The 72,089-nt window shown below is 31.2% G+C and overlaps 3 protein-coding genes across 3 annotated transcripts; 1 reads left to right on the plus strand and 2 right to left on the minus strand.

Annotated features, from left to right (window-relative positions):
* Positions 1-3,318: 3,318 nt before the first annotated feature.
* Positions 3,319-4,623, minus strand: LOC139095047 (uncharacterized). Its single transcript, XM_070646295.1, has one exon. The coding sequence runs from the start codon at positions 4,621-4,623 to the stop codon at positions 3,319-3,321; it is 1,305 nt and encodes a 434-aa protein (XP_070502396.1).
* Positions 4,624-20,559: 15,936 nt separating this feature from the next.
* Positions 20,560-21,271, plus strand: LOC139095048 (dnaJ homolog subfamily B member 6-like). Its single transcript, XM_070646296.1, has 2 exons — positions 20,560-21,009; positions 21,092-21,271. The coding sequence occupies exons 1-2, from the start codon at positions 20,560-20,562 to the stop codon at positions 21,269-21,271; spliced, it is 630 nt and encodes a 209-aa protein (XP_070502397.1).
* A 10,429-nt stretch (positions 21,272-31,700) lies between these two features.
* Positions 31,701-48,467, minus strand: LOC139094921 (chaoptin). The gene is made up of 5 exons (XM_070646157.1): positions 48,043-48,467; positions 42,220-42,500; positions 34,358-37,235; positions 32,790-33,097; positions 31,701-32,503 (listed from the first exon to the last, which is right to left on the minus strand). The coding sequence occupies exons 1-5, from the start codon at positions 48,245-48,247 to the stop codon at positions 31,817-31,819; spliced, it is 4,359 nt and encodes a 1,452-aa protein (XP_070502258.1). The 5' UTR covers positions 48,248-48,467; the 3' UTR covers positions 31,701-31,816.
* Between the last annotated feature and the right edge of the window lie 23,622 nt (positions 48,468-72,089).

A 72,089-nucleotide genomic window follows, 5' to 3' on the forward strand; every position in this document is an offset into this window, starting at 1 on the left:
ATTACTAATCATACTCATTAAAAAGTTGTGATTTCTATCATAATTGAATTTCAATTAATAATTCAAATATATACTTAACAAATAAATTATTCAATCCCTAAATAAATGTTCAATTGTTATAGTTACAAATATCATTCGACCAATAAGCTTCATAAAATTCTAATAAAACCCACACCCCAACTCACACAATGCACACAATGTGCTCATTAATTCCTGTAATTATTTTTGCATAGCGATTTTAATGAAAGTTTTATTGTTTGAATGAAAATCAGTTTGGTATATCCAACATTATAATGAAATACAAACACATTTATAGAATTTTTTTTGTTCTATTTTAATTTCATCCAAACAATAAAAATTCCCACTTCTTTCCATTGCTAGAAAATTAATTTTCAGCTTTTTCTATCCTTGATGAGATGGAGAGCATGAAGATGGAGAAATGAAATGAGATAGCACATAAAAATACACACAATATAAAGTTTCTCTTATTATCCAAAAAATATGAAAATTGAAAAACTGAAAAACTAACCCAAGATGCTTCAATTTCCATATTTAATTTTGTTTCTCATGATGTTTTGGTCAGGGGTGATTTTAAGGATGATTTTTGGAAGCAAATTTTGACTTCGGATATTTGGAATAGATTGAATTTATTCAGAATTTCATTATAGTTAAGTGTCTCTGGTACAGGACTTTTGTATCGAATTTCGTGAAACGATTCAAAATCCTTCGGTTGAACTTTTTCAATATCAAGATTTGTGCTTTTTCAGCAGCATGGTTTGGAGTTGACATAGTTTGGCGTAGTTTGGAGTTGAAAAAGCCCGACTTCGAGCTCTATTCTAACTCTAGATCTAAACTTAACCCCAAAAACCTAGCATAATCCACTAACAAACTCTTAGGACCAATCCTCGCCCATTCCCAACCCTGACATCCTCCTTTTTATTCTGTACTAGATAGATAACAAGAATTGAAATGATGAAAATTCATTTGTAAATATGATGATTTATATACAAGCTATTCTGAAAGCTATTAAGCTCAGATTCATACTATTTTCCCAAAAATCTTTTGTTTATAGCTGAAAAAACAATTTGTTATCCTATCAACAGCGTCTTATTATCAAATAATTATCCAGCTTCTTGGTTTTTAAATTATTATTTGTTAATTTATTTTTTGAATAACATTTTTGAAACTAATCCCGAGTGACACAAACTCTTTTGTTAACACTAAATTGAAGTCGCTTATATACAGCGAAATAGCAGCAGTGATGCAGTGTTTAGAGTATCGGACTGCAGACTATAATGACCCGGGTCCAATCCCAGGGAAGATCTAGTTGGATTCAGGTGACTTTTTGCTGTTTCCAGTCAAACTAATTCGGTTTGTGTATTCGCAACACACAAATTGAGACTAGGCACATTGCATTGGTATACCTTGGGTCATGCAACTATGCAGAGTTTAAAAAAAGGATTTAACAAAGCTTTAAATGCTCCTCACGACCCCTTCGTCATTTGTATCGCTCGGGAATGTTTGCAAAAATTTCAATTAATAAATTTTAAAAAGTACAAAAATGAATTAAATCATAATTAAAAACCTCATCAAAAATATATAAATCCTTTCCAACATTTTCCCAATTAATTTTCACAAAAAAAAGAAAAACTTCATTGTAATCCATTTGACACGTCAAAGGCTTTTATTCTGAATCAAACAAATTAATTATAAATAAAATTTCAAAGCCTTTTTTGTTCACAGAAAAATCTCTTTTTAAAAACAAAACAGACAATCGAAAATATTCCTAATTATTATAATTGCCAAGCTATGGATTAAAATATGTACAATAATAAAATAATCATTTTATTTTTCGTCACTCATTCCTCTATGCTGAATTTTTATTTTCTGACAAATTCGAATCAAATAAATTTTATTTCATTTTCATGCAGAATTTTATTGCATCAGATTGATGTTGTTGCCAAAGCTAGCATTTTAAATATGAAATGTTGATGACTTTGATTTGTCTTGGATGGAGTTCCTGTCTTGTGATTTCATGACTTTATTAAGAATTTTAACCTCAAAAAGTAAGAATTGCTTCCTTTAATCATCAAAATTCATCTCACAATTCACCAATTCTTAAAGATTCTCAACCAGCAACAAGCGCTTATATCATCAACATCCATAAATCACAATCAAACTTCCTATCTCCTCTCGGTAGCTTTTTTTATGCCTTTGATGGGAAAATAGGATTATCGAGTCATTTTCATTTCGATTTTTTTTTTATTTATCTATCGGTGAACTTTTTTCAGGATATAAAGGTTTTTTAGCTTTTATTGTATTATAAAATAAATTTTTGGTGCACACAGATTTTATTTATTGCAATATGTTGAAATAGAATTAGGAATTTTATATTTTTGTCTAATTTTTTTACGCCTGATTGACGTGTCAATAGAAACTGGGTCATGATTTAATGGAGTTATGGTCATTTAAACTAGGAGAATCGACTTTATAAGCTTTGATACTCTAGGTTACACTCAAGTTCGATATTTCTAATTTAGATTTCACTCTAGTCTTCATATGGCTCTATATTCAAATTTTCAATATGATTCAAAACCAGCTTCTTGTCTAGTGGAACCATGCTCACACTTAGAGCCTAGGTTATTACAAAAGGCCTTCAATCTGACTCTGTTACTGACCACATCACAAAGCTTGTACAAATTCTCTGTGTGTCCAGCTTATATATGTAGATATTTCCTAGAAACATAGAATCTAATTCCAATCCATTCCATCACATTCAATAAGTAGAAGCAAACTGATTTCCTTTTCTAAAACCTCTTCGCAACAGCCAACAGAAGCTTAAATGTCATTAAATAAAAATAGAAAAATATAAATTTTTAATGATCTACAGTTCATTAAAACTTTATTGGAAACAAACATTAGTTTATAAACATTAATACATCAATAAATCACATTTCTTAAGGAAAATCATTAGTTTTTTTTCGTGTTGAAGCTTGTTAATGAGCTTGACAACGGAGGACGAGTCACACAAAGCTCAGCTAGACAGTCACAGGATGTTCAGACTCTTGCAGGCAATGAGGTTGATTTCATCATACAAAAATACCACTACGGTACCTAAAAGCGGTCTCTTAGACCTGATAGGGAGAATTCATATGAATTCCTTGAACACAAGAAGCAAAGCCATTGATTATTGCCAGCACTTATTACCGTACAAAATACTATTTGATGTCTTTATGCGTCTTAATCGCTTGACTTTAACTAAATCCACCTTTTTGGCTACAGGGGCACTTTTACTATGTCTAAAAATCCACAATTTTGTCACGGTATTGACTCTGTGCTTGAATTCCTTGGCAAATTACGATCAGCCGGACTTTTAGAAACAAAATATGTAACACCATGTAAATCAGGATTTGCTTGTATCCTTGTCCAGCTTGACTGCATAGCTGACCAAAATTTTTCTAATAAAAATATTATAAATCCTAGAACACAAGCGTATATCCAAATTTGAAATGTTGCTGAAAAATTCTCAACTGACATTGATTTAGGTCCTTTTGATTCATCTGAATATGATAAGTATTTGGAATCCTCTTCAAAGGATGCCCAATATTGCAATAAACCAGAACATTGATACCAAATTAGCTTCTCATCAATTGGTTCCACCAGATAACTGTTTTTTGGAAACCACATTGTTATTGGGATTGTTGTGAATGGCTCTTTACATACTGTGTATAATGGTTCTCGATTGTGTGCCTTTATTTTATTTTTATAAAGGACATCTGATATTGAATCAATTACACTGCCAGCAAATTGTGAATTTAACGTTTTATTCATGATTGCCTTTTGTTCAAGTGGATCTATAATGACTCTTTTACCCTTCATTGCCACATTATTCTTTGTCATGTCATCATATGATGGAATCATGTAAAATTTAAAGTCCTTTTCAGCCATTTCATCAATTGAGGCTACTTCTGGCTGATCGTCATTAGCTTGAAGGAATTTGAATAATGATCCTTGATAAAGTGAACGCAGAACAAGACAGAACAGCAGGAACATCATCAGCAATGATCTTGCAAAGTTGTATTTAGGTAAAATATTCTGAGCACCACCGTACATAGCAATAATGACATTCAGGAACGGAGTTTTGACATTTTCACCATACACAAATGTTCTGAACTTCCTCGGCAGGAATGCGAGTATTAAAATGACAACCATGCATGCTATAATCACCAGTAATGTACATATCCATACAGTATTGTGGAATGGTCTCAAAAGTTTATGAAACGGAGTGTACGGCCTCCCTCGAGGAATGACAAACACCAAAATTTCTAAGTAATATCCAAAACAAAAGTCCATAATTTCCACACGATCATGCTTCATATTTATATTTCCAAAAACAAAATCAGTAGCTCGTCTTTGTGCCATTCCAATTCCACCAGACATAGTCTTGTTAGGATACATAACACCCCAACTGCCAAATGGATGTAAATATGTATTATTTGCATAGAAATTAAGCTCCTTAGCTAACGTTTTTAACATTTCAATGTCACGACCGTAAAGCTCAAAGGTTCCATTCTCAAATTCACGTTTTAATACTGACGGTGACAAGGCTGTAAATGATGTCATGCTGATTGTGCAGTTGTGGAATTTATGAAACCGTTTTGGAAAGTATATATCAGGTTTGAAATTGAATTTGTCATTTTCATAGTCTGCGACCTTTACTGGATATGTCTTGTTGCAGTAATTTTGAGTAAATGGGATGAAAGTCTCGACTGTTATGGACTCATTAATCCATCGAACTAGATTTACATTGTGAATGTAAAGATCCCATAAGATTTGAAATATTTGATGGACTTCTGGTTCCTTTGCATTCCCAAATAATATGACGTAATATCCAGCATAGTTGAAGGAACTGTGACAAAATTTTGATGCTAATTTAATAAATTCGTCCAGTGAATGTGTAAATATCACAGTCAATAAAATCCTTTTCTTGAGCAGTCTATCCATAAATTTCTCATTAATCAGCATAACAGTCTTTGATTTTGATATATGACGAGTCAAATTAGCCATAAAGTCAATAGTTTCTTCATCTTTTAAATAATTTTCAGTTGTTAATAAATTCACATAAGATATATGGCTAGTGCTGTTATCATTTACTATATCCTCAATCACTTTAATGACATCTGAATTTTTGGTTGTTGAAATTGAAATAAAATTAATTAAAATTATCAGCAGAATCACTTTTACTATTCTCATTGTGCCTTATAATGTCATTTGACTGAAACTAACGTTGGACTGAGTCTTTTATTGGTTCTAAGAATAAATGTAATTGTTGTAAATATCCGTAAGTAATAAGTGATTAATGAATGGTTGAACAAATAGGCAAATATTTTTATTGGGCAATTCCATGTAGTGACATCCAGTGAAATTGAAATTACACTAAATAGGCATCAAGACGGTTGATAAATTAGCTGTAGAATGCCCCATTGAGACTCTTTTTCCTGCTAATATCATATTATTAATACATCAAAGTTCTGATTGATTTTACAAATATCAAAGTTTCATCAAAGTAAAACACGTGAACTTGGTGTTACTTACGCTAGTCGTACAGATCAATTGCGATGCATGACCTTTCTTAGATGTCTCTTAAAGCTGGTTATATTGCTGGTTTGCAATAATCATCCAGTCAGGGAACAAGGTAAGTCCTTAACATCCGATCATCATCCCCACGAGAGGAACCCTGATTGCACAAATTGAAAATCTTGCGATTTTTACTTAAACTCTTTATTTTGACGCTGCATATTAAATATCAAGGTCACCAAAAATGAATGTCAAGTTCAAATCCATTTAGTCAAACTAATTCCTAACTTTTTCAAACTAGTAAAATCAATTTTACTGAAAACATGCCAAACTATCTATAAATTGTTAATAATGTAGAATTTATTCTAATTAAACATTGATGTTGATCAATGCATGTATTATACACGAGATTAATTAATATTTAAATATAATTGGTGTTGTGATGGCATTTTTTATAGATTGTAGTGAGGATTGGTTCAGGTGTGATTGCTACAGCAGTTGATAATTAGTAACAGTTATGCTCAAAGATTTTTAGAGTTCGGCTAAACTGTTGCTCCTAGTGCATCAAGTATGTAGGCCTGCACATTTAGACGTACACAAGTTATTTTATAAGGCAGCTGCAAGATAAATTGATTATCAAGGTCACCAAAATATGAATGTCAAGTTCAAACCCATTTAGACAAACTAATCCTAACTTTCAAACTAGTAAAATCAATTGCACTGAAAACATGCCAAACTATGTATAAATTGTTAATAATGTAGAATTTATTCTGATTAAACATTGATGTTGATCAATGCATGTATTATTACACGACATAATCATATTGTGATTGCTGTGTTTTTCGATATTTAATTTGATATGAATTGGTGTTGTGAGAGGAAATGGCTTTTGGAGAGTTATTTGCATAGCAATTCGTAAAAATTGTCAATGTAGTAAAATGGATAAAATTTTTTAGCTCAAGGGAGCAATTCATTTAACATGATATGATCTTAAATACCTTGATACTTTCTCTACAATTCTAAAAGATGATAGTTGATTATGGTCTGTGACAAGAATTCAATCCCCTGAGCTAATAAAAAGATATTGACAAAATTTCATGCTACAAGATAATGGATTGACCTGAATCTTAACAAGTCAAAATATATGATATTTTAATCAATCATACGCATCATTAGATGTTGCTCCAAAACAGACTGTGGAAATCTGAGTGTCGAAATCCTTCGACACTGAATGTCGAAGATTCAAAAATCGAAATTTCAAACTAATTTTGACCGTTATAAAAATCTGCTAAAATCACGACTTAGACTGTCACATGAAGCTTGATTTGTACTAAATTATTTTAAGTAATGAATTTCGTAATAAATTTTGAGTTTTATTAATAATAAAAATTTTGGAAGTTTCATAACGGTCTTTCTAAATTCAAAAATAAACGGTCATTTATTTTTTTGAAAATAAAAATAACGGCTAAATTCTACACAATATATATATATGTGGTCAATGAAAAAGTCCGTTAAATGAAACTAACACCATCATTAGTATTTTACACGGAGAACAATGGAAAAATGTGATGGTGTTAGTTTTGTTTGGGGCGATTTTGGGGCGAAGTTTGTCTGCATGACCACATATATATATATTGATTCTACATTTCCACAGTCTGCTCCAAAATAACATACAAAAGGTAGAAAGCATCAAGACTTAGGAGTTCACATAGACAACCAGCTGAATTTAGTGAACAGACGGATTCCGTAAGAAACTTTCGTGTTCTATTAAGCCATGTATTGCTGAAAAATTACTTACCAACAAATTCACTCCTTCAATATTATCATGCATGTATTAACTTATTTTATTGTGGATTTAGCCTCGTTCTGCAAAGATTCCAAAACACTCCGCAAATGTAGCAACTATGTGACTTGGATTGACGGTCACCACCGCGAGAAGGTATAGTTGGTATCCAGGATGGTAGATAAAATATATCAGATATCACAAGACTAGGTGTCTGGTCCTAATGTATAAACCACCTTAAGTCCAACAAAATTTTCTTTTAGAAAATAAACAAATTTTTTTTGGGGGCACGCAACTAAATGTCCAATATTTTTAAAAATATGCTAAAGAAACACACAACGAATTACCGTTAAATATAATTTTCTAACCGTTTATCACAATATGAATTAACAGAAATGAAAATTCGAATATATCAAGCACAAATATTTGTTTTAAATAATTGGCTACCCGTGAGGGTGAATAAAGTTATTAACTTATCTCAAAATACAAAGACGAAACATGCAGCATAAAAACAAAATATATATTTCATTTCCAATTTATTTGTTTCATCTTCATACTTCATGACGAAGTATTTTAATTAAAAAATTTTCAACTTTCATTCTACATTGAAAACATAAGAGCAGATATATTTATAGTGGAATGAGATTCAATATATAAAAATTTGTCTGAAAATGAAAATTCAGTTCACTGACCAAGCAGGAGATTCATTATTAGACGTGACCAAAATCCTCAATTTATTCTACTCTCTACAACTTTTTTTTATTCTCATGCTTGTTAGATAGAAGACAGAAGATTGACGTTTGAGTTCTACAGAAAAAAAATTTTACGTTCGTACACATGTCGATGTGCTGGGGGGATGCTAGGTGTGCTGCTGATGAATTTTAAACATATTTTTATATTTTTGGGAAGACGAAGTTTTTGAGTTGAAAGTTTGGAAGTCAATGTTTGAAGGATTATGAGTGATTTTACCAACTTTTTGATTATGTTTTATGGAATCTATGATAAAGTTCAAATATAAGCAACTCCAACGTTGATTTAACGGTTATTAAAATTTCAAACTTTGAAATATAAAAATTTCGAATTTTTAACGGTTTTTAAAGATTCGAAGTTTAACGGTTTTCAAAATTTCAAACTTTGACAATTCAGAAATTCGAATTTTAACGGTTATCATAAATTCAAATTCTAATGAAGTCGAAGAATTCAAAATTCAACGGTTTTCAAAAATTTAAATTTAAATAACTTCAAGGTTCAAAGTTCAAATTTTTAAATTTTTGAATTTAAATTTTGAAAAACAATACTTGGAATACATGCATTGCCATCACCTGATATCTTTACAAACTCCCATCAATCCTAAAACTTCCAACTCTAGCAAAACAAAACTTTTTTACTTTATTTTTCATTTAAATCAATCAATTAAACGAAGTATCTAACATTGACTAGCTTCTTTTCTCTCAATGTTGAAGAACAAAATGAATTTATATCCGTAATCCTATTGAACACAATACATGTCTTCATATACTCATGACAAAGTATTAAAAATTTTTTGAACCACATTGCAGAACATATCGCTTCTTTTTTTTGTATCTGACAAGTCGTTAAATTAAATTCCATTTCAAATATTTTTTGAGAGAAATATCTTGAAAAATGAAGGTTAAGTGGGAATGATATTTAATGTTCTTATGTCTTATTAAGGATATAATTTTAGATTGTTCAGTTGCTGTTCAAAGCAGAGATTGAAGTGGACTTGAATTTTGGATGGAAAAGGTCATTTAAAGCTCTAAAATCTGATATAATATTTTAACAGTTTTAAATATTTTGAAATTTTAACGGTTTTCTAAAATTCAAATTTCAATATTTTGTTTTAAAGCTTGCAAAGCGTTCATAAATTCTCATCATCGATTACATTCCATGCTCGCCCTTATTTTGTCGTCTACAAGACATGATATAATGTATCAAGAACGAAAAAATTGTCTTTATTGCTTTTTATTTCCTCTTCTAACATTTCTAATTTCTTAAGATAAAAATTTTTATTACCTGCCGGTGAGTCTGATGATGGTTAAAACATGCTTTGATGTACAAAAAAAGCTCATTTATCGTTTCCAGATAATTGTTATTTGTTATAAAACGATAAAATTCTTCTGAAATGAGAAACATTTTTTGTGTCATGAATTTTTTTCGTTCCATTTGAAAAATTGAAAGGTTAATCTTGAAAATGTTTTTCATTTTTGAAACCTGAAAGCCTTCAGCACTTGTCAGACACAAATTAAATGTTTGCTGAAAACCAATGTTAACTGTTTGACAATCGTGGATGTGCAAAATTTCATATTTTTTCGGTATTTAATTGGGAAAACAATTATTCAGTCATTGTGTTTTGTAGAGTTGTGCTGAATTATGGTTCAATTTATGCTAATTGTTCCTTAAAGGGATTTAAATTGTTTGTGATTTTGGAATTTTTCCATGGAAAATTTAATTTATGGGAAATTTAACAATGATTTTAATTTATTATGTGAAATTTAACAATAATTTTTAATGTTGAATTAAGGATGCGAAAAGGGCGAATGATTCTACTTCAAAGATACAAAGAGTTTTGACACGCAGAGAAATCGCTTGAAAGACGCAAACGAATTGTCTAAAAGATGCTGAAAAAAAAATGACATTAATGATGCAAAAAATACAATTTAAAAGATGCAAAAATTACAATGTTGAAGATGCAACAAGTATTTAATTTAAAAGATGCAAAAGGTATTCGAACTCAAAGATGCAAAAACTATTCAATACAAAGAAGCAAAAAACTTCAATTTTAAAGACGCAGAACAAAATTCACCACAAAGACGCAGAAAACCTCAATCTCAGTGCCACGAAAAGGCTCAATTCTGGCATTAACGTGTCTTAAATCTAATGAAAAAAATGAAATCAAAATTCCTTCCACTTCCTCCCTAGAATTTTCAACTTCATTTTTAATGCCATAATACCACTCAATTCAAGAGAATTAAAGACTTATAGTCAAAAACTTCCTCTTTTCATTCACTTAACAATTTCCATAGCCACCCTCAATTCACTTTTATTTTTCAAAAAACACAATCAAGCTTTAATCTACAATAATATAAACATCATGAAATTCCATTTAAAATTCATTTTTCTCATTTTTTTTCTTCTTCTTCTTCTCGTTCTCTCAAATTGAAACTCAAATCCATTAAGAGGAAGAAAAAAGGGATGAAAATAAGTGAGTCGTACAAATTGTAAGAAAATTGTGCAATTGCAACAAATTGAATTTCTTCTATAGTTTTTCCATGTTGTTGTTGTTGCTGTTGTTGTTTGAAATGAAAATGGAATAAAAATCCATTCACACTGCTTTTTAGCGGAAGTTTTGAAGTGGATGAGTTGAGGATTGTCACATCGGGTTTGTAGTATTTGAGATGTTGCAATATTACGTGAGAATCATAAGCAATTGTGAATTTTCATGGAAAATTGAAGGATTTTGAAATTAACGATTTTTTCGAATTTGAATTTCAGAACCATACAAATGTTCGGTTTTTTGAATTTTCAATGACCGTTGGATTTTAATTAAACTTTAATTCTCAAGAAAAGCATCCTTCAATGCACCCAAAACCCAACTTTTCATCAACTTTCCTACTTTCTACTTCCCACTCAAAACAGAATGAGATGGGACGGAACAAAAATTCCTGAAATATTTCGGCCCGAGATTGAGAAGAAAGGAAAAAAAAATTAAAAGAGTTTCATCTTCTTTACAGCAGAGCTGAAAAAAAAATTCTAGATGAAAATTTGTTTCAAACATTAAATCGAGAAGGCAGAAAAAAAGGAAAAGAAATTAATAGAAAAAAAGCAATTTGGCTTTGCCATGGTTGGTGAGAATGGGGGATATTTGGAAGTGACGTATGGCTTACAGTCAGATAAGGAACTTATGAAACTTTTTCCTCCTCATTCATCAATAATTGAATGAAACAATTGCCAAAAATGCATAAATTGCAATTTTTAGACATCACTGACGAATAAACCCCACGAAAAAAAAATTGTGTGTTGTAAATGAAGGGTGATTTGAGGAGACTCTAAGTAGGAAGAGCCATTAAATTTTACGACTTCATTTTTATGCCCATAAATTGCCTGTGCTTGAGTTTGAAAACTCAGCGTCATTAAAAACTGTCATCGGACAAACGTCGATGGACTTATTAAGACTCATTTTGATAGAATTAAAGTATATTTTCTAGTTGAATAGCTTTGTAGTTCCTTAGGAAGTTAGTAACTTTACTTGACTTGAGTACTCATGGGGTCATTACTGAGTCTTGAGTATTTGAGGACTTGAGTATTTATTGTCTCATTACTGCGCCTGATGTTGGATTTGTGCTTTTGGTCAATACAACTTTAAAAGCTGTGAAATGAGCATTGGATAGAGAAAGAATGTTTAAGTTTGCTTTGTGCCAAGCTTTTCAACAACCCACGATAGCTTAGTGTTAGGAGCTTGTTACCGGAAATCAAATGCCGTGGGTTCAAGTCCCACTCGGATGACGTGGGTTCGGATCTCACTCGGATGACATTTGTTTGAATCCCACTCTGGTGACTGATAACTTTGCTTTCGAGTTTCACTCAGGTTAGGTGCGTTCAAGTCCTACACTCGGATGACGTGGATTTGAGTCCTAATCGGGTGTTTAAGGGTCGAGTATCACTCGAATGACGTGGATTTGAGTCTCATTTGGGTAACATCGGTTCAAGTCCCACTGTTGGAAGCTTAGAAAGACGATTTTAAGTTCTGAACATCCTGAAGTCGGCTCTATCCTCAAGAAAATCACCCAAAACTTTAAAGATTCTCTCAATGTTTCCCCTTGCATCTCTTCCATCTTTTAAGTTGAAGCATTAAAGCGTGAAAAAAGTGTCAAAAGGAAGAAAAATTGACGACAAAAAAAGTCTTTTTTTTTTCGTCGATAGCAAAAGAAAAATGACAAAAATATTTACAATAAACGTTCAATTTGTGTTCGTCTGCATCATCATCATCAATATTGATGGTAAAAATATAAAAAGAAAATCCTTTATAGCACAGTTATTGTCACATTACATCTTTTAAACTCAAACATGATATTGTGAGCTGATTGCTCATTGAATTGTGAAGCAAATGAAACATATTGAAAAACTGGGTAAACTGTTGAGTGCATTGAACATTAATGTTTGTGTATATATGATTTTTTTAGGTGCACATATGTGTGTGCTGTGTGCAAAATTTGTGAATATTCGGTGAATATTTTATGGAAGGAAACTTAAAATGGAATTTGTTGGAAAATGTGTTGATGCACAATTTTATTGCTTGTTGAAAATGAGAAGCTGTTAAAGGTTTTTGTTGGATTTTACATGATTTCTTTTTGAAGATGTTGATGCATCAGTTGTCTGTTCTTTTTGATTGCGACAAGATAATATCCATGAATCTTTACATCATAGGTACTACATCATAGTCCAAATGCTTTTCTTAAGGCTTCATCTAGATTAGCGTGATCCAGACTTTATTGTGTCACGAAACACTTTGGTAATAAGTCCCGAAACCGAAAACAGCATGCGATTCATGGGATTTCCAAAAACTTTCGGCAGTACACAGTTTCAACAACGATGATCTAGACACCTATGTAATAGGGTAGGTGCGCCGAAGTCTTTCGTAAACGAGCTATATAGCCAATACAATAACTAAGCCCATGAAAAATTTAAGCATTAGATACACTTGTAGTGCTTAAATGCTCTACAAACATATTGACACAGTTGACTAAATAAAGGATGAATATCCTTTAAGTTTATATATTTTGTAGGTAATTTATGAGACGTTCTCGAGGAAATTGAATTCCTTGTGAGGGACGTCATAGAAAAAATTCTAATATTTGTTTATTAAAAACAAATTACTGATCGCTACTAAAAAAGGTAGCTTAATAATACACTTAAAGTTGCTATCTTCGAAAATCTTATTTCACAATGCGAATTCTGCAAGCTCTTGTGAAGTATATCGTTGAATTGAAATTTTGATGTGAATGACAATAAAAATACTTTTTTTGGTAAATTTTATGGAATTATTTTATAGTTTTGGATTAAAAAGTAGGAATATATAAAAGGACCTCAATTTATTAGAAAAGAGGGGTAGTCAAGAAGGTAGTCAAGAAGTGATTAAGCATCACACGGTAACCAAAGAACTCTGGAATGGAAGCTGTTCATAGAAAGAGTATTGTCTTTGGTACTGGACATTGTCAGACTGAAACCAACTCTAGGTGCAATCAAGAGCAGCCATAGATCACAGCTTATCTGCATGTCCAGCGAAGTACCTAAATAACTAATTGTTAAATCTTCTTTATGAGACGTTTTCGAGGAAATTACACTCCTTATGCAAAACGTCATAGAAAAATTTAATAAAATACAAAACAATTTATTAGGTAAACTTTGTACATAATTAAATTAAGTCTAAATGAATATCTTCAGACAGACATCAAATAGAACAGACGTGTTTTTGATACACTTGCTAGTTAATAAATTTAAAATATTGCTGGTCATACTGTTTGAGCTTGTGAAGTATATGAAGTGAAATGGAATTGAAAATGAAATGAGGTTTAAGTCCTTAAAGTCCTGAACTTGGAGAAGGCTTCGAAGGGTAGAGCTGGTTTTAGGAGTCATGTATTGGTGGCAATTGATTAACGTGTGCATTTGCCAGAGAAGTAACAAATCCAATGGTGGGCAACCTTCTATTTTTCGTGACACACCTTGATGATAAGCCTTGATTAAAACCATATACGACATACGAATCATAACATTTCGAATAGCACACAGGTTGCTCACTACATCTCTAATTCAAAATTCCTCTTCCAAATTATCTCTTTATTATCAATTTATTTCCTACTTAATTGGGTTGTGGATGGCCTTCTTTATTTATTTATTAATATTCCATCACTTCCTAATTTGACGTTCCCGAGGAAATTAAATTCCTTTTGAGAGACGTCATAGAAAAAATTCTTTGGATTTTATAATTCCAAATTACTGATCGGTTACGTATTAAAAAAAATACGCTTATATATTCACTTAAAGGCTTAATTCCTTGAATCTTTATTATGATATTTCGAATTCTGTGAATATTTGTGAAGTTTGTAATGTGGAACAGGGTTGAAAATGGAATGGTTTGAGGAATTTTTTCGGAATTGATTTGTTAGGTATGTAGATAGTTGATCAACAGTTTATTTTGAGTTTTTGAGGATGTTGAAGCTTTAGACACCAGAAACTTCGCTTCTACTTAGCTTCTACCTTATATATTGATCCAATGGTGGGCTACCTTGGTGATAAGTTTAGACTGAGACAGCATACGGTTCATGGCATTTCCGAATTTTTTAACAACAATCAGGTTACCCATCACTGCTCTATACTTTGAAATTTGGAAGCAAACTGTTGATAGAAACAGTATTTCTTTTTGTATCGGGAATTGTCAAGTGCCAACGATTGGAATAGCCAACGATAGATCCAGTTTCAGGTGACATCTGGGAGATGCCATGGATCACAATTAATCTGTACGTCCAGCGATGTAAATATATGATAATAATAATATAATCCTTTATTTACTTCAGTACATAGGCCGGAACAAAAAGAGTCTAACTTGATATCAACCTCGTCGGTTTTAAATCAAATACATTAATGGAAAGTGATTCGTAATATGACATGATGTTTGCTTTGAGCAATTGAAATGTGGTCAAAAAAAGTTTACAAAAAGACCAATTAGAAAAAAAAAGAATAAAAAGAAAAAAAAAGAATAAAAAAAAAAGAATAAAATGTAAATATATGAGTATCCAAACAACTCTTCAATATTTTTTGAGATTTGAAAAATTCATCAAAAAATAAATTCTCGCTGTGCTTATTTCTCATTCATAGCTTTGATTAACTTTACCATAATTTGATGTCCTTTTCAATTAAATGTGCAGTACACTACTCAATGAAATGACCAGTAAATTTATTCACTACGAAATCATTCAAGCATACAGCACATACACACAAATGCTCATTTATTTTTCATGAAAATTAATTAGCTGTCAGTACATCAGTCCGTCCAGTAGTGTATGTACAAACATAAATGAACATAATAATATGTAGTAAAAAAAAAGGAAAAACATGAGAGAAATATGTTGAATAATTCAACATAATTTGTAGTAAGCCGCCTTCTTACTCAATTTACTATGAACCGAGACCGAGGAGCATAATTAATTCCTGAAAGTGAAATTAACACTAAATTAAAAATAAACTTAGTGCCATTTGTCTATTAATGTCTGATGGTTTGAAAGGAAAGTTTGAAGCTTTTTCTATACCCGAAAAAAAGCCACATAATTAAGGGTCAGAGTTTGATGATGTGTAATGTAATTTTGAGGATAATGGCCAATTAGAGATTGATTTTTGGATGGAATATCTTTCATCTTAATTGAAATTTATTCATCATTGTTGTGGATTAAATTTTCATGTATTTTATTATTGACTAATGACTACATGCTTCGATATTCGGATGCCAAAATAGTCTGGAAATTTTAATGTAATGACCGAAAATTAATTAGGATGATTACTCCTTTGGAGCCAATTAGCAACAAATAAATTATTCGAAAATTGATGAGCTGTTCTGTGTTGTTCAATGATCCTGTTTATGTCTATAATAATAGTTTACTTAAAACTTTATATAAATCAATAATGTGAATGTAGGGAGTGTCTTGTATCGGAATTGGAATTTGGACATTCAAAAAATTGAAAAAAAAACCGTTAAAATTTGAATTTGCAAATACCGTTAAAATTTGAGTTTCAAAAAACCGTTGAATTTGAATTAACAAAAAACGTTAGAATTTGAATTTACAAAAACCGGTAAAATTTGAATTTACAAAAAAGTTGAATTTGAATTTTGAATAACCGTTAGAATTTGAATTTACAAAAACCGTTAGAATTTGAATTAACAACAAATTACAAAAATACAGCTTTATCTATTCCCGATCAATCTTAGACCACATATCCCCTAATTCATCATAAGCTCTCCACATCAAATAATGTTCAATTGGAAGATTTCACCAACATAAACATGTCAAATATTTTAAGCATCTCTAACTTCATAATATTTGGCAGCAAAATCCATAAATTGAGAAATTTATGAAGCAAATATTGCCATTATTATTATATATATAATCGAAAATACACACAACATTCACCTTCCAAGCACATATACACAAACAATCATTATACTGAAATTTAATTTAAATATCTTTTTATGTGTTTCAATATGCCAGATTTTAATAATGTTGACATAATATAATTTATCTCTAAATATTCATTTATATGTTAACATATTATAATGATCCTATTGATTTCTATTGAAGTATTTGGTGAGGAAAGAATCTGAGTCCTGGACAAACATTTGGCTTCATTTTGGCGACAGTAAGCAGCACCTGGGGCTATTCATTAAATATATTAAATTCCAGAAGTAGAAGATACTTCGCTGCACAAAGAATCTAACTCAAACAGCACAAGGGAACCGCAACGTCGTTGTTTTGACGATAAGACACGAAGTTGACCTGAAATCACAGTGACGGCTAATTTTGATCCATTTTTACGACGAAAAATGCAGTTTGCTGCTTTGTGTCACTCGAGCAATCGTCTTCAAATCGTTAAATTGTCCATTTCTTGTTCATTCGAGTCTATTCCATTTTTTACTGAAGTTCACTAAACTAAAATCGACTTCAAATTGACTTAGAACTCTAATAAATCCAAAAACATTCATGGAAGATGGACGTAATTACTAAATAGACCATTAGGTAGCCTACATAAATATCTAATATCTTCATTATTCCTAATATAATTTTGAGAAGGCACAAAAGCATTAAAATGTAAATAAAAGCAATAAATATGCACACAAACTAGCACACAGCCTTACATACCAACATAAATTGTGATTATTTTATGTAAATCGTTCACATAATTTGAGATGCTTTATTATGCGGTTAGTGTCATTCCTATTATTCTGTACAATTTCCATTGCATTGTAACATTCAATTCATTTAATGGCGTGATCCTCAATATGAATTGAGCTTTCCTACTTTTCATCCATAATAGTGATTATGCTTTGTTTGTGATTGAACTGAGCTTTTGATGCTATAAATTGTGAATTCTAACTCAGCAGTCATTACAGAAGAGGATAACAAAGCAAAATGGAATTTATTATCATATTTTGAGTCTAAATCGATGATTGGATATTATCGAGTGTGAAATTTTAGATGACATAATTTACTGCTACATTGTAAAGCAGGCAATAAATTCTGTATCTAGTTAATTAAGTCACAATCGGTTTTTAATTGCAACTTTTTGTATTGGAATTGCCGAAAAATTAATTGATAACCAAAAATTTACAAAATATTTTCAGTAAACTTTAAATAAACAGGCATAAAAAAAGTTAATTATCCATGTTGTGGTTTTAATTAACCATTTATTTGCAGATACACATAGTAATAAATTCGAATTCACATATAAATAATTATTTTAATACTTTATTCAATATGCACAATAATTTTTGGACAATTTATTGAGTATGATTTACTTTGAGGGGTGTTGGAGGGCTCTTGATGCTAATTGAAAGTAGATTCAAATTGATCGAAAACTGAAAATGATTTGATAGCTTTATGCCCGAGCTACAGTAATGAAGAAATCTTTGCTAAACCTCCTTTATTAGCAACAAATGAAATGACTCTATGGCAAAGCCTATCAGAGTTGCAAAACAGGCACCTTAGCTCTTCTTGCAAAACCATCCAAATTATCAAGAGTTTGTACGGTTTTCTCCTGTCACAGGTATCTGATTAGCAACTCTAAAACCTATATCATTTTTGTTTCTCGGGATAATGCACAATTGACAGTAAAAACCATTAAAAAATATTAAAAATAGTTTGAAATTTGATACAAAAACTGGACCAAAAACATAAAATTGCAAATTACCAACCTAATTAGATTTAATTCATAATTTATGAGACTGAAAAATAATTGAAATAAATGTTTGAATTTTAACTAAAATTGTTAAATATTTATGTGAAAATTATATGAACAGTGTGGACAGCTCTCCAAAAAATATGAATTGCCTCTCGAATTCGATGGAAATTTAAAAGTATTGTTTTAGTTTCAGTTCAATTTAAACTGAATGAATTGAAAAATTGTACCATAAACCACGATTGCTATTTATATACTCAAACTATTAAACACTATATTCGCTGAAACTCAATTCATTCAAAAGCACGTAAATCGGATCTAATTCAAGCTAAAGTTTTAGCTTGAATTTCAATTTGTGAAAAAAATTTTAAAGTCTATTTTGTAAAGTTTGCTAAAAAAAGATTAAGCTAGTGAATTAGTAAGCAATTCTAAACGTTTTTAAAATCGTTCATCCAAAAGTAAACTCTACAAATTGGCTGAACAATCATAAAAGCTAGTTTTGGTAAATTTATCAAGAATATAAACATTGGGGTTATTTTCAGGGAAGGCATCGAGTAGACCTCGAGAATTCTTTTATTTATTTCATATTTAAAGTTTTCAAATCAACTTGGAAATAATAGTGAGAAGTGAGAACTGCTTTCGCTGAACAAGCTGCGATTAGTGCATCATAAACTCAGTTCTAACTTTGTATCTCATGACAAGGTTCACAACGGTCAATATTATAAGTTCGACTAAGGCTTGTTTGACCTAGATATTCGGTTATCATTGCTATTCTAAATATAATGCATACATTAATCCAGTGCTGTCCGAACATTTCTGTATTATAGCACATCTAGTTGGTAATCCACGAACGAAACCGGAATGTAGTTCATGATATTTCTGAAAATTTTGGATACACTTTTGTGAGTCACGCAGTTTGATCAACACTGCCTTAATCAAAAGAACTTCTCCCAAAACAGTTATTGAGCAATTTAACATCAAAAGTGCTCGATCCGAAACTCTCAAAAGATTCATCATCAATACATAAAGGCTTTTTCCTTATTTTTCCTTAAAAAGAAGCTTCCATAAATTATCTATTCAATTGCTATCCCCAGTATGACTTCAATTTGCCTATGATTGGTTATGAATGAATCAGTCATAAAAGAATTGAAAGTGGAACTCAGCATCATCTCAAATGATGGAAACGAGATCCATAAAGAAAAACTTCAACACATTATAAGGGATTTTTATGATTACAAAGGGAAATAAATGAAGGCAAATTAGATCTATAGTTATTTAAATGATTCCCTTGACATAAATTCTCCTCAAAGTTTTTTTTACGGCTATTCTGACCCGGTTTTTTGTGTATACATAAGATACCCAATTGCTTTTGTCGTGATAGGTTGGAAAAAAGTGTTTTTTGCTCTTTTTAACAAGCCATCGCTAAATGGATGGAATTTTTTTACGATCTAAAGTTGAATATTTTTTACTGGTGGAGCTGGATGTCCTTTGAATGATTTTGGAAGAGTTTTAAAGGCACAAATGACAATATTGAAAACAGACAGAAGCTCCAGTGCATCAGTGCTTCAGTTTAGGAAGTATCTCGCTTTAAAGTTGTCTCAACGCTTACCTTCATCCTTTAACTCCAATAAATTCATGAATTCTTAAAGTCGATCCGTGCAATCCTCCTGTAAATAAAATCAATAAATTCCCCAAAAGATTCCAATCTATTTTTAAATTTCTCTCCTGTTTCACTACAAAGGAGTTCTGTACAACGTAGTAAAAGAGTTAAATTTATGCACAGTTCTTTTTTTTCGCCTTCTTTTCTTTGTCTGCTGTAAAAAATGTTAAGTTTATGGGATAACTTCAGCTGTATTTAATTCAATGGTAGAGTTTGAATTCTATTTTATGTTAAAATAAGCTTTAGTGACAAGAACGGAAGTCGATTTAATTGTATTGATTGTGTTAAGTGTTTATTTGGAGATTTTGGAGTCTTTTTAGCTTTAAGTCTTTGTCTCGAACCAAACGCTGCCATATGGACGTCAAACAGAGTCGGCATCCACTTGGTGTTCATAAAAGAGGTTTAACGGAGCCTTAAGAGCTCCTTTCCGGCGCCTTCTCCATTTATATCACTCGGGGCATACAACTACTATCATCCAATGCCAAAATTCTACTAAATTCAATCAAAGCAACATTTGCATTCATTTTAAAAATCAAAATTTCAAAAATTCACAGCAAAAATCTCAAAATCAACAAAAATGCCAAACTTTTATGAAATTCTCGGCGTCTCCTATAACGCAACATCCGAAGAAATAAAGAAGGCATACAAAAAATTAGCACTTCAATATCATCCAGACAAGAATCAAGGACCACAACAAGAAGAATCTACAAGAAAATTTCGTGAAATTTCAAAAGCCTACGAAGTTCTATCAAATCCCAGAAAGCGTCAGCAATATGATTTAGAATTTATTAATTCAGGTCATCATGACTACATGATTGATGATTTCATATTTCGAGATCCATTTGAAATATTTCAAGAGTTCTTTGGCATTCGTTCACCGTTCGCAAGGGCAACAGCACACTATGAAACGTTGATGAGACCAAACTTTTTTGATGTGGATATGAATGTTGGGATGATAAATGCTACTAGAAACTCTTTGCCTGATATAACATTCCCAAATTTAGGTTCACAAAATACACAATTTTATGTGAGTATTTTTTTTAGAATATTGATTCAAGGCATCAAGTGATCCTTGAATTATTATTATTTTTTTGTTCTGTTCCTCTCAGCGCTCGACAATCACAAAAACATTCAATAATGGAAAATTGACAGAAACACGAATTAGTAACACAGATGGTCATGAAGTCATTGAACAGTATGAGGATGGAGTTTTGAAAACTCGGGTTGTGAATGGCGTTCAAGAATCTTTGCCATCAGCATCTTCAAATCGTCAGCAATTGAAAAATTGAAGTTTCTATTTTTTTGGGGATGTTTGCATTTTGGTCTAGTGAATAAAAGAGCAGTAAAAAGTAAATTTATTACTATTTATGTAGCACTTTAACATCCATAAATTATTTTTCTTCTACTTGATATTCTTCTATTGCTTTTCTAGCAGTACATAAGATACCCAATTGCTAGGAATACACAATTTTATGAAGATACAGTCTAATTACTCAAATTAATAATTTAGAAGTTATTTAGGTACATTCGGGTGAACTTTTGGTACTATTTTTTGTGACGTTTATGAAGGTTTTAAAGTGCTGGACATTTACGAAAATTACAAAATTTGAGAAATCGAATTGCTTTTAAAGCTATACCAAGTGCACCAAAATTTATTTTAAGAAGTTAATGACCGAACGACATAAATGAAGCAGAGTTGATGTCATCTGAAAGGCATTTGATTGGAAATCGATACAACTTTGCAACGTGACTATAGAATGAGTCCTGATTTTGCCAAATTTGAATCGAAGCCAGAGTAAGAATCATCCTAGTCTGGGAACACTCTGGGAACACACAAGTACCGACTTCAAGGCAATCCAATGTTTTATGACATTCTGTTAGTTATTCAATAACGGAGCAATATCCTGAAAATCATGTAGCATATTTTGGGTAACGTTTATAGTACGTATTAAACGTAATTAGTATACATCATTGCTACTCAAAACCAGAGCTCGAATTCGACCCAGATTTTGTATGGAAAAGTCGATATGAGTGGACTCAACTTCCTATTAAATTCGAGTTGACTTAAAGCTCTGCTCAAAACATGCTCAATATATGTTGATGGGCACGATTAGCCTCAACAAACCTTATTCACAGACAATAAATAAATAAGTTGTTCATAGTGTCCCATATATGAAGAAGATTCAACAACACTGATCCACTCATAGGTCTTCCTGTTTGCAAACACTTCCACTTGTCTGTCTATTCATACCTCAATGTGATGATAATTAAATAACTGAAAATGTAAATATATCTTCAAAATCCTACCTAAAATCAACATAATCAAAAAAGAATAATTTAATTTTCATAAAAATAAGAACTTCCGAAAAACTTTTGCATAACATCCATAAGTATGAGAAACTTCTCATGTATTAACAGCCGTATGCGATATATCCTATAGAATCCATTAAAATAAATTAACATATTTAATGAATCTTGATATTTTTTGATGATCTTATTGCCGCTACTCTGTTGCTTATTCTTCTGGCAATTCGGGGGTTAAACGGCTTGCGGCAACAAATACAAACAGAATTATTAATTAACATGATGAATGTTTATGAATAATAAAGGATGTGTACATTTTTATAATCATCTACATCATCAACATGAAACCAAATCAACCGAAAATATTTATTATTTTATTATGTTTGTACTTTCGTCGCATGACACATCCGTATCCAACATCCATATATATATTTCCAACTCATCTTGCTTAATTTGGTTAATTAATGTGATATGTTGAGCTAAATGATTCGCAAAATTTTTTGAGTGCTTTTTTCTTCTTTATTTCTTGGAACTTTTGTGATGCTTGTTGTTCTGTGAATGAACTGGATTCGAATTTGTAATAAAAAAAGTTATGCTTGCCAATTTATGAATTCAGAACAGTTCAACAAACTGAGTTGAGTTAAAAAACAATTCAGACTTTTTTATTCTGAATAGAATTGTTACCTGGAAGTGCTGAGGTTCTTGAGTTATTTGTTGTTTTTTTCTTGGGAAGTTTGTGACTGTTTGTTTGTAAAAGCTGGAACAGTTATGTCAGTGGTGGGCAACTTTTTATTTTTCGCGAGACATCTTGGTGATAAGTATGGTATCTCGACTTCGGAACCGGAAAATTCCGCGAAAGTACCGTTCTGAGTACAGAAAATCTTCTGGTACTGGGATTTAGTGAATGCTTAGTGATAAGCCTCGACTAAAACCGCTCAAAACATACTGTTCATGCCATATCCGAACATTTTTGGAGGCACAACCAGTGTTTCGAGGCACATAGGTTGAGGCATCATTGAGTTATGTGTGCAACATCGCAAAAGTGCTGGTCATTTGGGTCAACCAGAAATCGAACTCTGGTCGCGGCAATAAGAGTGCTTACTTATTATGTTTAAGGGTTTAGGTTGGAAGGGGCTAATCTAATTAAAACAATAGAAATTCCGAGAATCCCATTGTTCACTTTTGAACGATCCCAATTGTAAAAGTAAGTAAGCAAAGCAAGTAAGCAGTTGACTTGGTTAAGAAAACTAGTCTCGATTGACACAAATGAGAGGCTCTACTAAATTTCTCATTGAATACTAAATGTTTGGCGTCCATATGACTACCAAAAATACTGTTCCTTGGTGTGCATATGGCTTCTTGTCGGAGCCTTCTTCATTTGTGTCGCTCAGGAATCTAAGTCAGTCCGCATTAAAACCAATTGTATATACAAGAGTCTTATACCTGTTTGTGACAGCAGCGGCACAGTGTTCAGAGTGTCTGTCTACCGACTCAAACCACTCCGGTTCGATCCGAGGAAAAATCTAGTCGAATTCAGGTGCATGACAAAGTCCTGAAATTTTTACTTTTTTTTATGAAGTGCGAGTCCAAAATTTTGATTCATTTCCCTTTAATTTCATGTCACATGCACACCACCTGTATCATACTGTCATACCTGTGTCAAGTATTCACCAAGAAAAGACATTAATGCAATATACATAATGATGAAGACTTTATATCATTACATTTTCTTCTCATTCCATTCAACCTTTTATTTTACGAGAAAAAAGGGAGATAAAGTACCAGTCAAGTCAATGTCAACATTCTGATTTTTAATAATTTATATTTATGTCATACATAAAGACATCCTAATGATACACATGAGACATAAATGCACAAAAATTTTTCTTTTTTTTGTTTATTCTCTTTTTACATGCTCAAAAAGAAGAAAAATATGGAGTGAATTTTATGACTTGACTGATATATGACTCATTAATCTCACTTTTCTCAGCCAACACCTGGATACGTAGGAAGAGTAAAAAAATTAGGTTGATTCTTTTAATGAATATGATCATTAAGAAGTCTTAATCTGAAAAAAAAAGTTTTATGGTAAGAATTAAGAGCAATATGCACATATGAGTGAGGATTGAAGGGTGTGGGATGGAAAATAATTAGGACTTTTTGTGATAAAAACGCATTTATTTCAGTTTGGTTACAGATTTTTTTTAAAAGGTTTTACATTGTAAGGTATGAATAAATACTCGAATAGCACAAATCGGTTAGTAGATCCAAAATCTGGCAAAATCATCAGGTCGATATGACTCTGACAATAGATCGGGTTAATTCTGGCACGAGGTTGGCGAATTTCTGGCACTAGGTAAGCATGATTCTGGCTGGAGTGTTTCTGGCACCAAGTCATCTAGTCTCTAGTACCAGATCGTCTAGTTTCTGGCATCAAATAATCGTGATTTTAGCTCTAGGTCAGCGTGTTTCTGGCACCAGGTCGACGTGAATCTGCCATCAATTCATCGTGTTTATGGCACCAGGTTGATTTGCATTAGGGTTGACGTGTTTCTGGCACCAGATCGACGTTTTTCTGGCATGGTGCCAGATTTGACATGAATAGAATAATCGGCATTTCTGGCATGCCAGATTTGAATTGAACCCGTCACTATGTCTAATATTACAATTTAGATTTTTGATCGATTAACCGATTTGTGCTATTCGAAATAGATGAATAATGATGTGAGGTAATTTTCATGGCTTTTGGGACTTTAGTTGAAATTTTTATGGACCATAATTGACAGATTCCATTTCTTAGACTAAATATGAACACTAATTGAATTTCATAAGACCAATTTTCTATATCCAAAGTCTAAAAAGCATAAACCAATCTCTAGATGATCCTGAAATAATTGAAAAATATAATTACATAAAAGATGAATTTCATCAGTGGTCCACATACTCCCTGTCCTTCATCCATTGACAAAATGCACTGAAATAAGAAAGAAATAAATTTTTTTGTTACTTACATCTACATATAGTCAAAAATAATGATGGGGGTAATTTATCATGCATAAGCATTTTTTGATGAGATCATTTTAATTTTCATAATTATATATGATGATGATGATGAAAGGCATGATGAGGTTTTTGTGGTTGCTTCAAGCCATAAAACTTTTTTTTATATGTAACATTTTAGTTGAGGGGAACTTAAAAGAATGAGGGGGACAGAAAAAGACTTTTTATTATGACACTTGAGGTAATGAATATTATTTTCATTGTGTAGGAACAGAGATTGAGCTTGTGACAATAAATTGGGGGAGGATTTTGTGGTGGGGCATTTAAAAAAATTTCATTAAAATTTTTGTTGATGAAATATATTGAAGGGGCTGATGGGTGATGTGATGGGGGTGAATGATTGAAGTGGAAAACAAAATTGTTAATTATGAAAAATGTGTCAGTGTGCTTGGTGAAAAATAAGTGGAAGTTTTTATGGTGATTGTGAAAAAGAATTTTGATTATCTCGATGGGTGTCATTAATTATTCAAGTATTTACTTTAGTTGCTGTAAATAAGCGTGATTTGACCCTGTTAACCCTGGTAAATTGAAATTTACTGTAGTTGTTGTGAAAAATCAAGCATTAATTGACCCTGTTTATCCTTATTTCCCAGCAGACAATGAGCAAACTCACATAAGTGAGCGTATTCATGAGAAGCCAAATTGACCAAAATGATTGAGGATTCTCAATTTTGTGACCACAATCTTGAGCAGCTCCTGTCTGTTCGGGATAGATTGAAAATAAGCTTTTAGTATGCTCATTTGTCCTGAAAAGGATACCGAATCGACACAAATGGAGAAGGCTTCGTCAGAGAACTTAAAGGCTTCGCTTAACCTCTTTATTAACATCAAATGGAAGCAACCTTCGTTTGGAGTACATATGGCTGCCAAAATAAGCTGTTTTCATTCGGTGTCAATTAAATAGGATTAGCGGAGCCTTAAAGCAACTTCAGTGACTGAGCCTTTCAGAGTTATGTCGCTCGGGCTATTGAGAAATACTCTTGATGACAACATGATCTAATTATTAAATTAGACATCGACCTAAGAAAACCTTCTTTTGATCAAATTTAATATTTTTCAGGCATAAAAGTGACAATTTATCCCTCCTTCCAGAAATGTATTTACGGGAGGAGGAGGGGACGTATTCAGGGTCAATACCTCTTCTCTCTTTTCAATTCTCAATTTTTAAGGATTTTTCATAAAAACGTGGTCTCAATCATCCCTTCTGATGCTGAAAGAATTTTTGGTAACGCATCTGATTCCCCCTACCCTCTCTACGTTCATGTCCCCCCTTTTGTACCCCATGACATCAAGTGTCTTCTACATTATCCCCTGAAACTTCGAATAATTTCTCTACAAATTAAACAAATTTTCAATTTAATTTTTTGTGTATTTTTTATTGAAACGTTTTTTTCTTTCATTTTTGAGTTACTTTTTTCTTTAATTTAGTTTCATTTTTAATAAATTTTACAAATTTTCTCCATATTTTAAACTTAAATATCTCATGTTACTCTCATCGCTTCGTGATTATCATTTACTTAGTTATTTTCACTCATTTTTTTGGTTTTGCTTATTGAAAATCGTGTGATAGAAAAAGAATAAATTTTAATTATTTTAACTATTTACAAATTTCATTTTTATATAAAATTTTTACACCCACATACACAGTTTATTCATTATGTATTTAGCTTCTGATTTTATTTGTCATAAAAATTTTACAGATTAATCCACAGGCAGAATTAAAAAAAAAAGTTAATTTTTTTTGTGAATTACATTATTTTGTGGATTTTTTAGTGTGGCTTATTCACTTTTATGCATGATTATGTTCGATGAGTAAACTTTCTCTCTCACTCACTGTGCAAAAATGCGGTTTGTTCAATGTGGATTTTATTGAAATTTACACATAGAATGGTGAATATGTGCGGTTTTTGTGGGAAATTTTTAATCAGATTTTTTTTTTTTATTTTTGGGGTTAATTAAATTAGTGAACAATTTTTTGTGTAGTTGGATTTATTTTTGGGATTTTCACTTGTTCTATGTGTGAAATTATACAGAAATTTTGACTTAATCGGATTTGTTAAATGTTGAGGAAAGTTTGGAGCTTTTGAGGCTTGCATTATTTAGCTTTGAACTTTTGTGATTTTTTATTTTCCGTAATTTTTGGTTTTATTTCGTAATTTCTGATCGTGAGAAAATTATTTTGAGCTTTAGCCATGTCCGTGGGATTTATACAATAATTACAGATTATCCCGAGTGACACAAATGAAAAAAGCTTCGCCATAGAGCTTTAGAGTTCCGATTAAAGCTCTTTTATTAGCACCAATTATAAATCACTTTCATTTGACAGTCATTTGAATCCCAAGGTTCATAATGAATACAGTAAAGACAGTACTGTAGGGATCTTGAAGTCGACTAGGATTTTGTGTGAAATCGAGTCGACTTAAGTCGATTATTCCATAAAAATTCGAGCCGACTTATAACTTCTGGTACTTTGATTACATTGAAGTGTCTGACGCTGGATGAATGCCAGGCTTCTATTTGGTGTTAATAAAAGAGCTTTAGCAGAGCTTATAAAGCTCACTTGCTCCCTTCTAGAGACACCTTAGTTCATTACCAATCCGTCCTTAACTTCCCCTAAAAACCGCAACAAATTCAGTAATTTTTCTAGAAAATATTCTTCAATTTACATAACATTTTATCTACTTTTTTTGAGTAAAATTTTCATTAGATAATTCCTTTTTTTGCATTTAAAACTCAACATATCTAAATACTTAACAATTCAAGTCAATTTAACGTTATCAATTTAAACTACAGTAATAAAAAATTAATTTTTTTAGAAAAACAATTTTAAATTTTTAATTATTATCGTTTCATTTTTTGCTCAGTTTTACTACGAGTGTTTATTTATTTACAGGTGAGGATGAATTTTATGAAGGAATTTTGCAGAAAAATCAACATAAGTCAGAGGAACTTCTGATTTAAGTCCTTTAAAAATTCATAAAATTTTCTCAAAATTTCCCTTAAAAAATTCACAAAAATGATTTTTCATAATTCCCTAAACATGATTCTTTAATCCAACAGAAACGAACGAATGTGCTTAATATTACATACCTAATAATTCACTAATTTCAAAAAAGTCTCTTATTGCATATCTTTCCGTAGTCACATCCGGGAGAATATCAAATATACACACATCTTCAAAATTTTATATAAAATGTGCTCGAAGATAAACATGAAAAAAAGTATAATATTTATAAGGCTATATTTTTTTTACACAGGATGTGAGTTGAGGGATTTTCATTTGCTGTGGGGGTTTCGGAGCGACTTCTTATAAGGCTTGGATTGCCCGATCGGTACAATTTTGATTCATTTTTCGAGATATTAAGCTATACTGAGTTATTTGACGTAGGAAGCTGATGAAAGAATGTCAGCTCAACATGCAGACAGACACTAGGTGATAGAGGCAGCAACAGAGTCAGATGAAAAGCCTTTTGTTGCAATCTAAGCTCTACATCGGAACAGTAAGTAAGTAAACTGTACTGAAATGTTCTCAGATTATAAATGTTCTCAAAATAGACCAGTAACTTAGAAGATAAGCAATAGATCGTCAGAAATCAACCTAATTTGTGCCTATTGAAGACCAATGCCATCCTCGGGTGCTTGTTTCTTGAATATGCTTTAAGGAGGGTTTGGTCATGAGCTACAAACTTGCATTTCTATATTTTAGATGAGCAAGCCTACAGTTTTCAACTGGATCATATAAATAGCTCGTTTAAGGCAAAAGTTCTGCATTTTTGGACGAATTCTAGCTTTATTCTCTAGTGCAAAGCTCAAAGTCGAGCTAGAATTCGGGTCGAGTCAGGCATTAAATGAAAAAGTCAATTTTATTAGAGATTCTGCCCTTGATTATGATTAGAATATCTCTGACTAAATCCTTTAAACTCTATTTAGAGTAAGATAAGGGTAAATACCCCAGTCTTCAATCTAAAATCCACCCTAAATATCAATAGTATTCAACATTCTCAAAACAACATTCAAAATTGTGCTGATCGGAAACATTTTTTTGCTGATTTTTTCATGATTTAAGCTCTTTTTCAGATGAATTTAATCAAGCAAGAACAAATCATCAGTATCCAAGCTATAATCACCGGTATCTTTAAGAAACATTGCAACATTGAAAACCCCTTCAGCTCTACCAACGCCACAGTGTAGATATAAAACTAACAACGGAAGAACTGCTGTTTTTTTTTGCTTATATTTCTCATCTTTTTCGATCGTATGAATTTATATTATATATGTACAAAGTTCTATTTATCATATTACACAAAAATGAGAGTTTTTCTCTTGTTTGTTATCATCACCATCATCATCATCAACTCGAGAGCATGAAACAAGGCAAAATGAAAGAATTGAATTTCTTCATCTTATTTTGACTGAATGAAAATTGAGATTTAGAAACTGAACTTAAGCTAATATTTTCCTTCTCATTTATAACGGAAGGAGTTTTTTGTTTGATTAACTGAATTTATGCTTTGCTGTTGAAGGCAAACAATAAATTGAATATTGTAGCCACAAAATCTCTTGCCTACACTCTCTAGTCTATGTGCTTATATATTTTCATATTCTATTAGATTAGAAGGAATTTGTAGAGCACAAAATAGCAAAATAAATATGAAAATTATGTTTTCCGATATCTGCGGTTCATTTATCATAATTTCTCTTCCTTTTTTGCTGCCTCTTATTTCAAATCATCAGACAAGTGGCAAACATTCATCTTCAGAAGCTTCAACTCAAGATTGTAGACACATTCAGAGATGAGAGGCACAAGAAAATAAGGAAAAGGCAAAAGAAATCTCAAAGATAATCTAATAAAATTTTATCAATAACAAATTTTCTTCTCATTCGGTCACATCCTACAGTGAGATTGAAATGTACATATGCCGATGAAAAAAATATTAAAACAAATCGATTGAATTTTCGTTATCTGATTATTGGTGCACAAAGGAATAAAATTGAGTAAGTGAGGAATGTGTTGTTTGCTTTGTGCTTAGTGCGAATTTGCAGGTTTGCTGTGATTCGTAAAGATTTGAGGAATTTGAGAATCAACAGTAATTTTTCATTTTTTAACGGTAAAATCATATTTGAATTTTAACGGTAAACTAATATTTGAAATTTAACGGTTTTCTAAATTTCAAAAAATGGCATTTTAATTTTAAAGTCAACTTCCCATCATCCTCTAGATGCCTAATTAAGTCATTATTTATCTATGTATTTATCTATATTATTTATCTTTATATACCTATATCTAACTCCACATACTTCTTCTTGCCATTCTCATCCCGTCCAAATCGAAAACATAATTCAACATATTATTTTACCCCTTAAATTTTGTGCTCAATGCCATCAAATTCTTCTGTTTTTCTTTCAGATCTGTACATCTACATTTTATCATACTTCATCTTTTGTTTTTCTAGGTCAAATAAATAATTGTTCGATGATGGAACAAACATTCATCCCACAGAAGTAGACAGAAATAAAAAATATTTTATCCTTTGCTGATGCATCATCGAGTTCTGCTGTTTTATGACTCACAAATTCACAACCATTCATGTTATTGTATTTTTTTTATTATTTATTTTGAGGATATCGATCGATCTTAATGGAAATGGGAAAATAGACATGTGGATGTTTTCATTCCAAGTTGCTTCAAAACAAATGTCCAAAAAGTCTTTTTCAACAGTCAAAACAATTTCAAAATTAAGGAATTCAGTCAAACTTTTTCGTAGAAATCTTCAAAAGATACAACAAGGAAATAATCAACAAACTTGTTCCTATGTTTTGCATGAGAATCATCCCATAGTTAATTCATATTAGTCTCACTATAGCAACGATTCATTTCCACATGATTCTTACTTAGATATATTTACAGTTTTTTTGTCTTACAAGCTTCGTGCTTGGAAAAGTTATTTAAATTTTTGCTATAAACTCTCGTCGTCATTCTACAAAATTTTACTATTGGGAGACATACAGAATGTAAGTTAGCATTAAATTGCAGTTGGCAGTGTTTGTAGATTTTCTGGATGTTGAAAAATTACTCTGTAAAACATTCTTTGTCAATTTTTAAGTTTTGGATGTCCAATTTTTGATTTATTTGATTAAATCTCAATCTTTAATGTATAAAGTCTCTATTTTCAGCTATGCTGAGTGTCTAATAATTAAATTAATGTACTTTTGCAATAATTTTTGACTTTAAACCAAAAATTTCACAATAAATCAAAACAACAACAAAAGGGGCTTGCTACTATGATTATTTTTGTAAAATCCAAAATAATTTTAACCGTTATTCAAATAAAACAATATAAACTGCATTTTAATGCCAACTTCCATTAAGTTATAAAGAACACTTCACGTCATCGTCACTATTTACTTATTTACTCTTACAAAAAAATGTTAGCATATATAAAACAGATTGTATGAGAGAAAGAAGTATTTTACATTGGAATAGTTGTCGTTCCCATAACAGTACCCGAAATATAATTTGGATGCCCATGAGAATTATGCATATGATGATGCTGACAATTTGCCAAATTATTCAATAGTGAATCTTTCGAGGTATCTTTTACGATGTGATTTTGATGATGTGAATTTTGTGTACTACTATTATTATTGCAATGTGCTTGCTCATCTTGGGATATTGTATATGAATGATAAGATACAAACTCTTGTGGCATTTGTTGTCGTTTTGCTTGCTCGATTCTTCGCTTTTTAATTTTAAGCCATCCGAGAACAGAGATGAGAACAATAAAGACGAATATACCAAGTGCACAGCCAACGATGAGTCCCAAGCGACGTGTTAATAGTGCATGAAAGAATCCTGCTGTTGTCGATGGATCCATTGCCATAACACTACTTAATGTATATAATGTACGAACTTGTGTACATCTTGATGTCATTGATTCCGTAAGTAGTCCTCTCACGGGCAATGTTGAATAGACTTCATTATGTGAATTTGTTATACTTGATATAAAATTATTTGCAGCACTTTCGCTGTTATTGTAATCATTCTGATATGTTAACCAATTACCAACACCAAGGACACATATTAGGTATAGTGTGTTTGATGCTAGTCCTATTAGTCGTGCTGAATTCGATGAACGATTAAGGAACATTGGTTTAACCTGCGAAATAAATCAAATTAGAAGATTAGTTGAAGTTAAGAATGGAATTGACTTGACAAAAGCAAGTCTTCGACTAGAAATGATCAAGACTGTACACAAAATGTCATTAAGCAATCCCCAAAGCATTTAAATAATAAGTCTAGTCTATAAACTTTCCATACCACTTAATCTTACAGACATAGAAAAACTTTATCATTTTCCCATTCCAAACAGCTATCATCTCAAGTTAAATGACCAACCTAACCAGTCAAATGAACATAAAAAAATTATTTTTCTCATTCCTTACCTCATCATGAACCTCAAGAGATTGATAAATCACTTGATATCCACTTAATCCCGAATGATCTCGACTCTGCCATGATACGAGCACCGAGTATGGTTGAATATCTTGAATGGCTAATTTCATTATCAATGGTGCGTCACAAAAGTCCTGTGGTTCCATTTTTAGAAAATCTTTTCCTTTTAAATTGTCCGGTTGATTGCAATTCAATCGACTTCCACTTGACAATGGCTCTTGTAAGAGATTCCACTTTAAGTGGTCATGCAACCACTCCCATAGCTCTTGTGATTCACATGAACAATGAATTGGATTTTCTGTATATTTTTTTTACATCGTACATAAATCATAAGTAAACATTCCATCATGGTTATTGTTGATGATGATTACGGATGGGTTTTCATGTTCAGAAATGGGGAAGAAAAATTTAATAAAAAAAAATAAATTGTTATTAAATCCATAATTTCATCCAGTCTCACCGCAAAAATATTGATTCAATTAAAAAGCAATCATCGAACATAAAAAAAGTATGAAGGTATTGATTTACGAGTGGGATGAAGTGGTGGAAATGATTATTTCATTTTGGGAAATTACTGTGGTGGCTTGGGTGTGTTGTGAATAGTTTTGCTGAATTCTTTCCGTCTCAATGAAGCAAAATACTTGTGGCTAGTCTCGCAATTAACAAGACATGATATTTAGGTCAATTGGGGAATTTGTTAATGTGCTTATTGGGAATTTACTGTCGAGACTTTTTCTACTCAAAAGATCAAATAAAGTAGATTGCTTTTGTGAGTGAAAGGAGCTTAGCATGAACTGCCCATACAGTTTGGATTAATTTCTGTGAATATTCCATTCAAACTAGATATTATTGGATCTGTCAATTAAGATTAATATAGCATGAATACCTTCATATTAGGAACAAAAACTAGTCGCCCAAATAACCAATAAATTGACGACATTTATCTAAATTAATCCAGAAAACACCCATATCCCGTCATTTCAATGGGATATCCCTAACATTTTATTTCATTTCCACTTCCACATTTCTCATGTTATAAAAAAATTGAGAACTTCATACGTTGCATATAAAATACATTTCTATGAGGGTAGTGAGGGTGTGCCAATAGATAATTTTTGGAATGTAGAACTCTAGTGACTTAAGGATGTCAAAGTTGGGTCGAGGTTCATATGATCTGGATCATTACTTCAATATCTAACTGAATAGCACCCCAATTAAAGGACCAAGCTGAGAATCTAGGCGGTATCAGCGGTATTTGCTTCAAAAGCTTGGTATTTTCTAGTATTAGCCCATGGTTGCTCAGCCTGGTATAAGAAGGTGTTAAGTACATCTGGCTAGCGGTAGCCAATGATATGCATAACTAACTTCAGTCATCTTGGACTACAATTAATCAATGCGACAATAAAACTAAATAACAGAACAATTCGTCATACAACCACGGCTAGTGATGACCATATAAGAACCATATGACGCTGATTTCCTAAATATCTGTTGGCACACCATACCCACAATCCACAAAAAAGCTAAGAAGACAAAAAAAAGAAGAATAATATCTTACCTGCAATCCACAAATGTTTTATGTGTGTCTCTAATGGTTTTAATGCTTTCAATGGTATCGTCTCGAATAAATTTCGTTTAATATCAAGCATTTCCAGTTTTCTCAATGCTTTAAACGATTCCATTGGTATAGTTGTAAGACGATTAGCGGTGAGTAGTAGTTGCTTTAAGCTCACCAAAAAATCAAATGTCTGTTGATCAATTTTAGTCAATTGATTATACGATAAATCGAGTGTAGCAAGCATACTCAAATCCTGTGAGAAATCCTCTAAATCTCTTAGATTATTATGCGACACATTAAGCTTGGTCAATTGATAGAGTCCTTGTAATCGCTCCCTTGGCAATATCTCAATAACATTACGACTCATATCCAATATTTGTAGACTTGATAATGTTACAAATGCACCAGGCGATATACGATTAATTTGATTATCAGTCAAATATAAAATTTGTAATGCTGGAAACATTTCAAAGTCTTTACTTGTTAAAATCGATAAGTTTGTCAGACGTATATGCAATTCGATCAAGTATGGATATTTTTCATCATTATTTGTGCCTGTATAAATCTTTTCAAGTGGATTACCGGTGAGATTAAGCCACGCTAAACGTGCCAATGAATTTTTTGATAATGCCATACTTGGTATTTGCATAAAGCGATTATATGACAAATCTATACGTTGTAGACTAATTGAATGTTGAAAAAAATTACTCGGCAATGAGAATAGTGAATTTCCACTTAAATCAATCATGTCAAGATGTGGTAAATGTGCTGTATTAAAGCCACTGATTGATGTTATAATATTTGAACTTAAATCCAATTGACGTAAATTTGGTAATCCGTTAAGCTTAAAAAAGTCAATATAGTTGATTGTATTATGTGAAAGTGACAATATCTCCAATGTTGATATATTTGACAAGGCCATATGAGGAAATTCATTAATTATATTCTCATTTAATTTAAGCTCCTTAAAAACATTTAAACGTGAAAATAGATTACGATTAATGATACGTAATTCATTACGACTTAAATCAATACGTACAAGATTTGTTGTACGTGTAAAGAGTGTATCTGGTAATTGTGATATTCCACAATTGACCATAATTAATGTCTGTAATGATGGTAATTTATCAAACATATTCTCCTTTATTGCTGAACCACTAAAATTATTTGATGATATTTTCAATACACGCAAACTTGGTATATCAATTTGTTTTATATCCCACGAATGTAGACTATTACCATCGAGATTGAGCTCATTGAGACCTGATAAACCACGAAATGCATTTGTTTCGATTTTACTTAAATTCGTTTGACGTAAATTAAGTAGATATAGTGATGGCAGTGGATCTTGAAACAGGTCACGTTGCAATACATGCAATAAATTTTCTGAGATGTCTAATGTCCTTAAATTTTTCATTTTTCCAAATGAATTCGCTTCAATATTGTGAAATAAATTGTCACCGAGATAAAGCTCTTCTAGCTTGACGAGTTTGGCAAACATATTCACATTTATAGCCATAAGTTCATTCTTACTTAAATCTAAATACTTTAATGTTATCATTTTATCAAATGTATTGTCAGCTATTTGATAAATGCTGTTATTCTTCAAATGCATACGCTCAATATGAAGTAAATTTGTAAATAATGTTTTATCCAGCTTCTTTAACATGTTATTTTCCAACCACAATACTTGAACATTAAATTGATTATTAAATAATTTATGGTTGATGAATTTAATTAAATTACTATTCATCTGTATTGAGACAAGTGATGAGTTTGTATTGAATATATTTTCAATATCCACAAGATCATTATTTTGTATATTGATGTACTTTAGACGATGACATTGTCGAAATGCTTCCGGCTCAATTGATTTAATTTGATTATTTTGCAATGAGAGTTCCATGAGATTTTTCAATGCTGAGAATAGTCGTGTGTCAATACGTTCTATACGATTATCATTTAAACGAATGTCGCGTACATTTATAAGACTACTAAAGAGTTTATCGTCCAATTCCTTTATTAAATTATGATCTAATGTCAACGATGTTAGTTTTTGATTATACTCAAATATGGTCGGTGGGAGGGTCTTGATATAATTATTGCTGAGATATAACTGATCTAAATTGACGAGTGTATGAAATACATAAAAATCAAGTCGCTGTATGGAATTGTTTTCCAAATAAATTACACGAATTGATGTTGAGTTTGTGAAGCAATTATTTGATAATTCGAGTATATTATTTTCACTCAATAGGACATCCTCAAGTGCTGGTAGATTCATAAAGACACCATTTATATAATGTATGTGATTATGGCTTAAATCAACAATTCTCAAGTGCTTATTTGTATCAAATATTTGAGCATCAATCTCAATTATATCATTATGACTCATGTCGAGTTGTTGAAGCTCACGCAGCGAATAGAAGCAAGTCTTTGATACATTCTCGATGTAATTATTGTACAAATTTAATGTTCGTAGAAATGGAAAGTAACGAAAGTAATCACTGCTCAATGTTTCAAGGTAATTTGAGCTTATGTCGAGAAATATCAGCGAATTGAAATGCTGAAATGCTAGATCCTGCTGAATTGACGATATTTTATTTACGGACAATCGTAATGATCTCAAATAGTCCATTTTAATTAATGAAATGATGGGAAATGATTCTAATTTATTCTCGGATAAATCAATTTCAGCTAACGACTCTTCTAGTCCAGCAAACGCATGCTCCGGTAATGTCTCTAATAAATTTCCCTTTAAATTTAATTTGACTAGATGGAGATTGTAGAAGCTGTAATCTGCTAGCTCCGATATCTCGTTCATTTCAAAGTCGAGTACAATTAGCTTCTGCATTGATGACAGAGTTTTTGTTGGTATCTAAAAATTGAATATGTGAATGAGAATGGGAAAAAGATGAAAAATTAGCTACTTCCGTTCCATAGTTAATTAAAAGTTTATTTGAATGAAAGTCTTGATTTATAGTAATGACAATATTAAGAATCAACTATATTTGATTAAACTAGGCTTGCTGTCTTGGATGAACTATAAGATACAGTCGAGAACTGTAGACCTGTGCATTTAAACTTCAGGAATAGCAGACCTGCTGCTGTTGGCCGAACCATATGGGTTTAATCATTAAACCTTCATCCTAAGCATCCACGATTTTCCTTATAACAATCTGGACCAAGTCCTAATTTTCCTCCCCACTTGCCAATAAGCTCTAAGCACACTACCCAGTCAGTACCATATTATTCTCAATCACAATGCTTACAGTAAATCTCAAATAATACGCGATGAATAAAAAGCACTCTAATACCATATATATTTTGCTATCCATTCTGTACAAATATTTGCTAGTTAAGAAACCTCAAAAAAAAAAGATGCAACGAGACTGAACTGAAATTGCTCGACGTGATTCGCTTTCAATTGTGGATTTGTACGTCTCTTTTTATTGTGCTTTTTTTTATCTTCAACAGATTTACATTCTATTTTGTGAGTTTTAGGAAATAACTAAATCACAATAGTCGACATGAAGTAACCATGATTTCGACAGCGACGGAAGATTGAATATGGAGAACAAGGATGAGATTTTTAAAAGGACGGTGATTTGCGGGGATTTTAGGATTTACATGCATAAATGGAGAGAAAAAAAAATTAACGATTTTTTCTTCCATTTTCGTAAAATTGCGTTAAATTCTTCAGTAAAATTTACTTTAGTTGAAAAAATTCAGTGGAATGGAAGAAATGGAAGGAATTTAGGATGTTTGGTATGGGTGACAATGGTCGCTTATTAAATTATTTTTAAATTCTCGTTCATTACTTCATTTTTGCTGTTCTATCTTTCAAATTATTTACCATAACAACAGATATCTTTTGTGCAGATACATTTAGGTCATTTTGGAAAGTGAAAAATGGTAAAATCTACATATTATGAGTATAAATGAGACCTGAGCTCGAATTTGATTCAATTTGACTTCAAATGAAGTTGCATTCAGGCAGAGGTGTAGTCAGAATGTGATGAAACAGCAAAATTTAGAATGAAGTGAGTGAGAAACTCTGGTAAATTAAAGGAGTTTGGCTAAAAAGAGGAATAAGGCCAGCTTAGTTATTGTCTATTCGATTCGAATTATAGTCAATTTTAAGTCGAGTTGTTCAAGTCGAGTCAACTTAGAGTCGAAAAGAAGTCGGTTGAATAAACTTCGAGATCTGGTAATAGCCTATACATTTTTGAGGAAGAGTTGATCTTGAAATTAAGGGTTCTCGAATCCGAGACCGAGCCCATGAACAAGATAGAAAATTTGCCCTTTGGCTGGACAAGCCTACATGAAGTCAAATTTGTTTAATGTTCTATATGCAATGACTGTGATAGAAAGTCGATAGGTGACAAGTTGTCCCTTACAACTCTGCAAGACTCTGCAATAAATCCATAAGTTTGCCCCCCACAAAACACAATAAAAAAATAAGAAGCACCAAAATATTTAATCAAAAAGATTTCCAACAAGGATCCTCATTTGCTGCAAAACCCATGGGATTCATTTAAGATGATGCCGTGTTTAAAATTTAATTCCAACAAAAAATTAAAAGTCTCATGCAAGAAAGGTCATAAATTATTTCATTGTTGTATAAAATCATGAAGATCTACAGCCAGCGCACTTTGTTGTACAATATAAAATGTGTCACTCATAAAAATAAATAAATTTTCATCTTGAGCTCTCGCATCTGAATAGCAGAGGATGTGAAAAAGGGTCTCTTTAAAGCGAGCAACTAAATGATGAAAAATTCATGTCGGAATCGCATTGTTATTTTAGAGAGGAACGAAAAAGAAAAATAAATTTTTTCCCCTCTTTTTCCTTCAATTTTAAATAATGAGCAAAAAACCGGAAAATTAATGCATCATTGCTGGTGTGAAAAATTGGTGGGATTTAAAAGGAATTTCCGTTTAACTTTAATTGAAATTGAAAATTTGTATTGGCATGAGTAATTTTTGGAATTCTAGTTGCAGTGAGCTAGGGTTCATGTGATTTTAGAGCTATTTTTATGAGAAAATCTCAGAAAATTTTCAAGTTTTTCTAAGAAAACTTAAGGAAATACACGATTTTCACGCTTCTCAATAAATCGTAAAATCAAATTTACGCTACAAAATTTAATATAATTTGAGTTACAATAAGAATTGTAAACATTTAATTCTGCAAATAAAATATACACAATTTGATTTATTTCATTTAGTTGTTGATGTATTTATCAGAGGAATAATTGGAAAATAAATTAGATTTCTGTATAGGATCTGATACGGTTGTACCCGAGCAACACTAATGAATTTTGGCAGCCATATGGACGCCAAACAGAGGCGGCTTTGATTTAATGTTAATAAAAGAGGTTTACCGAAGAACTCCTGGAAGAAAGCTGTCGATAGAGACAGCATTGCATTTGGCACTGGAAATTGACAGGCGGAATCCGGCGATAGAACTAGTTATAGGCGACATCTGAGGAAGGCCATGGATCACAGTTGATCTATACGGCCAGCAAAGTAAGTAAGTACTAGAGCTTTAGCTGAGCCTTTAAAGCTTTTTGATTTAAAGACAGCAAATTAATGTTAAATTAGGTCTAATTGAAAAATTAGAATTCCAATTAATTGTTGATTATGTCTAAATTTAGAATTCTTGGACGTTTAAATCAAGTTTCAATGACTGTTTCCTTGAAATTTAGCTTAATGGACTAATTGAACCATTTGGAGTTGAATCAGTTTATTCGAAAAAGGTCTTTGTTTCCTAGAAGATAAGTGTGATGACCAACAATCAGTAATACACTCTTTTGTGGGAATCTAAGTTCAATAACCTAGCTCCGAGTAGCAAAAATTGATCGATTAAAAAACCGATCCAGGCCGCAATTCCTCTGACTAACATTGATGGTTAGAGTGATTGCATTGATAGTGTCGATACAATGATGACTTCCACTTTAACTTATTTACTTCCATGGAAATTGCGACATCCAAAAGAAACACAAGTCTGCAAATTAATTAGAAATATCCAATCTACTTTCCATTCCCATCAAGTCACAAAGCACTCATCATTGAAAGGATTAAAAGACCTTTTCTACCTACGAACCACTTCCTTCCACCCATAACTCTTCTTGTTCACTCCATAAATTGTAAGATACGTCAATAAAATTGTAGGAAGTAAGGACTTTCCTTAACTAAATGAGACATCAAAAAGTCATCAACAAAGACACCCAAATAATTAATTTTGATAGTCAAATGAAAATATTTTCTAGTAAATTAAAAGACAGTAAAAATATTTCAAAATATACAAAAAATCACTTAAACACGATATCGTCATCATCACTTTAATGTCCTTTCCATTTCATCTCCTATAATAGCGTAATAAAGTAAATTTTATTTCCTTATTTCTCACGATTTTTTATTCTTGTTTCTTGCCTTATATTTTTGTTGCCATATATCTTAAACAATTTATTCACTTTTGTCTCGTTTTTATCGTATTTCCTTTCATTCACTGTATTACGGAACTTCGAGATCTACGATGTAAATTAAATTATTTATGCTGACAAGTAAATGGGAATAGGAGCAAGCATGCAGAAACCGAAAGAGAGAACTGAATTGCTTTAGACATATATACATATACACAAGATGTTTTTGCTGTAACTGCAAACGTTTTAACTCTGGCATATCCATAAAATTCTATTTAATGCTTATATTCATGAATGGCTAGTAGCTTTCATTTTTTATTATTATTGCAATTTGAATGAGTAGTTATCGTAATAAGAGAGAAATAAGTAACTTTTTGTGCTTGCTGTAGCTGTGGATCTGATGGAATAGTCATCAAATATTAATAAAACGTCGATTTGAGTTAAGTTTGATGGGTCAATTGAAGGTTTATATTGAATATCTTTATGGAATATTAGAAGAATTGTATTGAAATGTTAGATATCGGAATCTAGGGCTATTTTGGTGATTTGAGTATACTTTTAAGCCAACTATTCAAGCTTTTTGACTAGATTGACACAACTTGTGTGTCGCGAATCACACAAACTGAGTTAGAGTGACTAGAACAGCGAAAAAGCACCAAAATTCTACTAGACATCCCTGGGAACAAACCCTGGACCTTTGAGTTGACTTCCCGGCTACCTAACTAACTAGACCATTGCCGCTTTTTCGCTGTATGAGCAGAGATCTAGTTTTTAATTACAGCGAAATTAAGAAGCTGATTTAAAGCAGATTTAAGTACTTCAATTAAAAAAGCTATTCTTAGTCGCTTTCCCAACAGCGCTAACTGCAATCAAAAAGTTTATTGCACTTTCAGAATCATACTTTCATGTCTTTTGTCTCCAAAATAGATCAATCTAACATAATCCTACCAAAAAATCATTAAAATTTAATCAACGTCATAGCTACTTCTCAATTCTCAATGCACTTCCTATTCACTCTGACATTTTCAACTTTAATTTCACATTAAAGCCATTTAATTGTCCATAAAATGATAAAGATATTAGTCGACTCATTCATTATAATATCCAAGATCTAACTTAATAAGGCTCTTAGAAAATTTATTTTGCAATTACAATTCTCTCTTTTTTTTGCTTTCTCACAATCACCCCCTAAAATGGACAGTATAAGAGATTCTCTTAATGGCATCATTTATTGTATCACTTGGAAGATAACTGGATTTTCATAAATTCTTAATAGTCTTATATGAGGTCGTATAAGTGTCTCTAATATGTGTCTAATAAATTTGAATTGCTAATTAAAATAGATACAAAATTAATATTTAGATTTTCTTATGCTGAATATTCAAGACTCATTCATTTTGAGGTTTGATCACAATAGGTCGGTCAAGTGTATACTCACATGTGTTAATTTTCCATTCACAACACTAAGACTTTCCAATGAATCTTTTAAACTATTTAAACTACTATCCTTTAATGATTGAATATTTGAATTTGAAAATTGCAAATGTTTTATATCCATTGATGACGATGATGATGATGATGATGAAAATAAATCATTTCCCAATGTGATTACCGTACGATCGAAGTCATATATGGATAGAGATTGAATAGGTGAATGAATATTTTGCAGATTGTTACGTAACAGTGAACTCGTTATGCCAGGACATTCGAGAAACAGGCCTGTAAATAATGAGAATAAGGATGATTATCGATTATTGGGAAAATTACAATGTTTAAAATTCTATTGTTATATATATTTTATTGTTTCGGACTCTGTTATGTTCTAAATTACATGGAGTTGATGGAATATTGATGGATTTAGCTATTCCTTGAATTATGAGTAACATAATACATTTTTGTATCATATTAATGCATCAATGAAGCGAAATTTCGCAATATTCGCAATATTTAGGTTAAAATTATCATTAATTAAATTGATTTTGGCATCATTGAAGCTAAAATTTGCATTTTGAAGCAGAACTTTGCATTTTTGAAAAAGAATTTTGTATCCTTAAAGCAGAACTTTGTATTTTGAAGCAGATGTTTGCATCTTTGAAGCAAAATGTTGAATCTGCAAATTATAATTTTGCATCTTTGAAGCATTTATAATTTACAGTTTTGCATCACCAAAGAATGTTCCATCAATAAACCAGATAACTGCATCAATAAATCAAGTCATTTCTTTAATGACTCAGAATTTCAAATCAATTAAGCAATCCTTTTCGTTTGTTGTACAAACTTTATCATCAATGAAGTCAACTCCTACATTATTTAACCAAAACTTTTGCATCTTCGACAAACTTATCCAACAAATCATCAAAAAACAGTTTTTCAAACTAAATTTACTCAATTTTCCAACAAATTCAGCACATGTTCTAGTTCCCTCATTTTTTATACAATATGTCTGATTAAATGATAATATTTAGAAAACCAAATCGATTGCATGCCATTTACCACAAAAATTTTTTTTATCATATATATGTTCCTTCATCTAACTAACTGACATATTACAATCTTTATGTGAAAACACATTAGCAAACATTTGATGTGACATTTTTTCGCATCGATAGAGAAAGGGGATCATTAGCAATGAAGTCGACGTACATATAGCACCCTTATATTATCATGTTACATCATGTATTTAAATTTATTGAGGTGTGACAAAAAAAACCGCAAGTTTAGGCATTCATAAAATAACGATACAAGGGGTAACTTTTATGATGGAAAATGATAGGCTGGGGGGTAACCTTTGCATTTTTTATGGCACAAGCAAGTGACAGAAATAACACATATGGGTGAAAAAGAGAAAAAAACACATTTTGTAGACAAATTTTTCCTCAAAATTTTCAACAAAAGTTTTACCTTTAAGGGGTTATTTTGATTCAATGCATGTCATAGGCTATGGGTTATCTAAGCATACTTAATTGAATGGAGAAAGTTTCAATTCATCTGAGGATATTTGAGAATGACAATAAATAAAGGAAATTAGATTGATGGGATTTTGGGTACTTAAAGAAGCTTTGAGGTTAGTTTCTTGAGAAAATTCATAAATTCTGATATAAATTGCATCATTTAGAGTCATATCTACCTCTAGTGGTTCCTCAACGGACTCCAAACTCCATGTAGCTTTCAAATAAAGCCACGTGCCCCACGTGTACTTCAAAAAATTCTCAGAATTCCCCACAAAAATACAAAATTCCCAATAAATTCACAAAAGCTCACAACAGCCTCAACACTCGCCATGACACACCTACGATTATATTGTAACACATCAATATAATTCTCACAACAAATTTACGCATCAACATTCTTTATAAACTATTGTTAAACTTATTCCTTTCACTTTATTACTTTAAAAAGCTGCTTGTCGATGACGATGTTGATGAATAAAGTTATCAAAGATTCACACTTAAATGAATAATTCATTCGGGAAAGTTTTCTTGTCGAGCGAGAAAAAAGAAATGTTTTCCATATGAAATGCGAAAAGAAGAAAGAAATGAAATTCTTAACACTTTGTCGCTGCTTTTAGCAATTGGTTGGGAGAATGGGGAGTTATTGATGCAGTTTGTCAGTCTTTTAGTGGTCAATTAGGAACTAGTGTCTGATTTAATTTAACCAAAATGATGTTTATTCTTTGGAATTCAAGAAAATATTGAACTTTTGTATGAAAAAGGGGTTTTCAACTATGAACAATAAATATTATTCAAATCTCAAATGACCGTTATAATAGATGTTTATTATTATTAGCTGTAATTGAATACATAGCTTGATGGTCAAGTAGATGAACTCTATTCATGGTTTCATTGACTCAAAATTGCGTTAATATCCCAGAAAACCCAAATAACCATCCAACTTGTTCCTTGTGACACAAAAGAAACAAATAACTTTTTTCTTTCTTTTATCCTCGAACTAACTTGTTTTCAATTCTCCTTATTTTCCCATAACTTGAAACTTTAATAATGTAAGACGAAATGTGAAATGAAATAAAAGTTGAGTGCAAGAAGTTGAAAGTCCTCATAACGTTGAAGACAATTTAATCGAAAAGATGAGTTCCGATTGGAAGGATTACGAAAAATATCTCGACATATTTGAGAAAATTTTCACAAAAATGGGAATTTGGCCAAGTCGAAAAGTTCAGCCGATGAGATATTTAATCTTATCAGTGCTGTCATCTTTCTGTGTTTTGTTTCTAATCAAAGTCTTGTTTCATCCAGAACGCGAGTCAATAGAAAATGGAATTGTGAACACTACGGGATGTATCATGGCTATTTTATTCCTTATCCGATTGACATCATGTGAGGAACACTTTGTTGAAGCATTTGAATTTATTCGTAAAGATTTGAAAGGAACTCCATCACTAATAAAAATGGATATTCTAATTGAGATCGTTGATATTATTCATTTTATGATAAAATTGGTCACTTTCATATTTCCAGTGGCAATTGTGCCTAAACTCTTTTCACCTTTTCTTGAATATGGATTCAATATGCTGGCGAATAACGATAATAATGTATCATTAATTTTACCACCGCCAATGGCGTTACCACAAATGTCATTTCTATATTATGATGGTTTCATAATATATGTCCTGGAATGTTCTGTACGTATGATTATGCTGTGCTGGCTCATGGGTGTCGCATTCATTTATGCTATCTCATCTTTATATCTCGGTGGACAATTTCGTGCATTGGGAAAGGATCTTGAATCTCTTTCACTTGAAAATGAGGAAATTTTTAATGGATATATTAGAAGACATGAGGATATCCTGAGGTAACATATAATTATGTGACAAAATGACGTGAATAAATATTTTTTTTTGTGCCATAACTTTCAGCGTCACAAAGAAATTAAACAATATCTACCGATATCATATGTTAGTCGAGTACATTGTGTCGTATATAAATTGGGCACTTCTGTTGCTGTCAATGTTTGCAGGCAATCGAGGCCCCATGAGTTTCTTTAACGATATGCTACTGACAACTGCTGGAGGCTCGCAATTTGTATTCATTCAATATTTTGGTGGAAGAATTGCGGAAATGGTATGGAGTTAATTGTTTTAAGGCTTTATATAAACAAAACACTGATTTAATCGCACAGTTACAATGAAAACTTAGGGATATTGTTTGGATTACTAATCCTTAGTGCAGTGCTCATTATTCAAAATTTGACAACTAACTGAATATGCAAATTTATGAGTTTTACCTGAAAGTGGCCAGAGTTACTAAGATAAGGCTTTCAATAAGCGGCACATTGCGGTGAATTGAATGCTTTGGTGTAAAAATGGTTTTAAATCAGTTATTGTCTGGAAAATTTTCATGTTTTACCATGAATAAGGTGACATAGTGATGCCCTAGTGAACTCGTTGTGCTGTTTGGTTCAATTGTTCTGAGAATTATTGCTAAAGCTACAGTGTATCGCTTGCTGAACAATATGAAAGCTACAAAAATTCACTGAATGACTTTTGACATAAAAATGCTAAATTATAAATTTTCTGATTTTATTTCTAGAGTCTAGAAGTTTTCTATGGAGCATATGGCTCAGACTGGATCGGAAAACCCATCAAACAGCAGAAAAAGCTATTCCTCATGATCATGAGAGCTCGAAAGGCTAGTAAATTGTGTTTGTTTGAAAACTTCATCACAGCTTCATTAGAGAATATGATGAATGTAAGGATTTAATTTAAAACTTTATATTTGACCTAATATTGAATTATTTGTTTGATATTCAAGCTCTTTAAGGACTCGTATGCATCATTCAACATTTTAAAATCTACCATGGAGAAGTAAATGAAAAGTAATTGAAGATTTATGACTAAAAGAAGTCATCAAGCAATATTAACAATATAATAAATGTCACATGAAATCATTTCTTTTGAAAATGTCACAAATAATAATATAAAATATCCACGTGCTGTCTCTAAATAATAAGAAAAGTTAAGATAGATTACATGATAACAAAATTATAAAATGTCAAAAAAGAACTTGGCGTGGATGTTAATCAAATATCAATTGTTTATTGAATATCTACAGAAAGTAGTTCTTCTTCACTTATCTCAAAATAAAGACTTGAAAATAAATCCAATAAAATATCATTTATCTATTTTATGTGGAGGTGTTGGCTAATTGAATTAAATTTCTCATTGATTATTGATTGTAATTTGATTTGAGCAGAGCTAGAAGTCAGAAATGGATTTTGTTTGGATTTTAGACTCAACTCCATACAAAATCAAGTCGAATTAGTTTTAGTTACAATTTTAAAACAAATTTTATCCAAAATATCTCACTTTTACTAATGTCAATACAAAAACCACTACCTATACTGTCTATACTGATGGTACACCCATCAAACTAATTTAAATTCAATTATGTAAAATTTAATAATTTTTATTAAATCCATAAGCTTTTAAATTGATGTTTTATGTATGGTGAAAAAAGCTATTTCACAATTTTCATTTAAAAAAAAGTTTTAAATACTGTTGAGCTAGGAGTTAGGAGTGATATGGATACGTTTTGTCGGTGATGGGCTGATGGATTTAAATTCGGACAATGATGCAAAGCATAGAAGGAGGAGTCGTGAATCTACGCTTATTACGTAACTCTCCTAGGCTCCTATGGTCAGGTTAAGGAGGTTTTACTTCTTGAAAAGTGACTTTTTGACCATGAAAACTTTGAAACGGATAATATTAAGTTACTGAAGGGCAGTGTTGACATGCATATACCGCCCAATGCCGATGAGCGCCGGGAACAGACGGTAGCGATGGACAGCTGAACATAAAATAGATTTTTTTCCACCGGTCTCAAATTAGAACCTTAAAAGTCTGTAAATTCTTAAAATGATTTCTCAAATTTTGCAATCCTTCATCCAATCAGAAATGCGCCCCCATCATAACCTTCATCGTAATGCTCCATCAACTCATATTCATTAAACATAATGAGATAAATTCGTTATTCCTTCCCCATACATTCTGTTATTAATGGTTCATATGACACACAATGCGGATAAAAAAATGTCCAATCTAATTCAATTCAGTCAGGATTTTCACATGACATAGAGAGAGACGCAAAAACCAGCAAAAACAAAAAAATTTAATTAGAAAAATTGAAAATGTATGTCAAAATAAATTTAATCTGAATGTAATCCGAACACTAACAGAGTTAATTAAACTTTTAGTTTATGGATGCGTTGAGAGAATATCCACAAAAAATATTTCAAATCAACTTACCATCCTCGAATTTATAGCATGGACATGCAGAATTTTCACTCGATACAGGACATTCAATATTATGGTGAATGTCCTCGCCGTTCATTGAATCCAAGCCATCCAATCGTGTTGCTCTGCATTTCAGCATGAAAATTAATATCACGAAAAATAATCGGTAACCGAAAATGAACTTAAATAGCCTCAAGTTGTTCCAATATGCTGCCATATTTTATTTGATGCTGTTATTTTCGTCTCTGATTCCTTTTTCTTCTCACAGATTGTGTTTCTGCTGCTCACATCAAAATTTGCATTGTTATTGCCAATTTGCGCTCCAAGTTGATTTGAATTTCAGCATTGGATTAAATTTCAAATCATTTCTAATTCTATGCTTTAAGTCTCGCATGCTGGATTCCTCCTAGAGTGACATTTAAAGTTCAATTCCTTCACTTTGCTTCGCATTCAAAAAAATCTACAAGAAAAAAAGGAGAAAGAAAAATGAATGAAAGATGAAAAACAATTTATTAAGATTAAAGTATGATAAACGAATGAGACTTTTGTTTGTCTCTCATGTTTATCCTCTTCCATTATCTTTTGAGAAATAAAGGAACAATTTTTTTGCTTCAAATCAAAATTTCTTGGAGTGGGTTCAGAAAACAATGAGCTTCAAGGGCGTCACACTATGGATTTTAATTATATTTTTGATGAACTTGGCAAATTTTTGTTCTTTTTTAGATCAGAAATCATAAATTCTCGAGTGACACATACTTGAATAGCACAAATCTATCGGTTGATCGATCAAAAATCTGGAACCAAACCGTATTCGTTGTGACGTATACGGTTTAAGTTTGGCACCATGCCAGAGATACGCTTGTCTGATGCTGTTTCAACATGTGCTATTCGAAATATTAACTAAATACATTTCGAGCTCAGTTGAGACTTTATATCGTTTTAGACCTTTCTCTGTTGCAAAAATTTTCAAACGAAATTAATTGTTCATGATGCTTTTGACTCAAAATTCTTTTTAAAAAAATCAGATTTCAATTATCGCAAATTTCTCATTGCATGGAAAGGGAAATCAAATTTGATGAATAGCGACTAATAGCAAGATTACCCAGGCCTTGATACACTATTTACTGCCTCTCACAACACTATATGTTTTTCTTTATGAAAAATATCCAAAAGTTAATAAATTGTCAAAGACTTTGTCTTTTATTCTAATATTACCCAATGCTCAGGCACTCATCTTAAAAATGATAACTTTTTCAATTTTCACAATTGCAAGATGAATGTATAAGCCTATGTTTTCCATAGTCCTTATCGTTTTATCATGTCTAATCCAGAAGTTTCATTTCCCTGTCTAAAAGTTTAAGGAGTCGAGAGTCTTTTCCTTTGATAAATAGGGGTAATTACATTTGATTTAAAGGAGTAACGTTGACTTATGTTTAAGAAAGCAAAAAAACTGTCTGTTGATAAATTTGGGTTTTTTGTAGTATTATGAAAATTAAGGGCGTGCTGAATTATTTTGGAGGCATTTGTTGTTTCATAAGGACTTGCATGAGAGGAATTTGAAGTCTTTCACATAAAACCAGAACTCAAAGTCGACTAGGATTTTGTATGGAAAAGTCGTCTCAAGTGGACTTTTTCATGCAAAATTGGAGTCTACTTCAAGCTCTGCATATAACTTTCGCTGTTATATCACATAAACAACACTCTAAAACTAATTCCATCCATACCTATATCCATATTATCAACAAAACGTCCCCCAAACTTACAACAAACTAAACAACATTATTGAATGTATAACACAAAAAATCCCACACATATATCAAGTCAACGATATAAATCAAGATTCCATTTAATGAACAAAAGTGACAATGCCTTGTATTAAAAAGAATAAAATAATTTATTGCATCAAGAAAGAGCAAAGAGAAAAAATAACAATAAGAAGTAAAAGAGAAGCGAAACAAATTTATTCAGTTGAGCTCTAACTAAAGCCCCATTTATATCCCTCAAATGTATCATATTTTTGATTTTTTCGAAAAAAAAAGTTGTTCCTTCTTCTTTCCGTTTTTTGTGTCTTCATAAAAAAATGACATTTTATGTTTATGTATATTTCGTATTTTTTTGGAGACATTCATGTATGGTGAAGGTTATAAAAAATTTATAACTTTAATTTCCCTCTCCCCCTTCGTTGTGTGACATATGATACATTGCACACTTTTATTTAATACAATGCCATTCATCCATCTACACATCTACTATTCATCTCACAAACAGTGTATGGAAATATTGTTTGACTGATGATTTAGGATCAGAAATGGTTTTTTCAAAAAAACATAGACGACTAGTGTCTGTGCTTGTGGATGTTTATGTGAGTTAAATGAAGAGAAAAAAAACTATGTATGGAGAGGAATCTCGATTGATGCTCTACATATACATAAAATAAAGTTTTTTTCATTCAATGAAAAATGATAGTAGAAAATATTTTATTTTTCCTCTATTCTCTCTATTGCTCTAGAACATCACATAATTTTATGACGAGAAATAATATGAGTATAAATATATTTGCATATAAAAGATGAGGAGAAAAAGTATAAAATAAGTGAGTTTGAAATGATGAATTAAAGTTGGATTATTGTGCGCATAAATTGATTTTATTTGGGTCAATGAACGATTGTGTGTGATGAGCAGTCTTGCTGATCTTGCTAATTAACTATAGGTGGGAAGTATTGGTTTCAACTTGCCGTCAATCCAAGCCACATAGTGTGATGGAATCGAACGAGAATCTGGCTAAAACAAGGTCCGTCGGACTAGTAACCCTAACAGACAAACAGCATACTTTCGTGGTACAGAAATACCACCATAGTACCCAAATGCTGTGTTTTTGCCAGTTAGGATAAGCGGTAATCCTTAATTTCAAATTAAGAAACCAAATGGAAGCTTCGCTTTAGCTTCGCGGAGTCTTTATTATTGTTAATCCCGAAATGCACATCGTGCTCTCTAAGGCATTGTTGCATCACCGAATCCACAAATGACTCAAAGTTGTCTTGACGGTACCCTGAAGACGGATATCGACCTTTTTTCAAAGTAAAAATCGCAGTTTGCTCCCATTGTGCCACTCTGGAGTAAAATTATTAAATTCACTTAATAATAAATCACATCCATTGCATCACCTCCAAGCAAACTACTCGCTTCCCCACCTAGAATTCCAGACAAATAAATTCCCATTCATCAACATCCTTTACAAAAAACTAAGCTAATGGAAAACAAATTTTTTATTGTCAATATTTCTTTCTTCTATTTTCTACAAATTACCATTATCTAAATTGATGCAATCATGTCATGTTATGAGCTGACTTAAAGACGCTCTACGAGATTTATTATAAGGATAAACAATGAAAGATTTAACGGGAAAGGAAAAACGAACGATGAAGCAAATATTTTTGCTATGAAATATTTCATCTCTTACAAGTGATAAGCTTGATACTGAAAATGTGAATAATTTATTTCAAGTTTTAGTAAAGTATGTAGGTTAGCACTGAAGGCAAAATCATGGAAAATCTAAAATGTCGCTACTGAGAATTAAAATCATTGAAAAATTTCCTTATTCAGATTTTTAGAAATGGTAAAATATTTCATAATAATCTTCATCAAACTGCTGATAGCTGGTACTCCTACTTATGATTTTCGGAAGCTTGACAAGTCTGTTGCTATGTACATTGACATTTCAAAATCTTTCATTGTGGGGATGTGACGAAAATTAAAAGGAACTAAAGCTTAATCAAGAATTTTAGAAATTTCATAAATAAACAGCTATGCTCATAAAGTCTTGACAAAAAGTATATTTTTAGCAATGTTATTTTCATCCTTAAAAGCTGTAAATATATTTTTCTCATAAAAACACTTCTAAGAAATCTAAATTTAGATTCCTGTCCAGCAATTTATTATGAATGAAACCAACTGAATAAATTTTTGCTGTTTTTTTATGTCTTAGAATTTCTGGGAAAAGACCTAAATGGAAAAAATACGTTAGAACTAGTCAATGGCAAGTTAATGTCCAGTTGATGCTTCAAAATACTTCTAATTCTACATAATGTTGAGCAAATTGTTAGAGCAGGAAATTTTTTAACAAAATTTTTCACATTTTTTTTTGCCTGGAATTACTTAGTTAGTGAAATTTATTATTAAAATACATATTTTTGAAATTAATTACTTAGTTAGTGTGTAATGTTCGAAATCAAAGAATCAGATCAACTTCTTGACTTACAATGCATTAAGCTTGCTCTATTCAATCAGTATACATCAATATACGATTCATTATGGATCTTTCCTGAATGACACAAAATGAAGAAGAATCCACCACAGAGCTTTTAAGGCTCCTTTAAACCTATTTTTTGCAGCCATATGGACGTCAAACGGAAGCGGCTTCCATTTGGAGTCAATGAAGAAGGTTTAGCGGCTTATTCTACATAACTTTAAATGATGAAAGCTAATGCTGATTAATTGCTTGTAACCACATGCATATTTCAAATAGTAAGTACAATTCTATCACTTCCAATACAATCCTTCTGTTTAACAATTACCCAAAAATAAGATTAAACATTACAAAATACCAAGATTCAGAAAATCCAATTTAAAATCATGTTCATTGTGATGACAAAAAAGCTTTAATTTAAATTCCAAAAGCTTTAAAACAATTAAAACTCCTTTTGATATTCAAACCCTTATCATTCAACATACATCCAACTTATTACAACAATCTCAACTATTACAAAATTTTATATTAAATAACAACATCCAATAAACTCGATAAGAATTTCAATAATGTCTTAAAATACATTAAAATTCCTCTTTCAAATAGCAAACTTATTCAAGTGTTTCTTCATCTTTGCAGAAACAGAAGCTCTCAAAAATGTTGCATAGAACCAACAATGAGATGAAGCTATCTCTTTTGTTTATGTTTTGACTTCCCCAAACCATTTCTTAGTTTTGTAATTTAGTATTATCATGATTATCAAAGTTATCGATTTTCTTTAATTTCCTTTTCTCATTCATGTCGATACAATTTTCACATCTTTATATCCTTACAATTCTCATTCTGTCTTACTTCTTCCTACTTTTTAAATGTCTCAATTGAGTGAACGTGTAGGAATCTTGATCAAGGGATTGCTAATTTTTCAAATTTTTCCAGGTCTTTAGGCATTTCAACAATAGCAAATAAGTCAGCCTTATCAACAGATCTCATCATTGATTATCTCCAACACCATCTGTAAAAGTGCCCACCCCTGTATCATGATGTACTGATTCTCACCGAATCGATGTAATATATTACGATAAAAGCCGTTACATGCCTCGTCAGTTTACATTCATTTTGTAATGCCTTGAGGGGCGCTTCGATATATATTCTTTCTATATGAGCTTTTCATGTACACATATACACCATATTTGAGACTAAGATAACAAAACAATTTATGAGCTCAAGATGAAATGGTTGAAGGTACATTGTGTGTAGAGGAAATACATAATATTGTGAGCACATGCCGTACTTTCTTTGGAAAGATTTTATGTTTTGAGATATATATACAGTTGTGGGTGAACACGTAAGTCAGTTGAATTGTTGGATGTAAAAAGAAAAAAGGTTCCATTTTGCGACTGTTATTTATGAATTTTTATTTTCTTCTAGATAAGAATAGAGCATGGTAATTTTATTATTTGATTCCCATGGGAGTATTTTTTGCTTTCTTATGGTATATTATTTTTGGATGTAATACTTTTGTATTTTTAAAGGTATGAGATGACATTGTTATGTGAATAATTTATGGTTTAAAGGTTTTTGAATGGAAATTTAGGTAGAATATCGAATATTGGGTCATGGGATGTGCCAATAAATTTTTTGTTGGTGTCTTTAAGTCTGGAGGGTGGTCTGAAGTTACTTTAAAGGAGAATTCGTCCAAAATTGCAGGTTTGCAGACAAAAAACGCAGGTCTGAAGCTTGGAATAGACTATAAGGTTTAGCTCAAAACTTCAGGCCTACGGATCTAAATTGCAGAAAATGCAGGAATGCAGTTCATGGTGAAATTCTATTTTAATGCTTTAAAAGGTTTGGTTAAGCTAGCTTCAAATTAGGAAATGGTCGGATTTGACGTAATCCTGGTACCAAGCCAGCAAAATACTGTTCGTATTTCACATTTCTGATCTTTTTGGATGCTTTGTGCCATTCAATTCAGTAAAGAACAGAGTCTGTTACTTCCAGAGCAAAACCAAATGTACAAAGCAAAAGCATTAAATAATTTAAACTTGTTAAGTTCGGTTTTCCATGCGTATTGCAATCAGCTTCCCATAAGGACGCTAGAATTCTTAATATCCAGAACAGGCAGATGTTATCGAAAGATAGAGCTGTCTACAAACGTTCTCTAAACGTGGCAATGGGTGACCGTACGCCCCAGCCAAGGAAGTCAGTAAGAAGTAAGTAACGCTTGTTGTCTTCAATCTGTAATCACTCCAGGTATTTCCTGGTATCCTCCACGCTTTTAATCTCCAAGAATTTCAATTAATAATCAATAATTACCATTTAGCTTTAAACATAACATTCAATTCAGACATAACAACTTTATAATTAATTTTCTACACAAATGAGCAGAATTACATTGTTATGATTTATAGAAATATCCCCCCGAGGAGATTCATTCAATTTTAATAAAACAATTAAAGTTTAACAATTAAAACTCGTTAATTACCGGCAATATTGAAATGATAATGGAATGAAACATTTCATTATTCTTGAACAATAAATCAAATATTAATTAAAAAAAATTTAATTTTTCTCATTAAAGTGAGCAATATGAGAGCAATCATCATTATCTATTCATTTACATTCATTTCATACTCTATCATTTTACTTTTCTGTTTTCAAAATGAAGACAAATTTACGTTTTTTTACTTCCGAAAACAATGTTAAAGTACCATTAATTTTAATTTCATTTTAAGCGCAATAACAAATTGTAAAAGCACACATTTACACACACACATATTTTTATTCGCACGCCAGAATGAATAAGATGTTTCCTTTCTTGTCTTGCCGGTAAACGAGAGATAAAAATAGGAGACACGTAGGAAGAAATTCATTTATTTTAAGTGGATTTACGAAATATTACGGAATTTTTTTCTTTTACTACAATCTCACAATTCACTTTAATAGATATTGTTTTGTGCATTTTATTCGAGTTTGTAGACACACGCGTGTCTGTATACAGCTTAAGGATGTTGTTTAAGAAGACGTCCGTAGCGCGTTTGGATTTTGTTTTGAGGGAAAATGGGAGAAATGAACTTTTCAGTTGTCTGGTGGATTTTGACTTATGTTGAATTGTTTTGGGTAGAATTTAAGTTACCAAAATATCAAATATGAACGTAAACAGCTGGATACAAGCAGACTAATGGTAATGATGCAGTTATCAGTGAGTGAAGGGAATCTCAAAGATTTGGAGCAATTTTCGGATTTTTGTCTTGGACAATCCTAGAAAATTGAAGAATTTTGTCAAAATTTTTGGAAGTCAAACCCTCCTTTCACTGGATACACTCCTGAATTCACCATCTAGCTAACCGAAGACTGATGTGAGTCGCGTGTAACTTAAACAGGACTTATATCTATCAGTCTAGCTCGAATAGCACAAATCGATGAAAATGCAATACCAGGCCAGGTTGACGCGACTCTGACTTAGTGCAGGGTCACACTAATCTGGTGCCATATTTTGGATTAATTGACCAATTTGTGCTATTCGGATAGGTACTAACTTACTCTAAATTACGTAATCAATCTATTATCTATGAAACATCTACGCTAAACTCGACACTCCAGACTAACAATTCAATGTTGAAAGACTAACCCTAGAAAAATTGACTATAAAATATCTTTAACTAGCTTTAACATCCTCCCACTCTTAACAACATTGAGAAAAAGCTTTGAAAAATATCCTTTCATTATGAATCCTGTCATGCGACAAGTGCTGTTTCATTTGTTCCTCTTTCTACAAATGAAATTCACAAACAGTATACGTACATAGACACATATCACACATTAATAATAGGAGGAGAGAGAAAGTAGAATAATGAGCATAAATTATAAATGTTATATAATAAAAATCAATTATCATCCCACCCAGGAATTAAATTAAAGGCCATTTATTGTAATTTTTTATATTTTCTGTTCTGCATGATTATTAAAATACAAACGTGCTTGTTTTTTATGGCATTACCGTAGCTTATTGTGAAAATTAACAATTGTGATTTATATATTTTTTTGGTATGTGTCATGGTGTGAAGTAAGTGAAAAGATTCATATTGCTTTTGTCACTTTTTCTCATGATTTCATAAATCATCTCTCTTTTTTTTGTTCCTTATCTATTTTTTCATTTGCTGCGACTCGACAACTCGGGACACGAATTCGAGTAAGATAAAATTAGTCAGACATGCGAAACTTTCCAATTTTTTTTTTTTCATATTTAATAAATGAATCATTTAATACATCATAATGAGATGATTTGAATTTATTAGCTAATTTAATAAAATATAATTAAAAACTTTTGCTAGATGAAAAATTCATAAATTTTCACCATTTTTCGCATCGTAATTTATATCGTAATGAAAATAGAACTTGATCCAGCTGAGATAGCTAATTTGAGTTTCATTAATTCATGAAACTTCATGTTTTTAAAATTCATTATGTTGTCTAACAAAATTTTCATTATTTTGGTGAATTTTAAGAATTAAAATGTTAGATGATTTGGTTTCGATAATATTTGGAGGAAAATTTAGAGTTATGAATTTAATGATAAGAGTTGTTTAATTGATATTGAGCGTCATGTAACGTAAGATTTGGGTTAACTCTTTAACAGCAGGAGCGTATTGACTCCAACTTCATTTTGGACAAAATTCTTCAATTTCCTAGGATTTTTTAGTCCAAAAATCCCAAAACTCACCTAAATCTTCGAGTACCATACCCAATTAACTAGAATAATTCATAAAAATACTCAAAATCCATGCCAAAATTCAACAAAAAAATTCATTTAAAACAACTTGCCAAACAAGATCTTTTCACATCCTTACAACTGAAGGAAATGTTCAGAAATGCAGAATTTAATTTAATTTACTCCCATTCTACTTCATAACAATTAATTTGTCAGCTTGCTTCAAATACAATAAACATAAAATAAACAGTAAACTCAATCTCATATTTCATACAGCAAAAAAAAACTTTATTTTCCAGTCATATTCGTAGATTACACTTATATTGTTTGTAACAAGCAAGCAAGTAAGCATGCAGTAACGTTATTATTTCTCATCGTCTTCAACCAGAGTGCGAGTAAATTCTCTTTATATTTTTTTAAAGTCATGAATTTTAAACCATGGAATTCATGAATGTTAAAGCGAGAATAAATTTATTTTATGGATCAAAAGCGAATCCAATGCAAAAAGAAGAAAGAAAATTCCAAAAAAAAGAAAATAAAGCAAGTCTATAAAAAAATTCTCCTTCTCCCTACTCAATTCATTTTGCTATGTATAAAAAAATAAAGAGTTTCCCTTTCAAAGCCACTAAGGGAGAAGAAAATAATGCATAAAGCTATGAAGTTAAGTTGGTTGATTTATTTCGTAATTTTTAAAGTAAAAGTTTATTTAACGCCTTTGACTATGATGAATTTTGTGGCAATCAGACAAACAATGATGTAGAAGCTTTTTTAAAATTTATGTAAAGAATGCCATAGATGAAGAAAGTTATACAGAAATTAAGCCACTGAATATACTTTTTTTATGAGTAGAATGTGAATATTTGTGTCGACATTTTATGGAATATAGAATGAAGGAATGAGAATGTTGTGTGAAAATTTATCAGATTTTTGATTGAGTGATGAAGATTTTATCGAGCTTTTCAGCTCTCTGTGTGATTTTGGGTATCTCTAAAGTAGTGTGCTTAAACTTCTTAGTATTCATTAAACAAAGTTCACTCGGCACACGATTCATGACATCTCCATAAAGTTTTGATGACACACTAGTGAACTGCGTCACACAGGCTGTTCATCGCAGTCCTAAACTCATGTTTTATTATAAATTTAGTGTATCGCCATAATTTTAGCTACATATTTGATGTTTTTAGCTACAGACTAGTTGATCGAAGGCCAAAATTCGATAGAAATGACTACAAAGTTAAAATTGATCAACAATTCATCTGTGCGTCATCAATTCAAGAACTATAGGAAAACCTAGTCCCAAAATTAGTTATGACTCTACAAAATAAAGCCTAACCCATGTCACCAACTCCAAACCTAGAATACATAGCTTTCATCATCATCAAAATCTCTTGAAAAATTTCTAACAAAATCACCACAAAGATTAAAAAATTTAAGCATGAAACACACAAAATAGTTCAACTTTTACCAGGTCGCTTGCCATGACAAACAATTTTTTATATTTATCTTTGTTACTTCGTCTATTTGCCTTTATAGTTTGTCGCAAAAATTTTAAAGTGTAATAAAACAAAATGCAACACAAAATACAATCTCATATGCTTTATTTTATACAGATTTAAACTCATTCTATGAGATACACAAAAAAGGGATATAAATACTTTCTGAATGTAGACAACAATGCAGAATAATCAAACGAGAAGCTCTCGAGTAGACACAAAGCTTTTATCTTTTGTGACAAATAAAATATGTATACAATGAACAAAAACGATATTCACGTTGATGATTGTGAGGAGACATGGCATAAATGAAAGGAAATACAAATAATAGATTTCAATAATTGCATGCTTGCTGTACCTGAATGGAAGGTTCAGAATTGTAAGACAGGTTTATGACAATGGATGATTTTTAGTGCTTTATGTCTAAAGGTAAATGAGGAGAAGACTAAGCTTCTAATGGTCGCTTCAGACAGAACAAAGCAGAAATCGTAGCGTGGCTGAATTGATTTCTTGAATGGTGACATTATTGTTATAAGTGGTGGATGTCATGCGAAAATAAATTGATTTGTTAAGGATGTTTATGATTTCTGTTCGAATTAAGATGCGAAAATGTTTACATTTAAGTAAGTATGTCTTCATCGTTCTGATCTACATTATTGGATGATAAAATGCGAAAATAAATTGATTTGTTAAGGATGTTTATGATTTCTGTTCGAATTAAGATGCGAAAATGTTGACATTTAAGTAGTTTTTGATCTACTGGATGCTAAAGCTGAGTCTACCTAGTCAGTTTTAATGTTTAAATCATCAATTTCCGATAATCTACCTTAATTTATTATTACACAAATTTCCATGTAATCCAAGAATCAAATGTCAAATAAATCAGTTAAATAAAATGAAAATAAGGTAAGAAAAAGTCATCTGTCGTACATGATAACCACATTTACAGTCAAATCAGATCGAATTTTCATTTTAATCCTCCACAGAATACCGCATGACACATCTCATTTCAATATTGAGTAAACGATTGTAAAGGCATTAAAATTGTACTGTCATTTTCGATAGATATGATAATCTTTACACATTACACCTCTAGAGAGTAAATAAAATGAAAAATGTTATTCAATATTAAGCTTTTCTCTCTTTTTATTGTGTGACTTTTCAGATGAAACATGTAATTTAAGTATGGTAGATGTATTGAGGTATTGTAGGGAGCTAGGGCGCATTTATCAATAATATTGATTCTATCTGATTAACTTCTAAGTCATCACAATAAGCACAACATCCAAATTCATCTAAGTCATCCAAAATCAATCAATACAACCTTTTTCCACCTCAAAAAGTATGCAAAATTTCCTGTTACGAGGAAGAACATTAAAATAATAATAGTACAGTAAATAACACATATCCCTTTATGTATATCATTCAACAATGAATAATATTTCCATACAATTTGTGATGTAAATGATTTGATCTGTATGAAAGTACAAAAATTTCATTTTTATAGCTTGTATCTACCTTTTTTTATTTTGTTTTACAACCTCTTTTGTTATCTACTTTTTTACAACATTTTACGAATCAATCTTTATAAATGCTTTTTTTTCAGTTGAACATAATAAAAATAAAGTGAAATGGATGTGAATAATGCACAGACAATTTTCATTTTCAACTTTCTGTGGTATAATGTTGAACTTTTATGTTTTTAGACGTGGAAAATTCATTATTCATGAAATGGGAGAAGTTCTACTGCAGTTAGTGATTACAAACAATGAACGAGAGAATCACATTCATGATTAATGGTGTCTGGATCGTGGAAGTGAATTTTCCGCAAATATTGACTTTAAATTAATGACATTTTCTCTATGTTGGAGTGAAAAGTTTGTTTACTTTGATTTTAGGGACAGTTGGGGAGATAAAAATGGATTGAAAAACAATAGATTCTTGATTTTAGGGACAATGTGAGATGATTAATCAATTTATTTGGGATAAAGTTAGAGGAAGAATTAAAAATCTTTAGATTCAAAGTTACAGAGTGATAAGTAAATGGCTTTTGTGTTAAAATTTAAGAGATTGTTATTATAATGCCAGTAAAGTTGAGCTAATTGCATTTAATGGTAATTAAATTGATCTAATAATTAAATTAAAAAACTTTTGAAGTGTTATTTCTTTAAATTTTTGACTTAAGTAGTGACATGCCCCTTACAAATGGAAACAAACTGTTTTTCTCAGAAGATTCAAATTTCAAATTTCCGTTAAAATGATTCATTATATAAAATTGAATCTTTCATCAGCATTAGGATGACCCAACTCTTCAATCCTTCCAATTCAGGGTTACAATCACGTAACTGCCTCAATAATAAATTACATATCCATCCCTTTATCCACATTGAGCAATAAAGAATCAATTCAATAATGAGTCAACATAGATCCCTTTAATTTAACACATAACAATTTGGATTAAACTTTAAAGGAAGGCACTGAATCGAAAGAAATAATCGATAAATCTGTAAAAAATAATGTCGATTTTTCTCTCTTCAATCACAACGTTAAGTCTCTTTCATTTTTCTTTCTATCTCCTCATCCATCCTTCTTTCTTCATCAGCGATAAAAAAAGGAGAAAAATCTAATAAACACGCTCGTAAACTGATCCCATTTAATGTGCTTTTGTTCAGCACATGGAAGAGAAAGGGAATTGAAATGATGATACAGTGATTAGATTATGCTATGAATTTTATTTTTACGATATATATTTTTCATTCTATAGCATCGACTAATGAACTAAAATTGTCGTTTTTTCTTTGCATGTAGATGAACAATTTTCGATGGTGTTTGCAAAATAAATTACTTTAATTTGATCTTTTGCTGTAAGTCTGTAATTTGTAAAGCTTAACAGCACTGATACTTAGTTCTATCTTATACAGAATTTATTGAGATAACTGAGCATTTTTTTGAATATTTATTGAAAATTAAGTCATAAAAATTGGCAGATAAACTTTAATGACTGTTTTAAATCGACTGATACATTTCAATTGCGGTATGTGGATTGAATGTCCTCAAAAGTTTCGGAAATATTCAATATATTTTAATTAAAAATATCTTTTGATATCAATAATGCCACAATTTTGTTGAAGAATATTTAAATGGAAATTGTGGAATTCCCATTATTGATGTTAATGATGTCCTTTATTCGAATGTGGAGTGAAACTTTTGAATCTAACGTGATTGTTGGGTTTATGAGTAGTGTTTATATTTTTGGATCATCTTTAGCATTGGCCTAATTTTAGGGCTTATGACTTCTCATTTTTCCGAATAGTATAAGTCGGTTGGTATTAGATCTTGGTAACGCCAGCAATAGGGCCAGTTTCAGGTGACATCTGGGAGAAGCCATGGATCACAATTGATCTGTATGGCTAGGAAAGTAAGGAACTAAGCTTAAGTTGATTGATCGATCCAAAAACGGGTTAAAGGTCGGCGTCACTCTGACTTGATGTCAGATTCGATATTTGCTATTCGAAACTGCCATGAATTCACCTAGTTACACCTATTCTGTTACACAGGATGAAAAATATCGATATTTCCGTTACAACATTTCATCCATAAGGATATCCCCATCAATATTTTAAACATCATTTCCAATATCAATTTTTGATATTTCAAAAATGTTTTTTATTTGCACACAAACATTATGAATTGAATATTGAAAATTCTCATTGGACCTCGAAGGCAAATTTATTTTCTGGATATTAAAATTTTGTCATATATCGAAAAACAGCACAAAAAATAATAAAAATGAAGCAGAAATTTATCGTTTTTGCAAAAAAAACGTATCGACATGCATTAACTACCAAATATTAATTTTCAATTATTTGCAACAAAATGCATTTTTTTGTGAGTCTATAAATGATTTGATTCCGTTCAAAAATTTGTCATTTTATTTATATACTTTTCAACTAGTTGAAACGGAAGTAAAATGAGATATTTTGAGATTTTACTAATATTGTCTTTGTCAATGCAGTTGGTGTTGACACAAATGCAGGATGTTGGCAATCTACAAATTATTAATCATAATCCAGGTTTGTGATTTATTTTTGAAATTTTATCAAATTTTGATCAAAATCTTTCTAATAATTTCAGAACCAATGGAACCAGAAGATTCAAAGCCTGCTGCCATTCCAGCTCCTGCAGAAAATTTAACAAGTTTAGCAGATGAACGGGATTTTAGTGACGAGAATGAAGGAGATGGTTTCATGAAAAAACAGACTGCCAGGAAGGCAAAACTAACAAGAATGGAAAACTTCCTTCATAACTATATGAACAAGCTGGAAAGACTCTTGAGACCGCTCAAAGACAAAAACATTGCCGAGAGATACAAAAAACTTGCTGAAGAATATTTCAAACGATTGAGTACTGATTCAATTGATAAACCATCAGGATTTCAAATGGGTGAAATGACAATGGAATTATTGGATTTATCAAATTATGTGCTTGACACCGTAGATATCAGTGAAATGAAAAAGGCTGGAGTTCTTAAGAGCTTCCTTGTGGATCATGTTAGAAATATAAATAAACAAATGGAGGATAATCAACAAGCAAAAGCTATGAGTGAAAGGAATGACGAAAGCGATGAAGACCTTGATGGTTCATGGTTTGATTAGAGCTGGTTAAAAGTTAATGAATTTGTTTGATATTTATGAGATGAAATAAAGTTTATTTGACCTAATTTTAAATTGGTTTTCATAAGGGGAGTTGCTTATGCTTGTTTAATTCGCTTGTTGCACAGAGCAATTGAGATCTATGACATCCAATAAGGAGGTGAATTGAAGAATTTAGGTTATCTTCAAGTATTTTAGAGGTTAAATTAATATTTGATGCAAACTTTAAGGAAAATTCTAATATTTCTACATTTTCAGTCCAAAAAAGCATTGACTCTTGCTCATTTACCCTCATTATCAATTAATAAGGTATTTAAAACCAAAAAATTTCAAAAAAATGTTTAAATTCCATTTTAAAGACCAAATTATTTCAATAAAATACTTCCAATTATCAAAATTCTAAACAAAACTAATCAATAAACAATCATTATTTCTCTCTAATTCTCATTAAACAACAAAATGTTATCAACAATCCAATTTCATTTCAAATTACCATAAAACCTATATAAAATTAATAACGCTGAAGTGAAAATTTATATTCAAAATTTATTGACATGCATTAATTACCCAAAATAATTTTCAATTATTTGCAACAAAATGCATTTGAATGAAATTTTCAAATTTTTTTCTATAAATGATTTTAGTTTTTTGTTAAAATTCATCACTTTATATTCAGTTGCTAGGAGGCGAAAACATGACAAAACTAATAAATTTATTTTTATTTTTGACAATAATCACTTTGGCATTAGCGAGGTCAGCAAATAATTTTCAAAATGATAATTCATTGAATGGGATGAAATCTAGACAGGGTTGTGGGGTTGTGCAAAGTGATTTTGATGGAACAGGTGAGAAAATTGTTCTGAAGCTTTTTATAAATTTTAAGAAAAACCAATTTTAAAGCTTTGCAGTTTGTGATTTTGGTTGTGAATTTTCAACAATTGTTCAAGGTTGTGGCTAAAAATGATTCAAAATTCAAAACTGATCCAAAATGCGTCATTAGTTCCATACATTTAAGAGTTTTGCCACAACTAATTATCGACACTAGCTTTAATTTGTAGACTAAAATTATCAAATTTTCAATTACTTTCCCACAGATTTCAACAGTTTGATCTCAAATCCAATCATTTTCTTTATTGAATTTTTCACAAAATTTATTGAGTTGAAGGAACATTTTAATGAAGAACCCGATTTAAATAGAGTTGTTGTTGGAACTTTAGCGTACATTAATAAGGTTTTTAAAATGGGATTGCTGATCAACAATGCATTTCAGTTAAAGAGATCTTATAAAAGAATTTTTAGTGATTTTGACAATGATGATGAAGAAATTAGAGTAGCAGAGGAGATTGCTGAAACTTGGGATAAATTTTTCGAATCTATAGGTGATAGATTCAATGAAGAGATGGCAGAGATAAAGAATGATTTTCCGGATATAGCAAGCTTTTTTCCAGATTCACAAAATTTCATTCTTAATAATTTACGGTCTAACTCGAAGAGAACTGATCAACACAAACATAGAAAAGGTCAAAAATGTCCCAAGCATACACCAAGTCAACTTAAAACTAATTCCATGCCTAAAGTTCCCAAACAATTAAAGGAAACTCAAATACGAGAACCTCTGTCACCAAAATGGGAAACTATGGGAAGAAAATTAAACTTTTTACCCAAAAAAGACACTTACCATGATGAAATTGGAATTTAAAGTATTCTAGCTAAATATTAAAGTTTAATAATAAATATTTTTTAATGAACAACGAGAAAGTTTTTGTGTTAAAAATTTCCACATCAATAATATTTTCTATTCCCTAGCAACATATTCCATATATCTCATTACATTCATCGCCTCAAAACTCATTCTATTATTACACGATATTATAGCTTACTAGCTTTAGAAAATAAAATAGCAATTATTATCGTTTCAACATAATTTTCAATTAAAAGTACATAACTTACATCATGCGATGTGCATCTAATAACTGTTAATATAACGTGTAAATCCCCAAGGTGATCAGAAACATTGCTGTTATTATCACATTATTAACAATGAGTGACATAAAAAAATTATGTTGACTATCATGCAGTCACCTACGTATCGTATGAGAATAATGTATTATATCATCACTGTCATATATAGTTTATAAATTATTATGTGTATGTGGCATCATAACTGCATGTCTGTAGGTTTTTTTATTATTAATATAATGAAATTGGTGGTATTAATTTATCCAAAAATGCAATATAGTTTAAGCAAAGCATGATAAGAGGTGAAATTGTAAATCAATTGAATTATAAATTCGGTAAAGGTTCGAATCCTATTAAAATAACTAGGATGAATGTTAATACATCTCATTGTTGTTTCGATCTTTTTTGTTTGATTTTTCTTTTTTTAATTTAAATATTTTTCTATATTTTAAATATATCTACCAACTATGGATTATAAGCTGCTATCCTATTACAGTATGACTTAAACAAAGCACACTGGCTTACATCCCAAACCTGAAACTGGTCCTATCTCTGGCTATCACTTGCTTCAACAACAGTAGTTCATGATATGTATTTGATTAAGCATACAATGTCTCTTAGCTTTCATCAAGTCCTAAAAATCCATAAAACCTCTTAAAAAAGACCCTTTTCCCCATAAAATCCTACATCAAAACCTGAACAGCATCCACACTTAATTTATATTTTTATTGTATAACAAGACAAGCATAAATGATAAGCGACTATGATGAATGTGATGTGTTAAAAATGAATGTCAGTTCATATCTAGTCATTAACATCTCATATTATTGTGGCTTAATTAAAAGCTTTGCGGCGACTGCACAATAAACTAAAGCACTTGAAGGCTCTCTTTTTTTCATATTTTTTGATGCCATGTTTTTATATGATGACATAAAAAAAATTATCATTTTTGATGTTTATTTTTTTCATCGGTGTGGAGATTATTTTTATATTTTATGGAAAGCATGGATGGTGATGATGTGACTTAATAATGAAATAAATCGTGATAATTAAGAGGATGTGGAGATGGGAGAGTTGATGGTATTTTAGGGAATGAATTGGTCAAGTGTGAGACGAATTTTTGGCTTATGCAGCCAAAATAAAGCAAGAACATCCAATTTAAGCAAAGACAAAAGTCCACAAAATTACTTAAAACTTTTCCTTACAAATTCTAACAAAAGCTCTAATTGACTTTTAACTTATTGTTTATTCAGCTTATTCCCACACTCAAAAATTTGTTCTTCATCTTCATTATCTTCATGACAATGCAGGAAAACATCAATTATTCTACTTAAGTAATGCCAAAAATTAAATTTATTGTATGCAAAATCATCACTTAATAAATTTCTTTTAATGAACAACAATGATAATAATGAACAACACAAGACAAAAAAGGTATTCATCATGTTTCATCATTAATGATGAATAATAAATTATTACAAAAGCTTTCTTCTTGTGCTTTATGTTATTCTTTTAATGTTAGATAATGGAATGAGATAATGAATAAGAATGGATGGGAAGTATGAATTAACTTGAGGCTCCTTAATGCAAATTATGTGCGATAAATTGAAAATTTTAAGATTATTTGACTTTATTAGCTAATGAATATGATTAAAGGAAGGGGGATTGGGAAAGCTGAAGTCTGACTTCGAAGCTGACCAAATGTCAAGTGTAAACCTTCTTGTGGTATTCCCCAATATCGCTAAATACAGCTTTAGTGACCGAGAATAAGGACATTAAAGGATATAGTCCAAAGCACCTTGTCTAAAGGGTGGCAGCCCCACAATCATACAAGGGATGGTTAGGCTTACAACCGACCATTGATGTCATCCTCAATTCTACTATTTTACTCATTCTACTACCAGAAATGACAGTCAATGCCAGCAACCCAACCTTCGTCAAGAATGAAATCAACTGAAAACATTAGTAACTGCAACCTTCAATTTACATGACCTTATAAATGATGGAAATTCATTTATAAGAAAACAATTTTCATTCCTTTTGCATAATTTCAATACCGCATCAGAAAGAGGATTAAAATAAGGACAGGAATCAACAAAGCATAAAGCAAATAAGAAATGACAATTATTTTGCAATTAAGATGTAAAAATGTTTATATTTTTATCATCATAACAAAGGAACGAGGATGGAAAGAATGTTAAAAAGCATTTAAAGTACCATAAAAAAACGGACAGAGCAGCTGAAAAACAAGAGCAATTTATGGTCAAATAAAACAAAAATGTAATTAAAATTTACAATGCGAGATAATTTGTGTTTTTACAGTCGTCAGACTTGAAGATTACATTATTTGATTTCTAATTTATTTAAGCGACGATGCTCTCGTCACTGCTCTTTTTGTGTCTTTTCTCACAAGACAATGAATTTTAGATACAGACAATGAAGAAAAACTGTCCTCCTTTTTAAAATTAATCAATTGCGACGGAGAAAAAAAGGACATGAAAAAGCTTCTAATTACGTTACATGAAACTTAATTAAATCGGTTCAACTTTTTTTTACGCTTTTCTTGATAAATGGAAAATAGAAAATATTTTGTGGATGTTCATAAATGACGTCTACAATTCTTAACATCTTTATGTCTTAATTGTCATACAAAAGTCTCAGTATCGTCCTAATTGTCACACAAAACACACAGTTTCTCTCTAAATTCTGTACGTCATTAATGCACGACTTCTTCCCACCATACAAGACAAAAATCAAGACATGAAATAGCACTGAAGAGTCCAAGATGTGACTTCTTCACATCATAATCTCCTCTTGTCAACCTGGAAATATTTCTCGTTTTTCCACTAAAATGAGCAATAAATGGTAATTGAAGAACGTTGACGAGTACTTGAAAGATAATAAAATGGTCTTAAGGGAACATTTTAACTGATAAGTGGAATCGCTTGGAGAATTTTATGGCAAGCGTCTTGTGACTTGTTGTCTTATGCTGTTTAATTTAATTTTTTGTTGCTTGGAACTTGGAAATGGAATGTTTATTAAATTAACAATATTGTAGCAGTTTGTGGGATGATTCGGAAGGGAATTGAAGCGTTTATTCAATGAAGAAAGCTTAATGAAATTTAACGGTGGAAGTTTTGTAACGAATTTATTATTAAATTTGAAATTTTTACTTTTGGAAGATGCAGAAATTTTGCATCAATTTCTGAAAGATGCGAAAGTTGAATTGAATGTTTTGATTCTTGTATTTTAATTAAATTCTTTGAAAAGATCAGCTTAACTGTGTAATACAAAGCTTTACAAACTAAATTAGGTAAGCACCAAGAACCACCTAACATAATACTCAACAAAAAAGCTCATTTCCACATAAATATCACCCAAAAATCCATTTACTCATTCAACACCACAAATTTATTCAAATCGTCTCAAGTATCTGTTAAGTCCCAAACTTATTTACATCTAAAAATCACAATTCCGACCATTGTACAAACTAGACGACCAAAATAAAGGTAAAAATTTTATTTGCCTCAATGAATTTCCATCAATTCATTTTCATCCTCTAATTTAATCCAGATGTTCTAGTCATCAAATCATTTCCATTCATTATTACCATAATTTTTTCTACATCGTTGATTTTCTTTAATGAATCAATTTCATCACAAAATGTTCGTTTTATTAAAAACTTTTCCCATAAGTTGAATAGATGTGAAAACGAAGATGAAAAAGAATGTGGAAAAAATAAAGAAAAGTTTTTTGTTTAAATAGAAAAAAAGCCCGTGTTTCATAAGGTGGAAGGAGGAACTGGGATGTGACTTGATGGCGACTGTCTACTATTTGGTTCTGGTTAAGCGAAGATCAAGGTAATATGAAGCTAGAAGATGCAGTAATTCTGTTCTTTGATAATTAATCACTGGATCTCGATAAAAGGAAGCAATTAAAGACTAGGTGGAGCAACATGTTGTTTTGAGGCTACTTCTGTGAGTCTACAGACCAAAATTTCAGGAATCAATGCATTAAGATAAAGTAATCCTTTTGAATCTTCGTTGATCTGAGGAATTGTAGCAACATTAACTAACAAAGACTTAATTCAGCACAGACAACAAAACCCGAACCTATCCAACAAATCCAACATTGACATGAGCTTCCCGGTAAGAAAAGAAACCACGGAAAAATAAGCAAAAGTAGAAAAAACTTTTTACTCTAATAGTTAAACAAATTACGTTCAGTGAGCTGATGAAAAGGAACACACAGTGAGCAATCTAAGTTTAATGAGACGGACAGATTGAATTTATTACGCCAAAAAAATATTCGTCTTCACTATGAAACGCGCCAAACGAGGAAAAAATTTTCTGGAGCATAATTTATGAGATTTTTATGTGTTTCAAAGTAATTGGAGCAATGAAAACCAGCTGATGATATTTTATGATGAATTTTTTTTTCTTTACATCCAACAGAAATTTTTATTATCATACATATATATTTTTTCTGTGTGCTCTCTCATTCCAGTGACCTTTAAATGGTCGTCGACAACGTTAACTATACGACTGAAAGTTTTATGACCAAAAATAGAGGAGATAAATGTGAACATTCATAGCATTCATACTGCTTATGTTTTTGCTGTTATCTGCCAATGAAAATGGGAAACTAATGTAGACGATTTTTACGACCATTTAGATACATGCTCAACATCCATATACGCGTTTGTATAAACAGAGAAGAAAGGAACAAAAAATAATATACACGACATGCAACATTATCAGTGAAAATGACAAAGTGATATTGCAAATAAAATAAGAAGATATAAAAAGAAGCTTTACATTAAAGGGACATTGGGAATCGTTAATTTATGAAAATGATGGGAAGTATCGGTTAGTGCCTTTTGTGTTTCACAAATTTTTATGATTCCTGAATACTACTCTATAACGATAATGAGTGAGCATCAAACGAGAGATTATTTTTAAGCATGAATTACTTTGTGATAACGTAACGTTAATGGCTGGTGAAAAAGAGATAATGGAGAAAGGGTTGAATTGCTTGGAAATAATGATTATAGAAGTAATGAAATCAATGTGAGAATTCAAGTAATCCTATTGCTTCTTTAGACTGATAATGGAGTCTTAGATATGCGATTTGGTGAACTCATTGACACTGTTCAGTTATTGTTAAATAATCTTAATTTTATAGGCAAAGTTAGTGGGATATATGTTTAATGAGCCTAGCTATTCTATAGTCTTTAATGTTTATTCCGTTTTAGTGATATAGTCCTGATAAATACTGTACAAAATAAGGATTTCCGGTATTTTATAGAACTAACTTTGACCCAATCTTTGATCAATACTCATATTAGAGGAAGTTACAAAGAAGCTCGTAAAGATAGCATCGTTTAAATCTGTTCCCGAAAATTCGAGTCAAGATAGTGTAATGTAAGGCTTATTGATATAGAAAGCAAGATTTTCTAGTTCCGGCTTCGAGATTTCTTTAAAAAAAACGATCTCGAGAATACCAAAACTTAAGGCTGCTTTAGGAAATTCTGATAGAAAGCCGGTTTTGACCTGAAACAGAGACTAATTTGAACCATCGCAACATCTTTTAATATTTTTAGTTTATTGTGCCATGAAAGATTCTCCCAATAGTGAATACAAGGGTGTCATACAGCTAATGTTCAAATGTTGATGAAAGGTTATGAATAACAAGAGTGTTTGCTGCCATTAGATGAAATTTGCAAATGATTTCTTGGCATTAACAGAGATGAATCATGATAGCTTAAAATGTAAGCAAATATTAACTACAAATTAAGTAATTGAAATCCCAGCTGGAAATCCTTTTTCTAGCCTAAGTACCATACGCTAACAATAAACAAGTCAGACATCGAAAGCTAATGACCGTCAAAATTTATAATACCATTAAAAGAAATAGTCTAAGAATTTTAATAAAATTTACAATATTCATGGATATTGCATTTACATGCTGTAAAGATCATTTTAAGACTTTATGGAAAAATGTTATGAATATTGCATGTCAACATTGTAAAATTCTTGTTCATCTCATCTGAATTGACATTTTTATTCTATCAAAAATTTGTCTAGACATTGTAATAAATATTAAATTGAAAATATTCAAGCAAAATAATTGGCATGCTTATAAAAAAGCTTTAAATCCTCCCACCATCTATTCATCCTTAAAAGCCCAATAAAAAGTTCATAAATATTTCATATTCAAGCATCCCGTAAGGAAACATAACAAGAATTAATCATTTTTTTCCCACGCCTATTTTATTTAATTAAATTTTATTTTATTTTTATGTACATATATACATGTTTGACTGGATACAACATACAAGTGTTATCGCAAAAGTAAAAATTTCCATCGATAAATTATATCATACATTTCAGACTGTCATTTTTCAAAATTTTCTTTTCCTATTTTGCCTCTCACCGAACAGAATAAAAATGCCTAGTAAACATCATAAGCAATTGAAATATGAGCTTGAAGGAGCGAGAAGACAAATCAAATGCTTACATACAAGCGTAAAATAAACAACAAGGCAAAAAAAAAGTGATTTATGATTCGTTCTCATGCTTGTCTTGAGTTTACTGCTCGCTTAATATCAATTGATTTATTTGTCTTTTAGGCAAAATAAGCACTTTGTCTCGGCTTTTTACATATACATATTTATAGAGTCGCAGCTTTTTTTTCATATACTCTTTTTTTTGTGCCCAACTCTATTAAACTTTTTTCATTTTCATTATAATGAAACCATTCCGTTAAATGACAGTTCAGCATAAAAAGCAAACCTCCTTTTCGGATGTTTATATCAAAATTATTTTTGTTAAATAAAAGCACATATTGTGTGTTCATTTCTTACATTCTTACACAAAAAGGAATAAAAAGCAACACAACATGGAATCTATTCTGTTAAAAATTATGCTCAACAAGAAGCCGTTAGAATTGAATTAATGAATGTTCAGTCATATGGTTCTTAACATACAGAAGTGACATTG

Source organism: Chironomus tepperi, unplaced genomic scaffold, assembly GCF_022539635.2.
Source record: "Chironomus tepperi strain 1889 unplaced genomic scaffold, CSIRO-AGI_Ctep_v1 contig_359, whole genome shotgun sequence".
Lineage (NCBI taxonomy): Eukaryota > Metazoa > Arthropoda > Insecta > Diptera > Chironomidae > Chironomus > Chironomus tepperi.

Excerpts from the sequence above, each read along its gene's own strand:
- LOC139094921 (XM_070646157.1), bottom strand. The coding sequence starts at position 48,247 with ATGGCAGCATATTGGAACAACTTGAGGCTATTTAAGTTCATTTTCGGT. Across the intron at positions 42,501-48,042 it reads ATGCTATAAATTCGAGGATG|GCCTGTTTCTCGAATGTCCT; the intron begins GTAAGTTGATTT and ends CATTATTTACAG. Across the intron at positions 37,236-42,219 it reads TGAATGGAAAATTAACACAT|ATACCAACAAAAACTCTGTC; the intron begins GTGAGTATACAC and ends TTCAATTTTTAG.
- LOC139095047 (XM_070646295.1), bottom strand. The coding sequence starts at position 4,623 with ATGACATCATTTACAGCCTTGTCACCGTCAGTATTAAAACGTGAATTT.
- LOC139095048 (XM_070646296.1), top strand. The coding sequence starts at position 20,560 with ATGCCAAACTTTTATGAAATTCTCGGCGTCTCCTATAACGCAACATCC. Across the intron at positions 21,010-21,091 it reads CACAAAATACACAATTTTAT|CGCTCGACAATCACAAAAAC; the intron begins GTGAGTATTTTT and ends TGTTCCTCTCAG.